The 72,089-nt window shown below is 41.1% G+C and overlaps 1 protein-coding gene across 4 annotated transcripts; it reads right to left on the reverse strand.

Annotated features, from left to right (window-relative positions):
- Positions 1 to 2,635: 2,635 nt before the first annotated feature.
- SFXN1_3 (Sideroflexin-1) lies at positions 2,636 to 28,081 on the reverse strand. Of its 4 annotated transcripts, none has more exons than XM_051215537.1 (9): positions 28,008 to 28,081; positions 25,549 to 27,951; positions 25,336 to 25,506; positions 23,651 to 23,749; positions 10,916 to 10,991; positions 6,345 to 6,558; positions 4,564 to 5,453; positions 4,450 to 4,525; positions 2,636 to 3,044 (listed from the first exon to the last, which is right to left on the reverse strand). In XM_051215537.1, exons 3-7 carry the CDS (start codon positions 25,410 to 25,412, stop codon positions 5,350 to 5,352), a joined length of 570 nt encoding a protein of 189 aa, XP_051066062.1. In that variant the 5' UTR covers positions 25,413 to 25,506; positions 25,549 to 27,951; positions 28,008 to 28,081; the 3' UTR covers positions 2,636 to 3,044; positions 4,450 to 4,525; positions 4,564 to 5,349. The 4 variants fall into 4 exon arrangements, with proteins under 4 accessions (XP_051066062.1, XP_051066061.1, XP_051066063.1 ...); XM_051215538.1 differs by lacking the exon at positions 4,450 to 4,525 and adding an exon at positions 3,613 to 3,877 and having other exon boundaries at positions 2,682 to 3,044; positions 5,354 to 5,453; positions 25,549 to 25,715; XM_051215536.1 differs by lacking the exon at positions 4,450 to 4,525 and having other exon boundaries at positions 5,354 to 5,453; positions 25,549 to 25,715.
- Positions 28,082 to 72,089: the final 44,008 nt, after the last annotated feature.

Genomic DNA, 72,089 nt, shown 5'->3' on the forward strand with positions numbered 1-72,089 from the left:
GAGGACGAAAAGCGAATGTCCGGCGCTTTAACCGGATCCCAAACCAATGGTGCACATGGGCTCCAGTATCCTGAAGGAACAAGTGGCGTATGAACCAATTGTTGGTCACCGGCTACAATGGGACTGCATCTCCTCACGATGCTCCACTGCCTTCTGGATCAGACCTTCAGGTCGAAGGCTCGGGGTGTGGCCCCCCAAGAAAACCACCTGCTTCGGTTTGGGCACCCGGGCAGTATCACAGCCCACACAAACACAAATATGGTGTGGCGCATATATATTTGGTGCCTCGTTGTACCAATATCTATGTGTTAAAATAAATTATATATATACGGTGAGTTGTCTTCAGCTTACAAAACTTTTGGCTTGCAAAAATCAACTCACTTTACACACTGACGTTAGACGAAAGCCCGATTTCCATATTGACTTACTGTTTATTTGTGACGCATGTATGTTTGAAATATGCGTAATCAAAAGCAACTTCACGTCCGACCATTTGATTCCACGTTGTGTTCATACGATTAGTGAGAAGAATATTTACGACTTTAAATAAGATCTATAATTTATTTCAAACCTCCCATTACTAGAGTCAACAGTGATAAAGCCTGACTGTCTTTGGCTACAATATTTCCCCCACCAACTAATCGTGCCAAATTCGATACTCAGTAGCATCCAAGGAGTTTATTAATGATTTTACATGGAAAACAATGAAAATTTCATTTGCGTTTGTATTCTCATCTCAGAAGACAATTTTCAATACTTGTGTATCAATGTCAGATTCTGTTGAATACAAACTTTTGACCTATCAGTCGGAAATATCAACTTAGTAGTGGAAATCAATATTTTTATCTGTACAGGATGAGGTTGGTTATCCAAGATGTGGGAGTCTGGGAAATTGTTGCCGGAAGGAAAATCTTTCGTAGGCATTTATTTATCTCGGTAATCTTAAGCGCCTAAAAGTTGATAATGATTGGACGAGTGTGATTCCCAAGCATAAAACTTGACAGCAATTTAGAAAAATGTTGAGTACCAAATAAATGCTGTCTTTGTGCTGACACGACTGTATTATGAGCGTTCCTTATGATGTCTTACAATTGTCAAAAAGAACTTCAACAAATTTTAAAAAACAGCAAGCTATGTCAGCACCACGAATAACATTACCAGAAGATAGAGTTTTAGAATCCTGATGTGGATTGATTGTAATGCTTAAACTTGCTTGTCATTGAATTTTGTAATACTAGGTAGATCGAACTAGGTTGATGAAATGAATAAACACACAATGTATATGAGAAGGAAAAACAACATCAGAAAACCAACTATACAGTACGCAGCTGATATTTATAAAACACTTGACAGTTATCATAACTAGGCAAACTGATGTTTGAATTGGGTCCTACAAGTTCACTTATCAGTCAGAACGCCAACATATTGAGACCTAGTCAAATTGATTGGTGCATTATAAACAGGTCTAGAAAACTATATATGGTTTGACATAGTCATTACTGAAGAACAACCAGGACGCCACGATTTCTGTTCTTGTTTGTAGTACTAATGAAGGTGTTACAAAAATTACATAAGTACAGGACGTGACACCTGACAGGAAGTGACCTAATCAGGCTAATGAGCTATGGTATAGAAATTGCTCAAGTTCAGAATTTGGTTTCCAACGCTTTGCGACTTGAGTACCAATAATGATGAATAGTTTATTTTGCTATGATATCAATCTGATTAAACCATAGGTTCTTTCGATGAGAATTTAAGGCTAGTTAAAAATACACTTAACAAGTTGCATTTGAGTTCAGTAATAACTGTTTTCTGTTACAGATAAAGTGCTACGGTGTGACATTTCTATGCCTTTATAAAATACGAGAGTTGAACACTTATTTGTTGTCGACCACTACTGTTCAGAAAAATATGGATTTATTATTGTACCAAAGGGGGGAATCGAATATGAATACAGTGATTTTGAGGGCTGTTAAAGGTATGAAGGCAGTTATCACTTTCCGGTTGCCCACACCATAGAAGGGTTCTTCTGAAGGTACCTGAAAAGAAAATTGGGTTAGAGTTGGTTTTAGTGACCTGAGAGCGTGACTGCAGTGCCTAAGGAACAACTGCTTGTGGCAGATCACACACACCTTTTTGTGTTAACTCCGTGTTTGTTGAAAACTAGCCGCTGGAGACGAAAGTCCGTGGGATAAGGCGAGGTGCGCATTTTTAGGGTGGACATTTTCTAACCCGATCCCTTCTTTGTGGGAAGACAGCATCCCTGTTATGCTGTCTGTCTAAGGGAAACATCTTACTGCTCTCACATCCCTATACAATCAGCAGTACGACTTCTCCTTCGGTCCTTGGGTTTGCAGCTTTTAATCTTACCACTCCTCAACCGACCTGCCTGGCATAGTAAGACCTTGAGGAACGATTATTCCAGTCAGTATAACTCGATTGGTTCATTACGATAAGGAAGCCCGATCACCACGTCAAGGTAGCAGCAACAATTGGGATTGTATCAGACTACATGATAATATCAATAACTATTAGAGCGGCACCGGGAAACCTGGTGATTCAAATAATTAAAAACGTCATACCTTTAGAAGAATAAAACAATTCCTCAGTATATTCAATTACTTTGAACACTTACTAAATAGTTAGAGAAGTAGAAATATTGTTTAAATGAATGAAATCAATTGTTCTACACCAGAAAAGTATATTAAATACATTGCATCTAAATAGACTATTTCAAATCTAACAAATCATTTTACAAAAATAATATTAGAATGATAACTAAAATGCAATTGTGAATAAATGGAATACATTCATATAAAATTAATTTTCTTCTTACAGATATGGAATTTAATTCGAACATTCATTTATTTTGTTTTTGTTTATTTAAAACAAATTATAAACCTTTATTATAATAAACAACTGAAGGTAACCGATCAGATCGAATTTCTTTAATATGTGCTTGAACATCAGGTTCAAGTTTATGAAATGGAATTGAACTGATTTGTGGGAATACAGCACAGCATAAAGGTGTTACAAGTGATAACCTGAAAGAAAAAAAGTGATAGGATATTTTTTTTATTGAAGAAGAAGTAGAATAAAGATGCTGTCAATTAAATTGTTTATCGAGTCATAATTAAATTTTTTGTGTACAATGAAAAATACATTTTTTTAAAAAAATGTCCAATTACATTTGTAGTGTCGGTAACCATGTTAAGCCCTTATGCTAGCTTCCGGACATGTCAATCTATTTATTCTGAGATGGTGGAGAAGATTTGTAGTTCAGGTGGATGATTTTGGTGTTTTGTTCTCTGAGATGGATGGTTTGGTCGTGGAGCTTTCATCGTTCTTCTGAACGACATCATCAGCACAAACTTCAGGTAGAAGTTCAAACCATCCAGCTCAGAGAACGAAACTCCACCAAAATCTATTCATTCTACTTGAGTCGTATTTTGACATTGTTAATTATTCGCTTATCAACTTTGACTGTTTTTATATGAGCACATATATGTGTGTGTACACTTCTTATCCCATTACTCATCACATGTCTGTAACTTATTTTTGTGTGGCTATAAATATTGATTGACGTTTGACTAAATGGAGCTGGTTACCTACCATCTCTACTGCGCGTCGTTTCGCTTCGCTCTATTCCGTTCTCTTCTCCGATATTTTGTCTGCATCAACGTATTCGAAATTCATTCTCGTATTTGACTCATTTAATTCCGATATTGACTAACGCGATTTAAGTCGATAGTTATATACGACGGTAGGCGACATACATATTTCGGTAGCAACCATTCAATAAAAAACATTCATACGATCAAATTGGAGTCAGATACGGGCCACTAAATTGGTGAGACCGTTGACAACATCTTCTGATCTAAATGATGACAAAATAAATGGCCCCACTAAACATTAATGAATTTTTATTAACAAAATATGTTCTGTGTTCTCTCCATGTTCTAACTAACTTATTTCAAATGTTTACAGATTGTATTTTATGAAATCGGTTTTCGATTTCATTGTAGTGCCTTTTTTTCTGTTTATGATTAATGTGGCCATCTATATTACGAGACACTTATGCTAATTTAAAACTTAGCGAACCTAATTTAATTTTGATAAAGATTTATGTTGGGACGACCTTCGAGAACTACGAAGGAGCCTCCAGAGGCTCTTGAAGAGCCGAAGAGTTCTATACAGTCAGAACGCAGTGGAGCTTTCTAGAATGTCAACGTGGCATGCTACCACTGGTCAGTAGCATAACATGCCTCTCTGCAGATTAGCTGAATTATAATGTTGATTCACCAAACGCTAATATCTATAAAAACCCGTAATTTTATGTATACTTAGATTCTAGCATTCAGATGCTCAAATCATATGCGGTATATTAAATATCTAAGCTTCTAGATCTAACAACTGGCGACGGGGTTAACTTATCAAGATGTCATTTACCTTTGACTAATTCGAAGCCTTGCTGGAGCGTCAAGAAAAACGTTTCGAACAGTTCCAGATTCGTATTCTAGAAGCTCTAACCCAGCAAATGAATCTAAATCAAAAGGAGCTTACAGATGGTCCGTTCAAATCCCACGTCAACCACATCATTAATTCTATCCATGAATTTCATTTCGATGATTTGGCTGGAGTTACACTTGAATCGTGCTTCAAGAAATACGAATATGTATTCAAGGTCGACCTAGAAAAACTTGATGATACCGCAAAGGTCAGAGTACTGCTACGCAAACTTGGCACAGCTGAAAATGAACGCTACACCAACTTCATTCACTTCAATAATCCCAGAGACACTTTATTTGATGCAACGGTTGTAACTTTGTCACAAATCTTTGGTGAACAGTCATTTTTATTCAATATTCGTTACCAATGTCTGAAGTTGGCTAAGCTGTAGACGATGACTGGGTGCAATACGCTGGTATAGTAAACCGCGAGTGTGAGCGTTTCAAATTATCATCAATGACAGAAGACCAGTTGAAGTATCTTGTTTTTGTATGCAGCTTGCAGTCACCTGAAGATGCCGACATCAGAACCAAAACTCTGAGTAAAATTGAACAGCGTTCAAATATAACATTATAAGAAGTAACTATTGAATGTCAGAGGTTGGTAAACTTAAAACATGACACTTCTATGGTTGAAATGACAGGAAAAAATATCTTCAATCGAAAAGCTGGTTACGTTGACAAAATCTAACAGTTTACACAAATTAATGCTACAATACACAATCCTTAATTCTCAGAAGTAAAGTTGTCAAAATTAATTGATTAGAAGATAGAAAGTAAGATAATTTGAAAACGTTAACACCTTTGAAAAAAATGCCGACTACAACACCTGTGAATCAACTTACACTAAACCGACTAAGCTAATTTGTATTGGAGCTCCCAACCAAGGATAACGAATAAGCAATTTTTGTTTTTCCAATGATTGCATCACAAAAGGCAAAATTGCTGAGGTAAGTAGATATAAAGAAAAAAAATGTCAGTTTCTATTAATTCAGTAATTATCATTGATTAATGTTGGTCGTTTATCTTCAAATATTTATTTAAAAACTCAAACAACGTGTACATAAAGTACATAAAGCCCTCGAATGCCCTGGTACGGCCTAAGGTGGGAGAGTCAGCTCTCCCTCTCCAAATGCTATCACATGACCATGCGTATACAGCCACTGTCACGGAACTTCTACTCACTGCCTTCTCGTGGCAGGGGTGTTGTTTTGCGAAATTGAGAGGACGAAAAGCGAATGTCCGGCGCATTAACCGGGCTGGTGGACATGGAGAGTTCACCTAGGGGAGTTGGAAAACCCTGATACCAAACCAGTGGTGCACATGGGCTCCGCGATCCCGAGGGAACAAATGGCATATGAACCAATCGTTAGTCATCGGCTATCATGGGACTGCATCTCCTAAAGTTGCTCAACTGCATTGTGGGTCAGACCTTCAGGTCGAAGGTTCCGGGTGTGGTTCCCTAAGAAAACCATCAGCTTCAGTTTTGGCACCCAGGCAGCATCCTAGCCCTCACGAAAATCGGATGATTTATGTGGCGCATATCTATTTGATGCCTCCTTGTACCAATGTTTAGGTGTTTAAATAAATAAATAAATAAGATATAGGCCAATTAAAATTCTGAAACTAATAATTGAAGTAAATATTGATGACATAGGATGAGAGAAATAATACTGTAATTAAAAATGAGACCAAACGCTCAACGAGAGACTACGGAATGTATAAACTGGTATGGAATAAGCAAGAAATGATAAAATGAGATGAGTGCTAATTAAATTAGTGATAGACAAAACACATCCTCACAACACAAAACTATCATATTATTATGTGACTTACTCATTCCAGGGGAAGCCATTAATATTCGTGATAAAACCACTTGACTAACAGCTCTACGTCCTACAACAGTTGATTTACCCAATTTCTCACCATTTTCATCCAATATAGGTGTACCTTCAGTTAGTTCTGCACTTCTCATACATGGAATATTAATACAATTAGCTGCAGAGACTGCAATAAATGGTACAAATCGACCAATTATAGGAGGGAATTTCTAAAATTGAAAAAGAAAGCAAATAAAAAGAAGTTAGAGAGAAAAAAGTGCTCACGGAATATGTGCATATCTTAATTTATGAAAAGAAGATTATAGTTTCAGAGATAGTTGGTCATCTGCTAAAACACATCAAACTCCATTAGCCTGTTTATTTACAACAATATGAAACAGTGTTTGTAGTAGAACAGCAGCTCTGTCGAAATTAAATTTTTATCCTTTTTATTTTTCCCAGAAAACAACATCATTCTCTATATGATTCCCACTTACTGAAAATTTGGATATTTAACTTTAGATAATGACTGATATACATATATATATATAACTCAACGATAAACGTTATAAGACTATTTCATTTGTAAAATCAAATATACACTTTTATGACAGAATTTTAGATAAACAGTGATTAACACTGAAAATCTGTTTGAAAATCAAAGGAAAAAGAAACAAACAAATAACCAAATTCCATTACAAAATTAGTAATGGGTAGAAGTACAGTAAAGGGACGACTCAATCAAAATCGAGAATGTAACTTCCACGTTTAGACGTGAAATTCAAATACAACGTATGCAACTCATTCGAAACCTTAAGCTATCAACTGGTTTCGATTATCAGATTGTTTTAATTGATTGTTATAACTTACTTTCATTAGTGGGTGTAGTTACATAATATGTGTTTACTAAATCGACGGTTTACTTTTCTTCTTATTCTTTTCCTTTCAGATTCATTCACCTACTGCTTCCAACACTGCCCCAACACACATGGTACCTTGAGGCCAAATGTAAATCTACCAAAGGTTGGAAATTACATGGATAACGAGTAGTAGAAACACTTATGTATGGTGCTCAAAATGTTCAGAATACTTCCTTCCTTACGCCTGTTATTCCCAATGGAGCATAGGCCGCCGACCAGCATTCGCCATCCCACTCTGTCCTGGGCCTTCTCTTCTAATTCCATCCAATTCTTGTTCATTCTTCATATGTCTATCTCCATTTCCCAGCGTAATGTGTTCTTTGGTCTTCCTCTTCTCCTTTGGCATTGAGGATTCCATGTGAGGGCATGCCTTGTGACACAGTTGGGTGCTTTCCTCAATGTTTGTCCTATCCATTTCCAGCACTTCTTCCTGATATCTTCCTCCGATGGGATCTGGTTTGTTCTCTCCCACAATCGGTTGTTGCTGATAGTGTATGGTCAACGGATCCGAAGTATTTTGCGTAGACAGCTGTTAATAAAGTCTTGTATTATCTGGATGATGGCTTTCGTAGTTCTCCAGGTTTCCGCCCTATACAGTAGAACTGTCTTGACATTTGTATTGAAAATCCTGACCTTGGTGTTGGTTGACAGACAGTTGTTTTGAGTTCTAGATGATCTTCAGTTGTAGATATGCTGCTCTCGCTTTGCCGATCCGCGCCTTCACATCTGTATCAGATCCACCGTCCTCATCAATGGTGCTGCCTAGATATGTAAAGGTTTTTACATCCTCAAAAGCTTTTCCATTAAGTGTGATTTGATTAGTGCGTGTTGGGTTGTATCGGAGAACCTTGCTTTTCCGTTTTTGTATGTTGAGATGTACTGCTGCTTAGACTGCTGCTCCACTGGTCGTCTTCTCATGTATTTGTTACTGCGTGTGCGATAAAAGAGCCAGATCATCTGCGAAGTCCAGATCGTCCAACTGCATCCTAGATGTTCATTGTATCCCGTGCTTCCCTTCAGATGTTGACGTCTTCATGATCCAGTCGATAACCAGGAGAAAGAGAAAGGGTGAGAGTAAGCAACCTTGCCTGACACCGGTCTTCACTTCGAACGAGTCTGTCAACTGTCCTCCATGCACGATTTTGCAGTTTAATCCACCATAGGAATTTCGTATGATATTGACTATCTTTTCAGGTACGCCGTAGTGAAAATGTCCAAAATGAAAGAGGAAATTTTTTGTCATGCATGGAGAAAACTGATGATCGTAAACTTATTAAATGCTTAATTCTATCTCTGTGGATTGTATATGATATGGAGAATTGACATTATCTCTAAATTATAAACTTTTATTTTAGAGACGAAGCAATCAAGGTAACCTACATGTTCTTTAGAATTGAAATCAAATGATTATCCACACAACTATTCATCAATATAACTACAAAATGTTCTCCCCCCATTATAAACCCAACTTCTAATCTTGACCGTTATCGGTCCTCATTCGTTTATATTACTTAAATACTGATTTGTTATTTTAAAAAATTGACTTTAATGTCTTATGATTTTCATTAAATCATAGAATAAACGAGCATCAAAAGTTATAACTACGAATAGTGTAATTACATTAATTTAGTAAATATTTATCAATTATAAAATGATTTGTAAATAAAAGGCTAATTCATAAACTGTATTGAATTTTCAGTTCATGTAAGCATAGATCGTTGAAAGTGGAACATAATCATGTTTTTTTTCAAAAAAATCATTTCATATGAACAATCAACTAATACCAATAATAATAATAATAATAATAATAATAATAATAATAATAATAATAATAATAATAATGGTGACAAAATTCACTACATTTTTACAAAAACTATTTAATATGCCATATTAAAATTAATTAATCAATAGAGTTATACACTACTAAACAGAATTAGAACAGTATATCTATGGGTCATACAACGATATTTAATGATAATAATAATAGTAATAATAATAATAAGGATTTATTGAAATATTTCTACACATTTTGATTACCTATCAAGACTCATGTATGTGTACTTGTTCTTTTGTTTGTATATAACGAGTGAAGTAGATGTTTCATTATAGAATGAACGAATTATTAACAGACAATGTGACAGTAGAAGTGAAGATAAAATTTCAAAAAAAATTATCTATTATAACTGAGATAGAGAATCATTTTAATCATTGTGACCAAGAACAGTGAAAGCCATAATATAACATTCAAGTTATACATCAGGTATCTAGGTATAAGCCACACTCTAAATGTGAGTGTTAATGAAACTACTCTGTTGTCCAAACCGAAATAGATAGAGCTGAGTTTAAATCTCAGACTCAATGGCTGAAAGGCGAACACCTTAACCATTAGGCTTTATTGTAAGTCGTTGCTCTTAGTCACCTTTCAGTGAGTGACAACTATAACTACTCTATTCCGGTTACAATGGATAAATAACGTTATTACCTTAGTATGTACCTTCTCAAAGTTTGTTAATAATTTATCCATTCTGTTATTTTCATAACAAGACACATACTCTACCAGCCATATACATATAAATACATAGATACAAAATATAGGTATAAAATTATACTTTCTGGATCCCGAGCAAAAAAGACTACCTAAACATAAGAAACATTGATAGTCACTAATGTCACTACATGGTTACGTAAGGAAGTGAAATTATTTCTGTGTGTTTTTGAATTGGATAAACATATCAATCTGATGAAAATTGATAGGAATATAATTCATTTCAAACAATCTCATATGAATAAAGGAAGATCTTTAGAAAACATTGTTTAGATGAATGATTTATGAGAATGGTACATATTGAATCTAGTTGATACATATTCAGTTAAAAATAAATACTCATAGGAATAACATCTGGAATAAAATCATCAAAAGGAAATTAAAGAAGCATCGGAAAAGAAATGTGTGACTTCATAATGAATTAAAGAGTAGATTGTTAATCACATATACTTTGAAGATTAATTTCTGTTAGAATATGGTTTGTACTTTGAAAAATGACAGTTCACAATATTGACTTAATACATCATAATTTTATGTAATTATTCATAAGACTATTACAATCCTACTCATATTGATAAAACAGTTAAAACGTTTTAATAGATGAGATCATGAGTCAACTGAAGCTAGACCACCATGGAAAACCTGGAAACACTGGACGGCCAACTCGTCCTATTGTGGGACTCCTCAGCAGTGGGCATCCATGACCAGGCTTCGCGAGATTCAAACACAGGACCTATCAGTCTCGCGCGCGAGCACTTAACCACTAGACCACTGAACCGGCATCTAACGATGTTAATGTCTAACTTCAGCTAATCCACAAAATTGAGTGACACATCCATCATTGTCTTCAGTGAGTTACTATCCCACAACAGACCCAGTTGAACTCCACTGATCACTGCTTCTCACTAGAACTCCAGGAAATATCTCTTGAACCCAATCACCAGTCAGCATATGTTTTAGCCATCGTAATTAATAATTACGTGTACATGCAATGACATAAGAGTAAATCTATTTACATATAATTGAATAGAATAATATCCACTAGTTAATAAATATATATGTAAGTGAAACCAATGGAAAACAAAAAATTGCTAATCGAAATAACAGAAAGAAATAATTTACTTGAACTTGTTTATTGATAGTTAATGCAGTGCCTAATGCTCCACCAGTAGCCAAAACATATGATATCCCAAGACGTCTGTTGGAACAGAAAAAAAGTGAACAACTTGAAGGATATATGTATATAGATTGTTTTAATGTGAAAACTAATACTTTATTAAGATGAGTGAATTAAAATTAGTAACCTATCGGCTACCAATATTACGAAATGTTGGAGAAGATTTATTACGAAAGGAGGATGATTTTGGTCGATTTCCGTTTTTTAAGCTTGATGACTTCTTACTCGTGGTATTGCTTGTCTCTTGTATTTTTTGTTTGATTTGTTGAAGGGAGTTTTTATGATTGATGTTCCAAAGTGAACACTCTTTTCAGATTTTTCCTTTGGTAGTTTATGATAAAATCTAAGCATCCAGGTCAGATAGGTAATTCGATTCCATTAAAACTAAGATATCCATATTGTTGTCAAGTGACAAGTGACATAGAACCTAGTACTGATGAACTCTTACCATTTAGGAATTGGGATATATCTATCTTCATGGAGCTTCATTTTTTGAGCTGGATGCTTCAATAGTAGTTTTCATTAGCATGAACTCCAGGTGGAAGTGACCTATTCGAATTTGTCTACATATGACTTGGATCTAATTCTCGATTTTATATTCGTACATATTTTCCCACTTGAGTCCATAATAGTACAGAATGGCGTTTAAAAGTTAATTGATGCCATGTAGAAGATGAAGAAGACTGCCACTTCATCCGATGTATTTTTCTTTGCAGTTAGAAGTTTGTCATATGGATGATCTTTGGCTTTTCTCCATTTTTCATTCTATCCTTTGATTTTCATAAAATCGATTGAAGTGAGTTTGTTAGTTTATGTACTACATCTATTTTAAACGGCCTCAATAACCTTATTAAAACTTCTGATATGTCCTCTACATATCGTAAAAGAGGGAGATGATCAAAATAAATATACACACAACGACAGGCTAAAGGTCAACGACAGCCAATCAAGATCAACGTTGTTAGTTATGTATGGCGAAATTTGAATAGCTAATTTGTACTAGAAACTCCGCCTGGAGTCCCTCCGGGGGCTACTGCCGGTCCCAAGCCCGGATAAAAGTGGAGGGTTGGGCATGGGGTTAGCGTCCCCATCCCGTAGAAAATTAACTCGCTAAAAAAACGCTAACCAGAAAAAATTATTCAAACCTTCTAAACTCTGTCCTGGGAGTCAGAAGGTCTTCATTTAGAAGAATTATGACGCCTCATGACGAAAGCCGAATTCCTTCGGAAGTTACGAGGCCGATGCCCCTTCTGACAACCAGAGCAACCATTTATTTAGGTACATAGAATGTTCGTACAATGTGGGACACTGGGAGAGTCTTCCAAATTGCTGCAGAAATGAGAAGATACAACCTAGATGTACTTGGGATCAGTGAAACACATTGGACACAAGTTGGACAACAACGACTAACTACAGGAGAGCTCCTGTTATACTCCGGCCATGAAGAAGACAATGCACCACATACACAAGGAGTTGGATTGATGCTGTCCAAACAAGAGCAAAATGCGCTTATAGGATGGGAATCTCATGGACCAAGGATCATCAAAGCCTCCTTCAAAACAAAGCAAGAGGGCATTTCAATGAACATCATCCAATGCTATGCGCCTACCAACGACTACAATGAAGAAGCTAAAGACCAATTCTACAATAGGTTGCAGTCAATCATCGAGAAGTGCCCAACAAAGGACCTGACAATTCTGATGGGAGATTTCAATGCCAAGGTTGGAACGGACAACACTGGATATGAAGACATCATGGGACGACACGAACTGGGAGAAAGAAACGAAAATGGTGAGAGATTTGCAAATCTATGTGCCTTCAATAAACTGGTCATAGACGGCACTATATTCTCACACAAGCGCATACACAAAACCACATGGACTTCACCGGATCACACCACGCAAAACCAAGTCGACCATATTTGCATCAACAAAACGTTCAGGAGGACTATAGAGGACGTGAGAACCAAGAGAGGAGCTGATATAGCATCAGATCATCACTTGTTGGTCGCCAAGATGAAATTGAAACTCAAGAAGCACTGGACAATGGGGCGGACAATATCACAAAAGTTCAATACGGCCATTATTCAGGATACTAACAAACTCAACAAATTCAAGATAGACCTCAGCAATAAGTTCCAGGCCTTTCATGATCTACTCAATGGCGAAGGAACTACTGTGGAAAGCAACTGGAAGGGGATCAAAGAGGCAATCACTTCAACATGTCATGAGGTCATGGGTCACAAGAAGCACCATCACAAGGAATGGATCACTGTTCATACACTGGATAAGATTCAAGAAAGGAAGAACAAGAAGGCAGCAATCAATACCAGCCGAACAAGAGCAGAGAAAGCCAAGGCATAAGCTAAATACACAGAAGTAAACAAACAAGTGAAGAGGAGCATCAGAACCGACAAACGTAGATACGTGGAAGATTTAGCAACGACGGCAGAAAAGGCTTCAAGAGAAGGAAACATGAGAAAACTGTATGACACGATAAAGAAACTCTCTGGAAATCGCCGTAAACCAGAACGACCAGTGAAAAGCAAAGAAGGCAAGGTAATCACCAACATTGAGGAGCAACAAAACAGGTGGGTAGAACACTTCAAAGAACTCTTGAATCGACCGGCTCCACTGAACCCACCCAGCATCAAAGCAGCACCCACGGACCTCCCAATCAATGTTGGCCAACCAAAAATTGAAGAAATCAGCATGGCCATCGGACAAATCAAGAGTGGCAAAGCAGCAGGACCGGACAACATCCCAGCAGAGGCACTAAAAGCAGACGTAGCGGCAACTGCAAGGATACTCCACATTCTCTTCAATAAGATTTGGGATGAGGAAGAAGTACCAACAGACTGGAAAGAAGGAAACCTGATCAAAATACCGAAGAAAGGCGATCTCAGCAAGTGTGATAACTACAGGGGCATCACTCCTCTCTCAATACCGGGAAAAGTCTTCAACAGGGTATTGTTAAACAGGATGAAGGACTGCGTAGACGCCCAACTTCGTGACCAACAGGCAGGATTCCGTAAGGATAGATCGTGTACAGACCAAATCGCAACTCTACGGATCATTATGGAACAATCACTTGAATGGAATTCATCACTCTACATCAATTTCATTGACTACGAAAAGCCATTTGATAGCGTGGACAGAACAACACTATGGAAACTTCTTCGACACTATAGCGTGCCTCAGAAGATAGTCAATATCATACGAAATTCCTATGGTGGATTAAACTGCAAAATCGTGCATGGAGGACAGTTGACAAAGTCGTTCGAAGTGAAGACCGGTGTCAGGCAAGGTTGCTTACTCTCACCCTTTCTCTTTCTCCTGGTTATCGACTGGATCATGAAGACGTCAACATCTGAAGGGAAGCACGGGATACAATGAACATCTAGGATGCAGTTGGACGATCTGGACTTCGCAGATGATCTGGCTCTTCTATCCCAAACGCAACAACAAATGCAGAAGACGAACAGTGTAGCAGCAGCCTCAACAGCAGTAGGTCTCAACATACACAAGGGGAAAAGCAGGATTATCCGATACAACACAGCATGCAACAATCGAATAACACTTGACGAAGAAGATTTGGAAGATGTAAAAACCTTTACATATCTGGGCAGAATCATTGATAAACTCAGTGGATCTGATGCAGATGTGAAGGCGCGGATCGACAAAGCGAGAGCAGCATATTTACAACTGAGGAACATCTGGAACTCAAAGCAACTGTCAACCAACACCAAGGTCAGGATTTTCAATACAAATGTCAAGACAGTTCTACTGTATAGGGCGGAAACCTGGAGAACTACGAAAGCCATCATTCAAATAATACAAGACTTTATTAACAGCTGTCTACGCAAAATACTTCGGATCCGTTGACCATACACTATCAGCAACAACCGATTGTGGGAGAGAACAAACCAGATCCCATCGGAGGAAGATATCAGGAAGAAGTGCTGGAAGTGGATAGGACACACATTGAGGAAAGAACCCAACTGTGTCACAAGACAAGCACTCACATGGAATCCTCAGTGCCAAAGGAGAAGAGGAAGACCAAAGAACACATTACGCCGGGAAATGGAGATAGACATGAGAAGGATGAACAAGAATTGGATGGAACTAGAAAAGAAGGCTCAGGACAGAGTGGGTTGGAGAATGCTGGTCGGCGGCCTATGCTCCATTGGGAGTAACAGGCGTAAGTGAAGTAAGTGAATTTGTACTAGAAGTTTGTGCTGATGATGTTATTCAAAAAAACAATGAAACCTGCACGGTTAAACCATCCAGCTCAAAGAACGAAACCCCACCAAAATCATGCAATTCAGCTGTATATATATTGATTTTCTTCAAAAGGTTATGAGAATGTATAGTGAATTCATTGTATAATTTATAGATATTGTCGGTCATGATTACAGTACAAAGATAATTTGTGATAATCTTTAACTAAACAATCAGAATAAGGAAACAAAATCCCAAATTTATATACATATTCAATCCCTAGCTAAACTGTGGGCGTGTACAATATCAAACATTTTCGGGCATTTTTCCTTCTATTTAATAAACGAGCGCTACATATAAGAGCATAATTTTCCCTGAGGATTTCATTTTAAGCTCTGAATACCACTTTGATTGATTTTTTTATTGGGAAAGTTGAGTTACGCTACAGTGACGTAATCATAGAACATACATGTACATAGCTTCAAAGGATTGGAATGAAATCCTCAGTAAGAAAAAAAAGAGTATGCATTTATATGCAGAATTCATTCACTAAATGAAAGGACGATAATCGAAAATGCTAGACGTTGCAATCTTATTGAAAATTGAAAAAAGGGATAATCTTATATCAAATTCTAAGTAAACAATGATACATTTTATGCATGATTTTTACTCTAGTCAATAAAAGCGATATGTTTACAATCGTACACATAAGTCTTTCATTAATAGACAGTATTTCATTGTAAATAACTTGCAAAACAACTTTTTTTGTTTATCTATAAAATATTTTATTGAACTCAATAATTTTGTTGGATTGGTAACAAATAAGTTCAAATGTAAGTTTTGAATATACGACAATACAGTTTAATTTGTCTTCAAGTATAACGGTAACATCTTTTTAGTCGTTTTATTCAGTATAACTTTCTTATATACATCAATAAATCAAACTAAGAATAATACATACAATACAATGTCACGGTGATACTAAAAAAGCATAATATACTTAAACGAATTTATGACACAAAACAATCAGTATAAAAGTTAGTATTTTTATGCAAAGTTAACTACATAGAAAAGAGAGGGTGAATAGGATCGTATACTGTATACAAAGGCTTTGCATAGTACTTTATCGATTTTTCTACAGTTTCTATGGGTTTTCTGCACTTATAATTGCTCTGATCCTTTAAATACATGTAAATAGTAATCTAATGAGCTTGAAAGTTTCTGAGCGTGTGTATTTAGATGGGCACAAAAGCATCCAAAACATCCTGGCATTGTTTCTCAGTGCTGCCCAAAGACTCTGTGTTTTATCATTGTCTTCATCAAACAGGACTATGTCACCTGCGTGAAGCAATTAACCATTATACAATGGAAATATAAACAATAACTTTAGGTAAGACCGTTCCAAAAGTTTAATTTTTCTCAGTATTTATTTCAATATAGCAGATCATACACAATCTATCTATCGGTATAGATGTATCTGTTGCTAATAAGTCAATAATTTAGTGAGGTACACTTGACATTATCCTGTTTAATGTTGATTGAGCTCTGATCGAACAAAATTTAGGGGTATTTACAACAAGATGACAACGCGTCTTTTGGTTTTTTTAATTCACATAATTCATTTACTTTTTGGATGATTTACAACAAATCGTTTGTTCATATTGTTCGTAATCTTGTTCATCGTTAGGATAATTCCAATTATCAAAAAAAAAAAACTAATGACGAATAACTACCTTCATTCTAATTAGCTACTTTAAGGGTCTGACAGTGACAGTACGCTTTAATAGTTTTACTTAAAATCAATACAGTTGGTCATAATAATTATACAATTACATATCATATGCGTTAAAATGTCAGTGTAATTTGTTTGTTATCTAAAACCTTAAGAAAAGAAATGGAAGAGTGTGATATAATTTTGATAAATATTTTCCAAAAATAGATTTATTCATCAGTATACACCACTAGAATAAATGTCCGTTCAAAATTATCGGTCAGTTAATAAATAGAAGTAGAACCTGCCACATTTATTCAAGCCGCCACACAGTATATATAAGCACAACAGAATAAAAAGAGACAAAGTAGAAGTAGCGATAGTACCAGTGGTAGTAGAAAACATTACCGCTTTAAGACAAAGCAAGAATGTATTTATGCTACTGTGATAGATTCCGAAACATGTCAACCAACGTCTTTGACTACTTGGTTAGGGTAACCGCGCCGACCTCAAAAAATAGTTTGCCGCCACCAACACGTGTCATCTCAACAGACGATGGCTTTACAGACTAGTGGCTAGTATTGGTTTAGCCCTATCCCTAGCTCACTTCTAATCTACTCTTATACCAGCAAACATAATGCATCAAAGAGGGGGGTGATTGTGCGTGATACACATATTAACTATTTCAGTAGATGAAGATTCACAAGCTCAAGTTGTTAAATAGCATATACCTTACCTTTGTATTGCTCACACCATGGTCCTAAAATACACGGGCAATGCTTCGAAAGCATCTATAATCGAATACTATGAATACTCAATATTTTTAAAAGCCGTCTCACAAACATGAAAAACACTAAATTAAACTTTTGCGCAATATAATCAGGAGTATTACAGATCACACTGGTTAACTATATTACTTACATTGAAAATGTTTGAACTCAAAACGGTGCTAATAGATGCAGACTAACTGTTTGTGATTTACACGATAATCGTGAACAATGGTTCCAAATCCTAGGTAAAATGGCTAAAAATCAGTAATAATGATACAAATGAGTTCATTTTCTTTATCCTCATCACTACCTTCAGTTTTAATTGTAATGTGTTCGGGTACAGAGACGATAATCCAACTGGTGTCACCATTATGATACACCAACATCGGGGGATTGAATGAGTATTAAGAACATCATCCCAGTAGCCATCCTGTTGTAACTTCCGTTTACTTTCTTTAGAAAAGTGAGAGTAACTTCTTTAAATACAAATATTCTTCCCAGTTATATTTTTCTTAACCGAACTACTACTCACATTATGACAATTAATATTATTATTTCACTCGTTTACAATATGTCAATTTTGTCTTTCTTTTATTATACCTACCCTCCTTTCTCTATCTCTTCACAATCACATTTTTATTGTGTGGCGCATATATATTCTGGAGCCCTCTTGTACAAATATTTGTGTTCAAATAAATAAACAAATAAGTTGTAGTACATTTCGTCTCTTGGTAACATACTCTTTATGTTAGTTTTATTCGAATTATCAGTGATAGTACGAGTACTTTGATTTTACTATTAACATTGTATATATCTTTTCTTGGGTTGATATAATTCAGTAATTTGACCTGATTTATATTTGTCCTACTAACATGAAAATTACAGTTCAAGTCTCATTATTGAGCAAAAGCAAGAAGGAAGACGGAAGAGTTAACAAATCCTATAGATTACTTATAATTACCTATACATCCCAACGTAGTGCATATGGTATCATCAATTTACTCAAACTGATAATTACATCATAACTTGATGAATAAAATTCGATAAGCACTGAAAGACTAAGTAAGTATGATACTGCTTACTACTCAGTGATCCATCGATTGTAAATTCAATCACTGGGCTAATTATCACTATATATATATATATATACATATATATATATATACTATATTCAAGTTTACAAACTAGACATGATCAAATTTTCGACATTTACTAGCAATGGAAATATCAAATAAAAAAATTGTTTACTAGGTCAATTGTGTTGTATAACACTAAACACTTAAACTTGTCAACATTTTATTATTTATAAGAACCAATCTATGTATACACCTTTTATGTTGAAAAAGAATAAAAGTTGTATTGTTTGACCTGGTAGCGTAAAAAAAAACATACTAACAATCGAATTAAAAGTTTTTTTAAAAACAATTTTATTTGAAATTATTATGTAGTAGACAACAATTTTAATTAAAATCAAGGCTAACCGTACACACATAGAATATTGGTGAGTGGCCACCTATGCTCCTCCATGTGGAGTAACAGGTGTAAGTAAGTAAGTGGACATGCATAGTTAAAATTGATTACAAATGAAACGTGAGACGAAGAATTACATTTATTTATTACAAAATGTTTGATTGTTCAAATAAAAGCTCAGTGTTGTTCTTTTTCTAGGTAGGTTTGGAATGATACTCTATTTAATACAACTAACAAGAAATATAGTAGTCTCTCACCAAAGCTCTTAGGTTTCAAATTACGTTCACAATATTATTATTACTCTTATTATTATCCTTGTCTCCTCTTACCTTCCATTTCTAGTCTAGGTGACCATTTATTCTTTTATATATATAAATGTTCATAACAAGTAATGTATGATCAGATTGTTCGAAAAGTATTGCGCTAATATATTATCGCATAGTTCTGATAATCTTTGTCTTCTTATTTCATTATCGAAATTGTTTTTTATTTGTGAGGAATTTGCTAAAAAATTTGAGTGTGGTATTTCTACTATGTCCTGGTATGGCCGAGATTGGGGTGGGCCCGCCCTCCCTCTCGAAATACTCTCACACGACTACGCGTATACAGCCTCTGCCAGGGAAGTCCTACTCACTGCCTTCTCGTGGCGGGGGTGTTGTTTACGAAATTGAGAGGACGAAAAGCGAATAATCGATGCTTTAACCGGATCCCAAACCAATGGTGCACATAGCGTATGAACCAATCGTTGGTCACCGGCTACAATGGGACTGCATCTGCTCACGATGCTCCACTGCCTTGTGGGTTAGACCTTTAGGTCAAAGGCTCAGGGTGTGGCCTCCTAAGAAGGCCACCTGCTTCGGTTTGGGCACCCGGACAGTATCACAGCCCATACACAAATATAATGAAAATAATGAAAATGTGGTATTTCTACTATATAGGAGAGAAAGATATTTCAATAATCTAAGCTATATATTTTCATTAAATAGAATGAAGACTATTTAGTTTGTTTAACGTTATGAAATCCAATCTATGGAATTTATGGATTTACAAAACTGTAATATAACAAATAGAAAACTGTACTAAAAAACGTTGTAAATTGATATATGCGTTCAGTAAAGTTATACTTCTTTTTATCCAAAATAGTGGGTATTACAAAGAAACAATAAAAATTACTTAACTTTCATGTAATTATTTCGTTTGGTGACAAATATCAATGAATTTTCAATTAATCTCAATAAAACAAAAATAGAAATCGTATGCACTGAGGTAGATACCTGTCTCTACTTGACACGGATTAGATTCACTGGTCACGGCTTCTCACTAGAACTTCGAGAATCCCCTCACGAAGCTGTTCACTAGTAAGCACATGGTAATTATCAGTATGGAGTTGTGGAGATTATTAAGTTTTTGGCTGAGATCATGAAGCGTTCGCGCGCAAGACCGAAAACCCTGGATTCAAATCCCGCGAGCGGGGTCGTGAATGCGCACTGCTTAGGAGTCCCATAATAGGACGAAACGGCCATCCAATGCTTCCACGTCTTCAATGGTACTCTGACATCAATCGATTCATGATCTAAATCAAAAACTTAATAATCTCCACAACCCCATACTGGGAAATCGTATGTTTCGCGTAATAATATTTTTTGTGACCTGTTAAAATGAGTGAGCATTCAAGAGCTACGGGTTATGGTATTGAGGATTTTTGTTTAACTGACTAGAAAGGTTATGAATGGTATGTGTTACTGATTAAATACGACAAAAATGGACTCTTACCATCTATCTACTCATTTCTTTTCTACCAATGAATATCCAGTTTTTAATAACCAATGACAATAAAATGTAACAAAAAACTCTAAGTCATTGATCATAAAGAAAAGGATTATCATAATTCTGTTCATTAAGGAAATGTCTATGGAATAGCCAATGGTCAGATAACTTTTCTACCCGTTAAATCTCGTTATTTTTTAGAAAAAAATTATAATCAGAGTCTGGATGAAATCTAGACAAACAGATATACACACAGATCGGTTTTTGCTGTTTAAGTTTTAGATTTTGGTAAACTTTTGATGAATTAATTATGTAACAGAGTACGGATCAGTTGGTAGGAGTTATACATAGTCCTAGTCCTAAATATAGTCATAAATTCTATAACTAGAACGAGATAGGTTTATGCATTTGTCTTCCAATACTATTGGTAGGTATCCGCTTCATGCATGACATAGTTGAACTCCATCGGCCACAACCGTGAGAACTGAATGCACTGGGTTCTGTCACTGGTGGGATTGTGGATAAGTGATCTCGAGGAGTCCAGTAGTAGGACGATAAAGCAGTTTAGTACATCTTAGCTTTTATTAATAGCGAAAGTAAGGTTAGTCGGTGACTTCAATGGACTTTGCAAACCACTCATAATACGATTTGAATAGATTAACACACCTATCATTTGTTAACGTTTTCTGAAATAGGAGATAGAAAATGTCTGTCCATGATAAAAAGTCTTGCTGAGTAAATCTTTAAAACTTTCTTAACTAAATGACTAAGGTTTAGTTACTATTCAATAGCTTTGAGGTGGGTTTCTTAAGATTCTACAGGACAGCCACGAACAGTAAAGTCAACCGTTTCAACAGTGAAGTTGATAACCACCGAGTGACGACACTGGATGATGATTGCGCTTTTTTGTGAACCAAGTGCAATCGAAAACACAGGTAGTTGGATTAGGGTCTAAAGTAATAGTAGAATATGAACTTTCCGGATTCGATCTTGTTAAGGAGTCTAAGAGTGAAACGAAACGATCAACCAATGGTTTTGTTGTTTTCAACCGATTTTCAGCTGATATCATTTTATAAAAAAAGCCATCACATTTAAGATAGAAGGTTCGAAATGACATTTAACTTGTAACTGATAGGAACAAAGGGAATGCATCGAAGTAATCTGTGTCGACTAGCATTTTCAGTCATTGATTACGGATATTGTGCGAGACCCAACTAAGGAGTCAACTCCCACCAATATCGACGCTATGTTTGAACACGGCTGACTCTAAGCTTTTTACCGACCTAATTTCAGATTAACCAGAAGTAGATGTCTGGAAAGGTGGTGATTAAATATAACCGACTGATGTAGTAGGCAAAACAATGGATAAAACTTTCTATCCCCATTACCACTGAAATATCATTATTTATACTCAGAAAATAACTAAAATTCTGGATTTTTATTGTAAATTTCAGATAGTGGTGATAAAGGTGACAAGACTTTACTGTTAAAAGTAACCATATGCTAAAATTTCTGAAAGTAGTCGCAACTTTTACTCATGGTGAAAATAAAATTATTTGAGTAGACAGCTTAAAGATGTATATTTCAAATAACGCAGGAAAAACTCAACATGTTTTATACATTTAAAAAAACGCATTATTATGCCCAACTTTCATTGCATCAAGGCTTTAAATCTAATCACTTCCCTGTCATTCCAGAATAACTCCAAGTTACTAAACTTGACCCTGGAAACTATGGGTATTTCATTTTGTTTGACGTCAGTTCGTCACATTTATCATTAATTGTGTAAATACAGAAAATTTACACATTGTATTCAAATTTAATTAAACTGTTTAAATTTCTTCACATAGTTGCAAGCATGAAATAAAACAAATATGTTTCTATCACTTATATATCTCTAATATAAGTTAGACAACTGCTGTAGTGAAAAGAGTATACAAAGTTGAGTTTATAAGTATGTTTGGAACCTCGAAAATCTATCCTAGGCATTTCAGGCATTCTAGTGTTAGATAATACCGTAAGTCAAGGAGCATTCGAACATCACTCTCAATACTACTCTGCAAAGTAAAAATTTAGCATTGTTTTTTAAACACCATTAATATATCAATTTATTGTAGGAAGTTTTTTTATCGATCATACTGTAGTAACAATTTATAGACTTTAGTTCTTGGTGCTGATTGACGTCTGCCAAACAAATTCGTTGAACCAACGTCATAACGATACAGTACATTAGTTCTTAGATTATTAGATGATATCACCAAGAAAAGATGGACAAAGACAATCAATTAATTCCATAGAATACTAACATAACCCATGGAACAGATATACCTGGTTAATTACGTTAACATAAATAAGTATAAATAATGGAACCTAAATTTCTTTTGAAGTTTGATTAAGTGATACCTATAGAACAACTCGACATGATCTACTATTGACAGATCAGAAATCTACCATAATGCTAACCCAATTATATAGAACAGCACGAAGAAAAACCGCAATTACTATTCAAATGGACAAGTATATTTTGACTGGGCGGTAATCAACTACAAACTATCACGTTCAAATCCTAAGTGGTGTATGCTTTCAAATACGTATTTTAAGTTAAGTCAGTATATTAGAAATAAAAGGATCAGAATAGGATCCTCCCACAGTTAATAATGTGTAAAATAGACGGAGTGATTTTCAGAAAGCACTCATGACAAACACTGATAGATTTGCTTAAAAACGATCAATAAAACTTACGTTAATGAAATAGGTGCGTCACCACTACGATTAGTATAATTTACAACGGCATTGAATGTTTGGTTAAACCATTGCCAAAATATGACAGCCGGTGTAGACCTAAATGAAGTAATAAGATAAATAAATAAACCCATTACATTCTACAGCTGACAGACCGAAAACATTTTAACAGATTTATCAGCTTTTTTCATCAGGTGGATTGATGAAACTAACTGGTATGAAGTTCTGCAGACATAAAACAAACAGTATTGTAGGACATTTCAACTGTTTCAATTTACAAGTATAGGGTCGTAGAGATCGTTTATTTTCACGGAAATCATGAATCGATCAATGTTAGACCACTATTGAAAGCCTGACCGTTTTATCCTAGTATGGGAAGTGAGCAGCCACGAACCCAGGACCTTCGATCTCGCGCGCGAACACCGAACCCTTGGACCATTGAGCCGGCATCCAACGCCGTTAATCTTAATCTGGTGGAATTCCAGTTAGTTACGAATTCATAATCTTCGACAAGGTTTTGCACAGTAGTATGTCACTTTATTAACAATATTTCTATACCAAACTGAGATTTGACATATTGAAACACTAGCCAACAAAGCCTATGACGTTTTTGCAACAAAAAATAATTCAGTCAGTCAGTCAGTCAGCTACAACGTAGGACCAGGCACATATGTGCATCGGTCCAGGTTGCCATACCGCATCAGCACAACGAGATGAACACCGGATTCATATTAGTGGTTAGGTCAAAGGTGTTAATATATAAGAGAAAGATTGCATATAGAGATATAGTACAAGAAGAAAGAATTGGTTCGTAGAAAGAAAGATATGAAGTGATTTTAATCTCTTAGTTTAAGGGAAGACAGGGAGTGTATACACCGACGCCAATGTGATCGATTCTGAGCCATGTCACCAAGAGTCTCCAACCATTGGTTACGAAAGTCACGCGGACCCCAACCAAGTAGTCTGCATCTACCAACATGGCTCAGACTAGAAGTTAATGTCTTCAAGCACTGATGCCACGTTTTGGTTTGGCCAACCCTAACTTTCTTCCAATCATCTCCAATACCGGATAGCATTGCACGTCGTGGTAGTCGGTGTTCAGGCATACGTAACACGTGGCCCAACCATCTCAGTCGATGAAGATTCATAACCTCATCAACTGATTTACCATCATTCCCTAATACCCAGCGTCTAACCTCACTATTACTTACCCGGTGATCCCAGCAGATGCCAGCAATATTTCTAAGACATCTGTGGTCAAATACTAATAATTTCATGAATAAGTTTATTTCGATCTATCTCCTTGTGAAACAGCTGTTTAAACGAACTAATGAAAAATGGATGTATACATTCGATCACCTTTTCTCCGCAACGCTGCCCAGATACTGTATACAAAAGAGTAAGCGCTACTAGAATCAAGCATATGGTCATAGATACAAATTAATTCAGTTTGCAAGCTTCTAGATATTCGCCGATTCTAGTTACTAAAACCTTCGTTGTACGCTTTCAATCAGCACTTGCCTTGATGTGACGTTATAGTCATAACATACACCCAAGGTCCAAAATGATAAATGGAACAACCTAAAAATCTAGCAACATCCTAAAATAATTAGTATATGTAACTTAAATAACACACTAAATACTTTGCTATTGTTAAAAAGCTTTAAAACGTTTAATTTACTCACTTGTAAAACTGTAGCAAACAACCCGTTATAAACATATTCCCAGGAACTTGAAATGACATGCGTCCAATGAGTATCATTTTTTCTCCTGTGTCTGGATGAAACGCTGAGTCGTACACATTTTTTGCTTGCCAAAGCTTTTCTACAGTTAAACCGGGTTGAATAATCCCTATCCTGTAATTATTTTATAGCAATACATGACCACATAGTACTCACCTATAATTATGAACGATGGTCCTTGCTTCTTCTAATTCAGTAGATGTTTTGAATGCGTTCAAAGGATTAGTTGTAATAAAAAAGTGTTTGGCTCTGCCAATGTATGTGGACTGATCATATCGAGGCTTTTCTATATTGACTGATTTACCATGAACTAATTCGGATGGCTATGGCATTGTTAAAAACAAAAGGAAGTATGTTAAGCAGTAAAAACTGTGATAAACCTAACATTTATAAAAACTTGAGGGAACTGACAACTACTCATAAAAGCACCGTGTAGATATTTCATAGTAACACAGTTGTCTGAAAGATTAGAAAGTGGATAAATGATATCTAATATGCTGAAGTCTGCTTTGGCCAATATGATAAAATGCCAAGTAGATTTGTTTCCACTGATATTTTGACGGTTAATTCTGCGAAATATATTAAAGTAACGGTACACTGAGAATCGAGTATCACCAAGAGCTATTACTCAGAATAAAAGTCGTTTAATTCTGAAAACGACCAGGCGGAAATTAATGATTAGTGGTAATGTAATCAAAATATAATGCTTAAAATGTCTTAGAAAGATAGAAGAAACAGGTTACGTGTGATAGTAGTTCCCATAGCCAAAAATCTTGAATAATGATTAAGAAAGTATAATGAACAAGAGCTCAACTACAACCCAGAAGCAGTATCCAATTTTAGTAGAAGTGGAGAGCCGACAAAAAAGAATTAACAGAAGCCAAAAGTTTTCATAACAAATTGCTGTTTTTAAACCTACCAATAGCTACTTCACCGAAGATATGTACATTAGCGAATAAAGGCACGGTTACTTGAAAAGGTTTTCAACTACGGATAAAATAAACTTATCACTATGAAGGGCACATCGGATAAGAATTAAAAGACGCCTGAAGGTACCTATCAACTGGCAATTACATTAAAAATGAGTGGTAGGAATTTTAAATGGCTTCTACAGACAGACGAAAACGGTTTTAAAGCATTGAGCTGAATGTTTCTCGGCAGTCAGAGATGAGACAGTTAGGGTTAGCGTCGGGTGTCGTATAAATTACGTCCACATGAGCTGCAATGATGATCGGAGTCTGCTAAATAGGGAATCATAGTTTAGTGTCTTAGTCAATATACATACATTGGTTATAAACGGTAATAGCATCTTGATTAATGTCACTTACAGATGTAAAAAACCCAATCTCAAAGGCCTAATCTAATTTCTAGAGTGTCTGCAACGATGAATCAATCCCCGTTCCGTAAGTCTTCGATATCGTTGGCCTCACTTGTTTTGGTAACTACACTCTAGCTTGATTACCGTGACACGTCGATCAGAATAACTACCTATTGCCCAAAAATGCGGCGAGACTCTAATTTAGCGACGACCTTGACAATTATTAGCCAATCAGAAAACAGTATAAAGTAAAAATATATTACAAGAAAGTAATGAATTACAGTGGATATTCTTCTTCTACATGATTTAAAAACTTGTTAAGGTTTGATAAAGGTTCGGAGGTTCTGAATTCATAACACATTTGGTATAGAAACTCGTCCATAGGGTTAGTGGTTAGGGTTGTAGCCTAGGGTAAGGGTTTAGGGTTAAGGTTAGGGTGCTAACATGCGATCAGTTTACAACGGATTTTAGAGGTTAGGGTTATGGTTAGGGTTGGGGTTGTAGCCTGTCAAGAAACACCTTTTCTCTAAAATCCGATGTAAACCGATCGCGTGTTAGCACCTTAACCCTAAACCTAAACACTAACCTAACCCTAACCTTAACCAAACCCTAAACCTAATCTTAACCCCAAACCCTAACCCTATGGACGAGTTTCTATACAATATGCATTATGAATTCAGAACTTCTGAGCCTCTATCAAACCTTAACAAGTTTTTAAATCATGTAAAAGAAGAATACCCACTGTAATTCATTACTTTCTTGTAATATATTTTTACTTTATACTGTCTTCTGATTGGCTAATAATTGAAATTGCTCATTGGCTCGTCCCTAAATTATTTTCGCCGTCCCATCTGTTTTAACCTCTCATTAATCACCTCCTCTCTAAAATCCGCTGTAAACCGACCGTATGTTAGCATCACGTGTTGAACTTGGCTTCGTGACCTTGAAATTGCTCAAACGCTTCTGATCGGCTCGTCGCTACATTAGAGTCTCGCCGAAAACATTGAGTTCTTTGCCAGAACATGTATAGTTCTCAGTTGTAGGAAGCTGTACAGTGGAAATTAAAGATTATAAAACCTGAGAACAAATTAGTCGAAAAGCCCCCTTAGAACTTGCATCCCGAGCGTGAGGCAAATACTTTTGATAAGGTCAGAAATATCTTACGGAGTGACGAATACTTCCCTAACTGTTCCTGTGTCCCTTGTCTCCTGCCTGATTCATCAGAAGCATTGCCTGATGTTCTGTCACGTTAAAATAAACGGTTTATAAAGAAAATGAACGAAATGCATAGACTTACATCAGGTATCATGATGCGAAAACAAGTCAGAAGACGTAGACGTTTTGAAAAAAGCACTACCCGGTTCACCTTGCAGAAATAGCAAACATAAACTTTTTTGACAATTAGTTTTTGTTATTATTCGCTTTTTTCCTTAATTTCGCATATTTTGTGTAAATACCATTTTTGGCTGTTAATGTTTTGTTTAAAAATACTCGACGCGCTAGTTTCAAAAAGGGCAGTGATTTTTGTACTTGTTGTGATTATACTTGCTTTGGGTACTTATTGCACTAAAAAGCATTCTTAGTCTACTTTTACTAAGAGTGCTTTGATTAAAGTTTGAAATTTTTTGCTAAATTTTGTCCTTAGTACCTTATTTAGTCCTTGACTAACACTTGTGTTCACATTGTGATCATTTTTTGTTTTTAAACCTTTTAAATCGAGTTACAATGGTTGGTAAGACTCACAAATGTGGGCAACCAAATCGTTTGTTCTCCGTTGAGGAGGGAATGCAGTGTGACGATTGTAAGAAGTGGTACCACAAAATGTGTACACGCCTAAGTCCGACGGCTTACAAAAGATGCTTGAAGCATAACTCGCATTAGCTTTGTATGTTCTGCTGTACGGATAAAAAGGTACTAATGCAGGAGGCTATGGGCCTATTGGCTTTGGCCTGCAAGAAAAACGATGGCGGAAGCACTGATGATGAAGAATGTATCAGCGTAGTAACAGCTGCTACTGGACCCCTTAAACACCTGACTGCGGTTGACGGGAACGTGAAATCTCCGTTGACATTAACGAGGGATGAAGTGTCGCTTGATACTGACATCGGCAGTCATACACCTCTAGTCGAAATAGAAGATCCGGATAAAACTGTCACCGTTCCATATAGTCCAGTTGTGGATGTTCTGAGTGGGGACAAATGGACTTCGGTAAGAAGAAAAAGAAATAATAAGAAAAAGGCTGTAGACAAAACTCAGCTGGTCAGCAAGGCATTGGAAGGGATGTTATTAGAAGAAAAATCCTCACTGCGTGACAAGACAGATCTCTCTGATAGATCAGTCATTTTTCATAATACAAAAGAATCTTCAGATTTGAACATGATCTCAATCATATTAAGACATCGTTAAGTAAACTACTCCCAGATACAGTTTCAGAAGTTAGTATTTGTAAGCTTTATAGAATAGGAAAAAAGGTGGATTCTGAAAGTCCTCAGAAAAGCCTGTAGACTTATGGTCTACTATGATATTAGTACTGCTCTTATAATAGACCTAATCCTAAATTTGTAGATTTGTCATGATATAACTGCCTAATCTATAAGATCTTACGTGAAAGTCACACCATCGACTACACCAACTCACTGTATCGTATCAATTACCAATACATGATGTAGAACTAGGTTAGGCTAGAGAAGGAACAATATATTTAATATGAATAGAAGATATAAGGTAACATTCAGATGGACCACGCCTGCAAGGTCGAGCCATGCCATTCGATCAACTTCAGTCCATTTCATTCATTGTTCGCGCCTTCTCCATTCTTAGGTATTTCTCCGCGTTAAATATTGAATATCTATTTTCTGAGTAGTCTCGTGCTCACAGCTTTGTGGATTGTGTGGCTATTGTCCAATGCCACTACAAGCCGCCTCCTAAAGGTTACATTCAACACGGTGGAAGAAAGGAACCTGATTCTAAGTAATTCATGTAAACTCATTGGATCCGTAATATATGTCCGTGAGGATCTCAGCCTGGCTGATAGTATTAAGAGACGAGCTGCAGAAGCTGAAATAAATGAGCGTCGCCAAAACGGTGAAAGAAACCTCGTTCTTAAGGGTTTTCAAATTGTAAAAGTTCGGAGCAAAACGATCCCCAAACCTTTCTGGGTGGCAAGGGAAAGCTCTCCACAAACTTAAAAGCATGCTACACAAATGTTCGCAGCCTACTAAATAAAATGGCAGAGCTCAAGTCAGTGGTGGATAAAGAAAAACCGGACGTTAGTGCTGTCTCGGAAACTTAGTTAACGTCAGAAGTATTAGATAGTGAAATTCAGTTGACTGGTGTAATAACCAGTAGGGCTGATAGATTAAACCGAAGGGGAGGCGGGGTTATTCTGTACACGAAAAGTACCCTAACCATAAGATTAGCTGAAACAGTAGCACATGTTTCAGGGACATGTGAAATGGTGAGATGTAAGTTGAAATGCCGACAGCAAGATATTGAAGTAGTTGTAGTATATCGCAGTCCAGAATGTGTAGCAGATGATTTTATCCTAAATAAACTTAAGTCCTGGTGTAACAACGGTCAAAGTCTTGTAGTAAGCGACCTTAATGCACCATATATAAACTGGGTTAACTTAGAAGTAGGGTCATCGATATCGTCGTTCGACTGCAAACTGTTAGAAACCTCGATTGTGTAAGATCCAAACTACGGTTTGGAGTGAAGGACAGCTGTCTGGATGAGTTAGATACGCGCCATCGCCCGATGCAAACCGAAACGAAGTAATTGGGTGGCCTGCTTGAGCATCTGGGCTACCTGTTCCTGCCATCTAGATATTTCAACAAGTTATCTATCTTTGTTTGTTTTAATATATCATTATGTCTATTAATCGCAGGAGATTCGCTCGACTGCTTATACTGATTATTTGCATGCGTGGTTGTGTCGCTAAACCATCAATTAGACTGACATGGTTTTGAGATATTTACTGAATGAGCAACTGATAGAGAAACATACTGTAATCATCTGTGATGGATGAAGATACCAAGAAAACAACACCATTTATTGGTAATTATAAGTCGATTTGTTGACCGATTTTGTTAATAGTTTCATTAATTTTATCAGTCATATTACGTGATTGTCAAGTTATGACAATGCTTTATGACGATATCCTGAAACTATTAAATTTAACTAGTTATAGTGTTGATTGAGGATTAGTCAGTGGAAAAATAGGTATTTTTGCTTTAGGTGATTCGAAATTATCAGAAATTTGTAACGTTAAAGAATGCGAGACGCCTAATTTAATTATAAATTTCAATTCAGAAATGTCCGTTTAGTGTTAATTCTAGTAGGCTACGGAGTTTTGATTTTAAACGTTTGTTAAGCCAACAGCTACCTAGGGATTTAGTTATTTTACTAGTGCAGTTGATAATACCTAAATTTTTAAACTTATTATCTAATCTATGTTCGCATTTTAGGCTACTAATATGATAAACCAATCCATAAACTCAAATACGATTAGCAACAACGACTATGATGGGTTTATTGATAAATGTTAAAAGCGATTCAGATGATTCCTAAATTTAGAAGACATGAAGATATAGTGTAACGTATGTGCGGGCCAGGTTAACAAGCAGGTTGTTGACGTATATGACAATTTGAAAATAATGAACATGACCAGATAAATAATTTTAAAGTTAAGACTGCTTGTGAAACTTCAGGCAGGAATATGATGCGTTATAAACATTCCATAAGAAGTTACTGCATTTAGCTTAGTGACACTTACAAATATATGGCAAAAGCAACTGGAAAATATATACACGTTAAGTACAAAAAAATCATTAAGTAAAATAGTTGAACTCGCCTCGATTATTTTTGAAAATTAGATTATTCAGTGGACGACAATATATAACGCCATTCGTGAGGAGTAGTAATGATCCAAAAGCATCCAGAATAAAACATGCAGTATGGCAATTAAATCCAGGGTGTTTGATGCTATTGGCGTTTTTGCCACTCGCTCGGATCAGAACAATCGAATGAATCCAGATAATTGTGTGGTTGCCGTTGAACGAGTCATCTAAAATGACTTTATGATTGCAGGAAGCTTATAGCTGGAACTCACCGTATTTTTTGGAGAAGTGTCATCCTTGTTGTTTGGCAATGGAACTCGAGAATATGAAATTAGGCAGGCAGTGGTCGGAAGAAAAGATATTACAGGATAGTGCGTAGTTTAAAACAGGATGAGGTGTTAAGTGAAGGAACACTGAGAATTAGATCCAGATAACTATTCAATCCTTGATTGCGTTGTTAGTCAGTGTATATTTACGCTATTTACAGGTCATATTTGCTAGACCTTGATGTTTAAACAAGTCTACATTGCTGAAGCAGGTAAATGCTATTAAAGCTTGTTAACGAACCATCAAAGCTAATTAGTTGAAATAGATGATCAACTTTTATCATCGATTGAGCTAGTAAGCTATGTAAACTAATAGATATAAAATTACCATAATATATGTGAGCATTAATCAAAGGACTATTAGAATACTGGATTTACAAAAATAAAAATCGATTGAGAAGGTTAAGGTGGAAATAAGGATTAACAATAATAAGTTGCGTTTCTTTAGTTGGGCTCACCAATGTAGAATTATGGTCTACTATGATATTAGTACTGCTCTTATAATAGACCTAATCCTAAATTTGTAGATTTGTCATGATATAACTGCCTAATCTATAAGATCTTACGTGAAAGTCACACCATCGACTACACCAACTCACTGTATCGTATCAATTACCAATACATGATGTAGAACAAGGTTAGGCTAGAGAAGGAACAATATATTTAATATGAATAGAAGATATAAGGTAACATTCAGATGGACCACGCCTGCAAGGTCGAGCCATGCCATTCGATCAACTTCAGTCCATTTCATTCATTGTTCGCGCCTTCTCCATTCTTAGGTATTTCTCCGCGTTAAATATTGAATATCTATTTTCTGAGTAGTCTCGTGCTCACAGCTTTGTGGATTGTGTGGCTATTGTCCAATGCCACTACAAGCCGCCTCCTAAAGGTTACATTCAACACGGTGGAAGAAAGGAACCTGATTCTAAGTAATTCATGTAAACTCATTGGATCCGTAATATATGTCCGTGAGGATCTCAGCCTGGCTGATAGTATTAAGAGACGAGCTGCAGAAGCTGAAATAAATGAGCGTCGCCAAAACGGTGAAAGAAACCTCGTTCTTAAGGGTTTTCAAATTGTAAAAGTTCGGAGCAAAACGATCCCCAAACCTTTCTGGGTGGCAAGGGAAAGCTCTCCACAAACTTAAAAGCATGCTACACAAATGTTCGCAGCCTACTAAATAAAATGGCAGAGCTCAAGTCAGTGGTGGATAAAGAAAAACCGGACGTTAGTGCTGTCTCGGAAACTTAGTTAACGTCAGAAGTATTAGATAGTGAAATTCAGTTGACTGGTGTAATAACCAGTAGGGCTGATAGATTAAACCGAAGGGGAGGCGGGGTTATTCTGTACACGAAAAGTACCCTAACCATAAGATTAGCTGAAACAGTAGCACATGTTTCAGGGACATGTGAAATGGTGAGATGTAAGTTGAAATGCCGACAGCAAGATATTGAAGTAGTTGTAGTATATCGCAGTCCAGAATGTGTAGCAGATGATTTTATCCTAAATAAACTTAAGTCCTGGTGTAACAACGGTCAAAGTCTTGTAGTAAGCGACCTTAATGCACCATATATAAACTGGGTTAACTTAGAAGTAGGGTCATCGATATCGTCGTTCGACTGCAAACTGTTAGAAACCTCGATTGTGTAAGATCCAAACTACGGTTTGGAGTGAAGGACAGCTGTCTGGATGAGTTAGATACGCGCCATCGCCCGATGCAAACCGAAACGAAGTAATTGGGTGAGATGACGGTTCTATAATTTGTCATAATTTTAAGTGTACATTATTGCCTAAACAAATATAACCACTCAGCTCTCCAACCAATAATTGTTCAATTGATCAAATCTAAGCTACGATAAATAAGAAAGTTGATAAAGGATGCAAGAAAATTACCAATCACCACAAATAAATGTTATTATATCCTGTCTGGATAGATCACGCACAGATTCGTTCAAAAGGCCATAATTAGTCGCTCTATAACACAGTGTTTTCAATTCTGGAAGAGTGCTTCAATTCACAACAAAAATGCACAATTCCAGTCAACACAGGTCAAGCAGTCAAAGGCAGGAACAAACCAAAATGGCTGCCACCCAGACTTAGTATAAATTAAAACAACATAAGTGCAGTTCGGGAAGAAACACGGGGAATTAGTGAAGGTGTAGTAAAAACGAAAACTATAATAAAATAAAAATATTAACAATTCAAACGTAGTCAAAAAGTTAACAATGAACAACTAAGAGGATCTATAGGAACAAAGTGCAAGTATATACATGGAGAGATTTTCACACACACACACAAAGCACTCAAAATGGATCTTACAGATTGGACTAGCATTATTCCAAAACATTAGAGATCCCACAAGATACGACTCAAGAAACTCTTCTTCTCTTTTAGATTTAGTCTTCACACACGCTGATGACGTTGGTCAAACGGCTTTTCTCCCACCACTTGGGAGAAGTGACCATGCAGTCATCTTATTCAAATTCATGGCTGTGATTGCTTGTCAAACAGTTGCGCCGGCCCGTCCTAACATATGGAAGGCAGATATGCAGGGAAGTAACTCCGCAGCATCGGCTGAGAACTGGGAAATTGACTCAAAGACATCAGTACAAGAGGCATGGACTCTATTCAGGCAGTTATACAATCGGGTAACTCAACCATACATACCCTGGACTGTCCCAAAAAAAAGAAGCACGGACATCCCTGGATAGGGCGGGATATCCGACGCTTACTAAGACAAAAGAAGAAATGCTGGGATGTTGCCATCCGCCATGGTACAATGGAACGCTACAGATCGTTAAGAAACGAGTGTATAACAAAAATTCGGGAAGCTCAAAGAAAATATAAAATGCAGCTGGCAGAATCTGCACTCAAGCAGCCCAAGGTAATATTCTCGTCCATAAATTACAGAAAAAGGATGCATCATTGGATTCCCAACTTAATTAAAGTAGGAAGTGGTGAAGTACCCCTAGGTTCCGTCTTACGTCCTTTACTTTTTATAATGTACGTTAATGATCTTACAAGTATAGTACAGTCTCCAATGTTATTATACGCTGACGATGTAAAAATTTGGCGAGTAGTAACTGGAGATAAAGACGCATTTACTCTTCAGGCAGACTTAAATAATACGATAAACTGGTCTAAAGAGTGTCTGATGCCTATCAACTCGGAAAAGTGTGTCTACATGCACTTGGGGGATTCAAAGGTTAATACGTACAAGATAGGGGATGTGTCATTACCCGGATTCCGGTCTCATAAGGATCTAGGGGTGACAGTGAGCAATGATCTTAAGACGACGGCCCATTGTCGGGAAGTCGTAGTTAAGGGGTTTCGAACACTCTGGGCTTTAAAAAGGATAGTCACTAAGTTAGACAGTACCATGTTCACCACAGTATACACATCCTTAGTGAGAACTAAGTTAGAGAAGTGTGTTCACGCTGCAAGCCACTGCTTAAAAGTTGATTCAAACAAATTAGAAAAAGTACAGAGGGCAGCTACGCGTGCAATTCCGGAACTACGAGCTCTATCATATAAAGAGCGGCTTGAAAAACTGAACATTCTACTCTGTCAAATGGCAGAATAATGGAAGAAATAATATTGATGTACAGTAAAAACGGAAACACTGACTGGCCAATGTCTGCATCAGATATGACAGACAATGTGCATATTCAGCACGTCGTGTTCAACATGAACATACAGAGGAAGTGCATGATAACCAGGCCAACCGACCGCATCCTTATGACTACCAGTAGTAGATGTAGATCTGGTTGTAGCAGTGTTAGTAGCAGGTGGATCAGTCTGGAGTAAATTGCACGTGAACACATGACCAATGGGCAATCTTAATCAACAGTTATGCGTTGACAGAGTTGATCTATGGACTGGAGTGGTAAAAGTTCGTCGCGAGCAGGATTTGAACCTACGCGGGGAAACCCCATTGGATTTCGAGTCCAACGCCTTAACCACTCGGCCATCGCGACGATCTTTCTATCATCAACAACTGTCACCTAGCCGTCAGTGAGAACACCGTCCGTCTCTCGCATACTCAACACTTTCACAATACTCGCACACCATTGTCACTGACATCGATCGTTCTACACAACGACTGATCGCTCTGCTCCGACACCAATGTCAGTGTGGTCAACCCATTCAAAGTTCCCTTCAAATGTGCTGACGAATACAATGATTGCTTATCGGACATTGCAAGTGGGATAAATGTGCCTGATCAATGCACAGGCGATGCACAGGATGTGTTGATTCACCAATGTAATTTCCACTCGCACTGAGCATAAACAGAGAAACAGACGGATATACAGCTAGCCATCCAGCCAGCCAGCCAGCCAGCCAGACAGCCAGCCAGACATACAGACAGCAGATTGACAGACAGATAGTCATTCCGAAACAAACACACACAGACACACAGATGGATGCAACAAATAAGTGGGAGAGTAAGAAGATAGGAGCACTATTGTGCTACCTCCTATGTGGAAATGCTGATCGACTGATGAGTTGATGTGTCCGTGTGACAAAATTCAATTGAGTGCTGATCCGACAGGAGACGAGTTGTGATCAGTCGATTTGGTATGGTGCATCTTCATGACACTAAAATAACATTGGAATTTGAATGTTTAACATGTTGACTGAAACAACACTACACTACTCTTCACTACACTACACCAAACGTGCCTTCCGATTTCAACATTTATTGTCCGTACTTACTTGCAGACCAGATGAGGTACTAGACATAATTGCATTGAGGCACAGTGAATTTCATGAGACTGACTGTGCCAGTTGAAGATGGCACGACCAGATGGTTATGTTGTAGTGGACATGGTCAACATGTCCTCATTGTTTAGTGGTGAGTGTGTTCTACGCGTTGTGTTCTTCATGTGTCTACAAATGAGGAACATCCCTCTCGAGCATAGCATTCAGACAGCATCAATCTGTGACTGGTGACTGACCTCATAAATTTGTCTGTCGACAGAGCGTAGTCATCGGTTGTTGTTGTTGTTGTTGTGGAGGTCGTCGTCATCAGCACCGACTGGCAGTTGGTGCCCAATGGATTGCAGGTGGATTATGGTGAAAATTTGATGAGGAAGTCTACAAGTGAAACACTGAGTGACTAACGATGATCACGTCGAATTGAATGGTGTGTGCTGATTGATGTGCACTGAAGCCAGTCAGGTGGAGGAGTTTCTGTGCATGGATGCGGTGATCGATTAGTTGGAACTAGTTGTGGAGAGTGATGTGAACATGTGAGAGAATGTCCACAGTGATGTGTTTGAGTGAGACTGATTTGTGACAGATTCATCTCGTAAGAGGTTGGTTTGAATTGTGCTTGATATGGAAGGTTGTTTGAATTGTTTAATAATGGTGTGATGTGTGTGAGTTGGTGGTAGAAAATGGTGGTCAGGATGGCCGAGCGGTCCAAGGCGCTGCGTTCAGGTCGCAGTCCACTCTGTGGGCGTGGGTTCGAATCCCACTCCTGACACTACACTTATGCAAATGTCTGCATCAGATATGACAGACAATGTGCATATTCAGCACGTCGTGTTCAACATGAACATACAGAGGAAGTGCATGATAACCAGGCCAACCGACCGCATCCTTATGACTACCAGTAGTAGATGTAGATCTGGTTGTAGCAGTGTTAGTAGCAGGTGGATCAGTCTGGAGTAAATTGCACGTGAACACATGACCAATGGGCAATCTTAATCAACAGTTATGCGTTGACAGAGTTGATCTATGGACTGGAGTGGTGAAAGTTCGTCGCGAGCAGGATTTGAACCTACGCGGGAAACCCCATTGGATTTCGAGTCCAACGCCTTAACCACTCGGCCATCGCGACGATCTTTCTATCATCAACAACTGTCACCTAGCCGTCAGTGAGAACACCGTCCGTCTCTCGCATACTCAACACTTTCACAATACTCGCACAACATTGTCGCTGACATCGATCGTTCTACACAACGACTGATCGCTCTGCTCCGACACCAATGTCAGTGTGGTCAACCCATTCAAAGTTCCCTTCAAATGTGCTGACGAATACAATGATTGCTTATCGGACATTGCAAGTGGGATAAATGTGCCTGATCAATGCACAGGCGATGCACAGGATGTGTTGATTCACCAATGTAATTTCCACTCGCACTAAGCATAAACAGAGAAACAGACGGATATACAGCTAGCTAGCTAGCCAGCTAGCCAGCCAGCCAGCCAGCCAGCCAGACATACAGACAGCAGATTGACAGACAGATAGTCATTCCGAAACAAACACACACAGACACACAGATGGATGCAACAAATAAGTGGGAGAGTAAGAAGATAGGAGCACTATTGTGCTACCTCCTATGTGGAAATGCTGATCGACTGATGAGTTGATGTGTCCGTGTGACAAAATTCAATTGAGTGCTGATCCGACAGGAGACGAGTTGTGATCAGTCGATTTGGTATGGTGCATCTTCATGACACTAAAATAACATTGGAATTTGAATGTTTAACATGTTGACTGAAACAACACTACACTACTCTTCACTACACTACACCAAACGTGCCTTCCGATTTCAACATTTATTGTCCGTACTTACTTGCAGACCAGATGAGGTACTAGACATAATTGCATTGAGGCACAGTGAATTTCATGAGACTGACTGTGCCAGTTGAAGATGGCACGACCAGATGGTTATGTTGTAGTGGACATGGTCAACATGTCCTCATTGTTTAGTGGTGAGTGTGTTCTACGCGTTGTGTTCTTCATGTGTCTACAAATGAGGAACATCCCTCTCGAGCATAGCATTCAGACAGCATCAATCTGTGACTGGTGACTGACCTCATAAATTTGTCTGTCGACAGAGCGTAGTCATCGGTTGTTGTTGTTGTTGTTGTGGAGGTCGTCGTCATCAGCACCGACTGGCAGTTGGTGCCCAATGGATTGCAGGTGGATTATGGTGAAAATTTGATGAGGAAGTCTACAAGTGAAACACTGAGTGACTAACGATGATCACGTCGAATTGAATGGTGTGTGCTGATTGATGTGCACTGAAGCCAGTCAGGTGGAGGAGTTTCTGTGCATGGATGCGGTGATCGATTAGTTGGAACTAGTTGTGGAGAGTGATGTGAACATGTGAGAGAATGTCCACAGTGATGTGTTTGAGTGAGACTGATTTGTGACAGATTCATCTCGTAAGAGGTTGGTTTGAATTGTGCTTGATATGGAAGGTTGTTTGAATTGTTTAATAATGGTGTGATGTGTGTGAGTTGGTGGTAGAAAATGGTGGTCAGGATGGCCGAGCGGTCCAAGGCGCTGCGTTCAGGTCGCAGTCCACTCTGTGGGCGTGGGTTCGAATCCCACTCCTGACACTACACTTATGCAAATGTCTGCATCAGATATGACAGACAATGTGCATATTCAGCACGTCGTGTTCAACATGAACATACAGAGGAAGTGCATGATAACCAGGCCAACCGACCGCATCCTTATGACTACCAGTAGTAGATGTAGATCTGGTTGTAGCAGTGTTAGTAGCAGGTGGATCAGTCTGGAGTAAATTGCACGTGAACACATGACCAATGGGCAATCTTAATCAACAGTTATGCGTTGACAGAGTTGATCTATGGACTGGAGTGGTGAAAGTTCGTCGCGAGCAGGATTTGAACCTACGCGGGGAAACCCCATTGGATTTCGAGTCCAACGCCTTAACCACTCGGCCATCGCGACGATCTTTCTATCATCAACAACTGTCACCTAGCCGTCAGTGAGAACACCGTCCGTCTCTCGCATACTCAACACTTTCACAATACTCGCACAACATTGTCACTGACATCGATCGTTCTACACAACGACTGATCGCTCTGCTCCGACACCAATGTCAGTGTGGTCAACCCATTCAAAGTTCCCTTCAAATGTGCTGACGAATACAATGATTGCTTATCGGACATTGCAAGTGGGATAAATGTGCCTGATCAATGCACAGGCGATGCACAGGATGTGTTGATTCACCAATGTAATTTCCACTCGCACTGAGCATAAACAGAGAAACAGACGGATATACAGCTAGCTAGCTAGCCAGCTAGCCAGCCAGCCAGCCAGCCAGCCAGACATACAGACAGCAGATTGACAGACAGATAGTCATTCCGAAACAAACACACACAGACACACAGATGGATGCAACAAATAAGTGGGAGAGTAAGAAGATAGGAGCACTATTGTGCTACCTCCTATGTGGAAATGCTGATCGACTGATGAGTTGATGTGTCCGTGTGACAAAATTCAATTGAGTGCTGATCCGACAGGAGACGAGTTGTGATCAGTCGATTTGGTATGGTGCATCTTCATGACACTAAAATAACATTGGAATTTGAATGTTTAACATGTTGACTGAAACAACACTACACTACTCTTCACTACACTACACCAAACGTGCCTTCCGATTTCAACATTTATTGTCCGTACTTACTTGCAGACCAGATGAGGTACTAGACATAATTGCATTGAGGCACAGTGAATTTCATGAGACTGACTGTGCCAGTTGAAGATGGCACGACCAGATGGTTATGTTGTAGTGGACATGGTCAACATGTCCTCATTGTTTAGTGGTGAGTGTGTTCTACGCGTTGTGTTCTTCATGTGTCTACAAATGAGGAACATCCCTCTCGAGCATAGCATTCAGACAGCATCAATCTGTGACTGGTGACTGACCTCATAAATTTGTCTGTCGACAGAGCGTAGTCATCGGTTGTTGTTGTTGTTGTTGTTGTGGAGGTCGTCGTCATCAGCACCGACTGGCAGTTGGTGCCCAATGGATTGCAGGTGGATTATGGTGAAAATTTGATGAGGAAGTCTACAAGTGAAACACTGAGTGACTAACGATGATCACGTCGAATTGAATGGTGTGTGCTGATTGATGTGCACTGAAGCCAGTCAGGTGGAGGAGTTTCTGTGCATGGATGCGGTGATCGATTAGTTGGAACTAGTTGTGGAGAGTGATGTGAACATGTGAGAGAATGTCCACAGTGATGTGTTTGAGTGAGACTGATTTGTGACAGATTCATCTCGTAAGAGGTTGGTTTGAATTGTGCTTGATATGGAAGGTTGTTTGAATTGTTTAATAATGGTGTGATGTGTGTGAGTTGGTGGTAGAAAATGGTGGTCAGGATGGCCGAGCGGTCCAAGGCGCTGCGTTCAGGTCGCAGTCCACTCTGTGGGCGTGGGTTCGAATCCCACTCCTGACACTACACTTATGCAAATGTCTGCATCAGATATGACAGACAATGTGCATATTCAGCACGTCGTGTTCAACATGAACATACAGAGGAAGTGCATGATAACCAGGCCAACCGACCGCATCCTTATGACTACCAGTAGTAGATGTAGATCTGGTTGTAGCAGTGTTAGTAGCAGGTGGATCAGTCTGGAGTAAATTGCACGTGAACACATGACCAATGGGCAATCTTAATCAACAGTTATGCGTTGACAGAGTTGATCTATGGACTGGAGTGGTGAAAGTTCGTCGCGAGCAGGATTTGAACCTACGCGGGGAAACCCCATTGGATTTCGAGTCCAACGCCTTAACCACTCGGCCATCGCGACGATCTTTCTATCATCAACAACTGTCACCTAGCCGTCAGTGAGAACACCGTCCGTCTCTCGCATACTCAACACTTTCACAATACTCGCACAACATTGTCGCTGACATCGATCGTTCTACACAACGACTGATCGCTCTGCTCCGACACCAATGTCAGTGTGGTCAACCCATTCAAAGTTCCCTTCAAATGTGCTGACGAATACAATGATTGCTTATCGGACATTGCAAGTGGGATAAATGTGCCTGATCAATGCACAGGCGATGCACAGGATGTGTTGATTCACCAATGTAATTTCCACTCGCACTGAGCATAAACAGAGAAACAGACGGATATACAGCTAGCTAGCTAGCCAGCTAGCCAGCCAGCCAGCCAGCCAGACATACAGACAGCAGATTGACAGACAGATAGTCATTCCGAAACAAACACACACAGACACACAGATGGATGCAACAAATAAGTGGGAGAGTAAGAAGATAGGAGCACTATTGTGCTACCTCCTATGTGGAAATGCTGATCGACTGATGAGTTGATGTGTCCGTGTGACAAAATTCAATTGAGTGCTGATCCGACAGGAGACGAGTTGTGATCAGTCGATTTGGTATGGTGCATCTTCATGACACTAAAATAACATTGGAATTTGAATGTTTAACATGTTGACTGAAACAACACTACACTACTCTTCACTACACTACACCAAACGTGCCTTCCGATTTCAACATTTATTGTCCGTACTTACTTGCAGACCAGATGAGGTACTAGACATAATTGCATTGAGGCACAGTGAATTTCATGAGACTGACTGTGCCAGTTGAAGATGGCACGACCAGATGGTTATGTTGTAGTGGACATGGTCAACATGTCCTCATTGTTTAGTGGTGAGTGTGTTCTACGCGTTGTGTTCTTCATGTGTCTACAAATGAGGAACATCCCTCTCGAGCATAGCATTCAGACAGCATCAATCTGTGACTGGTGACTGACCTCATAAATTTGTCTGTCGACAGAGCGTAGTCATCGGTTGTTGTTGTTGTTGTTGTTGTTGTGGAGGTCGTCGTCATCAGCACCGACTGGCAGTTGGTGCCCAATGGATTGCAGGTGGATTATGGTGAAAATTTGATGAGGAAGTCTACAAGTGAAACACTGAGTGACTAACGATGATCACGTCGAATTGAATGGTGTGTGCTGATTGATGTGCACTGAAGCCAGTCAGGTGGAGGAGTTTCTGTGCATGGATGCGGTGATCGATTAGTTGGAACTAGTTGTGGAGAGTGATGTGAACATGTGAGAGAATGTCCACAGTGATGTGTTTGAGTGAGACTGATTTGTGACAGATTCATCTCGTAAGAGGTTGGTTTGAATTGTGCTTGATATGGAAGGTTGTTTGAATTGTTTAATAATGGTGTGATGTGTGTGAGTTGGTGGTAGAAAATGGTGGTCAGGATGGCCGAGCGGTCCAAGGCGCTGCGTTCAGGTCGCAGTCCACTCTGTGGGCGTGGGTTCGAATCCCACTCCTGACACTACACTTATGCACACAGACGCGAACTCAATCACGTTCATCTAAACACGCACACACCAGTACAAACGGAAACACTGACTGGCCAATGTCTGCATCAGATATGACAGACAATGTGCATATTCAGCACGTCGTGTTCAACATGAACATACAGAGGAAGTGCATGATAACCAGGCCAACCGACCGCATCCTTATGACTACCAGTAGTAGATGTAGATCTGGTTGTAGCAGTGTTAGTAGCAGGTGGATCAGTCTGGAGTAAATTGCACGTGAACACATGACCAATGGGCAATCTTAATCAACAGTTATGCGTTGACAGAGTTGATCTATGGACTGGAGTGGTGAAAGTTCGTCGCGAGCAGGATTTGAACCTACGCGGGAAACCCCATTGGATTTCGAGTCCAACGCCTTAACCACTCGGCCATCGCGACGATCTTTCTATCATCAACAACTGTCACCTAGCCGTCAGTGAGAACACCGTCCGTCTCTCGCATACTCAACACTTTCACAATACTCGCACAACATTGTCACTGACATCGATCGTTCTACACAACGACTGATCGCTCTGCTCCGACACCAATGTCAGTGTGGTCAACCCATTCAAAGTTCCCTTCAAATGTGCTGACGAATACAATGATTGCTTATCGGACATTGCAAGTGGGATAAATGTGCCTGATCAATGCACAGGCGATGCACAGGATGTGTTGATTCACCAATGTAATTTCCACTCGCACTAAGCATAAACAGAGAAACAGACGGATATACAGCTAGCTAGCTAGCCAGCTAGCCAGCCAGCCAGCCAGCCAGCCAGACATACAGACAGCAGATTGACAGACAGATAGTCATTCCGAAACAAACACACACAGACACACAGATGGATGCAACAAATAAGTGGGAGAGTAAGAAGATAGGAGCACTATTGTGCTACCTCCTATGTGGAAATGCTGATCGACTGATGAGTTGATGTGTCCGTGTGACAAAATTCAATTGAGTGCTGATCCGACAGGAGACGAGTTGTGATCAGTCGATTTGGTATGGTGCATCTTCATGACACTAAAATAACATTGGAATTTGAATGTTTAACATGTTGACTGAAACAACACTACACTACTCTTCACTACACTACACCAAACGTGCCTTCCGATTTCAACATTTATTGTCCGTACTTACTTGCAGACCAGATGAGGTACTAGACATAATTGCATTGAGGCACAGTGAATTTCATGAGACTGACTGTGCCAGTTGAAGATGGCACGACCAGATGGTTATGTTGTAGTGGACATGGTCAACATGTCCTCATTGTTTAGTGGTGAGTGTGTTCTACGCGTTGTGTTCTTCATGTGTCTACAAATGAGGAACATCCCTCTCGAGCATAGCATTCAGACAGCATCAATCTGTGACTGGTGACTGACCTCATAAATTTGTCTGTCGACAGAGCGTAGTCATCGGTTGTTGTTGTTGTTGTTGTTGTGGAGGTCGTCGTCATCAGCACCGACTGGCAGTTGGTGCCCAATGGATTGCAGGTGGATTATGGTGAAAATTTGATGAGGAAGTCTACAAGTGAAACACTGAGTGACTAACGATGATCACGTCGAATTGAATGGTGTGTGCTGATTGATGTGCACTGAAGCCAGTCAGGTGGAGGAGTTTCTGTGCATGGATGCGGTGATCGATTAGTTGGAACTAGTTGTGGAGAGTGATGTGAACATGTGAGAGAATGTCCACAGTGATGTGTTTGAGTGAGACTGATTTGTGACAGATTCATCTCGTAAGAGGTTGGTTTGAATTGTGCTTGATATGGAAGGTTGTTTGAATTGTTTAATAATGGTGTGATGTGTGTGAGTTGGTGGTAGAAAATGGTGGTCAGGATGGCCGAGCGGTCCAAGGCGCTGCGTTCAGGTCGCAGTCCACTCTGTGGGCGTGGGTTCGAATCCCACTCCTGACACTACACTTATGCACACAGACGCGAACTCAATCACGTTCATCTAAACACGCACACACCAGTACAAACGGAAACACTGACTGGCCAATGTCTGCATCAGATATGACAGACAATGTGCATATTCAGCACGTCGTGTTCAACATGAACATACAGAGGAAGTGCATGATAACCAGGCCAACCGACCGCATCCTTATGACTACCAGTAGTAGATGTAGATCTGGTTGTAGCAGTGTTAGTAGCAGGTGGATCAGTCTGGAGTAAATTGCACGTGAACACATGACCAATGGGCAATCTTAATCAACAGTTATGCGTTGACAGAGTTGATCTATGGACTGGAGTGGTGAAAGTTCGTCGCGAGCAGGATTTGAACCTACGCGGGGAAACCCCATTGGATTTCGAGTCCAACGCCTTAACCACTCGGCCATCGCGACGATCTTTCTATCATCAACAACTGTCACCTAGCCGTCAGTGAGAACACCGTCCGTCTCTCGCATACTCAACACTTTCACAATACTCGCACAACATTGTCACTGACATCGATCGTTCTACACAACGACTGATCGCTCTGCTCCGACACCAATGTCAGTGTGGTCAACCCATTCAAAGTTCCCTTCAAATGTGCTGACGAATACAATGATTGCTTATCGGACATTGCAAGTGGGATAAATGTGCCTGATCAATGCACAGGCGATGCACAGGATGTGTTGATTCACCAATGTAATTTCCACTCGCACTAAGCATAAACAGAGAAACAGACGGATATACAGCTAGCTAGCTAGCCAGCTAGCCAGCCAGCCAGCCAGCCAGACATACAGACAGCAGATTGACAGACAGATAGTCATTCCGAAACAAACACACACAGACACACAGATGGATGCAACAAATAAGTGGGAGAGTAAGAAGATAGGAGCACTATTGTGCTACCTCCTATGTGGAAATGCTGATCGACTGATGAGTTGATGTGTCCGTGTGACAAAATTCAATTGAGTGCTGATCCGACAGGAGACGAGTTGTGATCAGTCGATTTGGTATGGTGCATCTTCATGACACTAAAATAACATTGGAATTTGAATGTTTAACATGTTGACTGAAACAACACTACACTACTCTTCACTACACTACACCAAACGTGCCTTCCGATTTCAACATTTATTGTCCGTACTTACTTGCAGACCAGATGAGGTACTAGACATAATTGCATTGAGGCACAGTGAATTTCATGAGACTGACTGTGCCAGTTGAAGATGGCACGACCAGATGGTTATGTTGTAGTGGACATGGTCAACATGTCCTCATTGTTTAGTGGTGAGTGTGTTCTACGCGTTGTGTTCTTCATGTGTCTACAAATGAGGAACATCCCTCTCGAGCATAGCATTCAGACAGCATCAATCTGTGACTGGTGACTGACCTCATAAATTTGTCTGTCGACAGAGCGTAGTCATCGGTTGTTGTTGTTGTTGTTGTTGTGGAGGTCGTCGTCATCAGCACCGACTGGCAGTTGGTGCCCAATGGATTGCAGGTGGATTATGGTGAAAATTTGATGAGGAAGTCTACAAGTGAAACACTGAGTGACTAACGATGATCACGTCGAATTGAATGGTGTGTGCTGATTGATGTGCACTGAAGCCAGTCAGGTGGAGGAGTTTCTGTGCATGGATGCGGTGATCGATTAGTTGGAACTAGTTGTGGAGAGTGATGTGAACATGTGAGAGAATGTCCACAGTGATGTGTTTGAGTGAGACTGATTTGTGACAGATTCATCTCGTAAGAGGTTGGTTTGAATTGTGCTTGATATGGAAGGTTGTTTGAATTGTTTAATAATGGTGTGATGTGTGTGAGTTGGTGGTAGAAAATGGTGGTCAGGATGGCCGAGCGGTCCAAGGCGCTGCGTTCAGGTCGCAGTCCACTCTGTGGGCGTGGGTTCGAATCCCACTCCTGACACTACACTTATGCACACAGACGCGAACTCAATCACGTTCATCTAAACACGCACACACCAGTACAAACGGAAACACTGACTGGCCAATGTCTGCATCAGATATGACAGACAATGTGCATATTCAGCACGTCGTGTTCAACATGAACATACAGAGGAAGTGCATGATAACCAGGCCAACCGACCGCATCCTTATGACTACCAGTAGTAGATGTAGATCTGGTTGTAGCAGTGTTAGTAGCAGGTGGATCAGTCTGGAGTAAATTGCACGTGAACACATGACCAATGGGCAATCTTAATCAACAGTTATGCGTTGACAGAGTTGATCTATGGACTGGAGTGGTGAAAGTTCGTCGCGAGCAGGATTTGAACCTACGCGGGGAAACCCCATTGGATTTCGAGTCCAACGCCTTAACCACTCGGCCATCGCGACGATCTTTCTATCATCAACAACTGTCACCTAGCCGTCAGTGAGAACACCGTCCGTCTCTCGCATACTCAACACTTTCACAATACTCGCACACCATTGTCACTGACATCGATCGTTCTACACAACGACTGATCGCTCTGCTCCGACACCAATGTCAGTGTGGTCAACCCATTCAAAGTTCCCTTCAAATGTGCTGACGAATACAATGATTGCTTATCGGACATTGCAAGTGGGATAAATGTGCCTGATCAATGCACAGGCGATGCACAGGATGTGTTGATTCACCAATGTAATTTCCACTCGCACTAAGCATAAACAGAGAAACAGACGGATATACAGCTAGCTAGCTAGCCAGCTAGCCAGCCAGCCAGCCAGCCAGACATACAGACAGCAGATTGACAGACAGATAGTCATTCCGAAACAAACACACACAGACACACAGATGGATGCAACAAATAAGTGGGAGAGTAAGAAGATAGGAGCACTATTGTGCTACCTCCTATGTGGAAATGCTGATCGACTGATGAGTTGATGTGTCCGTGTGACAAAATTCAATTGAGTGCTGATCCGACAGGAGACGAGTTGTGATCAGTCGATTTGGTATGGTGCATCTTCATGACACTAAAATAACATTGGAATTTGAATGTTTAACATGTTGACTGAAACAACACTACACTACTCTTCACTACACTACACCAAACGTGCCTTCCGATTTCAACATTTATTGTCCGTACTTACTTGCAGACCAGATGAGGTACTAGACATAATTGCATTGAGGCACAGTGAATTTCATGAGACTGACTGTGCCAGTTGAAGATGGCACGACCAGATGGTTATGTTGTAGTGGACATGGTCAACATGTCCTCATTGTTTAGTGGTGAGTGTGTTCTACGCGTTGTGTTCTTCATGTGTCTACAAATGAGGAACATCCCTCTCGAGCATAGCATTCAGACAGCATCAATCTGTGACTGGTGACTGACCTCATAAATTTGTCTGTCGACAGAGCGTAGTCATCGGTTGTTGTTGTTGTTGTTGTTGTTGTTGTGGAGGTCGTCGTCATCAGCACCGACTGGCAGTTGGTGCCCAATGGATTGCAGGTGGATTATGGTGAAAATTTGATGAGGAAGTCTACAAGTGAAACACTGAGTGACTAACGATGATCACGTCGAATTGAATGGTGTGTGCTGATTGATGTGCACTGAAGCCAGTCAGGTGGAGGAGTTTCTGTGCATGGATGCGGTGATCGATTAGTTGGAACTAGTTGTGGAGAGTGATGTGAACATGTGAGAGAATGTCCACAGTGATGTGTTTGAGTGAGACTGATTTGTGACAGATTCATCTCGTAAGAGGTTGGTTTGAATTGTGCTTGATATGGAAGGTTGTTTGAATTGTTTAATAATGGTGTGATGTGTGTGAGTTGGTGGTAGAAAATGGTGGTCAGGATGGCCGAGCGGTCCAAGGCGCTGCGTTCAGGTCGCAGTCCACTCTGTGGGCGTGGGTTCGAATCCCACTCCTGACACTACACTTATGCACACAGACGCGAACTCAATCACGTTCATCTAAACACGCACACACCAGTACAAACGGAAACACTGACTGGCCAATGTCTGCATCAGATATGACAGACAATGTGCATATTCAGCACGTCGTGTTCAACATGAACATACAGAGGAAGTGCATGATAACCAGGCCAACCGACCGCATCCTTATGACTACCAGTAGTAGATGTAGATCTGGTTGTAGCAGTGTTAGTAGCAGGTGGATCAGTCTGGAGTAAATTGCACGTGAACACATGACCAATGGGCAATCTTAATCAACAGTTATGCGTTGACAGAGTTGATCTATGGACTGGAGTGGTGAAAGTTCGTCGCGAGCAGGATTTGAACCTACGCGGGGAAACCCCATTGGATTTCGAGTCCAACGCCTTAACCACTCGGCCATCGCGACGATCTTTCTATCATCAACAACTGTCACCTAGCCGTCAGTGAGAACACCGTCCGTCTCTCGCATACTCAACACTTTCACAATACTCGCACAACATTGTCACTGACATCGATCGTTCTACACAACGACTGATCGCTCTGCTCCGACACCAATGTCAGTGTGGTCAACCCATTCAAAGTTCCCTTCAAATGTGCTGACGAATACAATGATTGCTTATCGGACATTGCAAGTGGGATAAATGTGCCTGATCAATGCACAGGCGATGCACAGGATGTGTTGATTCACCAATGTAATTTCCACTCGCACTAAGCATAAACAGAGAAACAGACGGATATACAGCTAGCTAGCTAGCCAGCTAGCCAGCCAGCCAGCCAGCCAGCCAGACATACAGACAGCAGATTGACAGACAGATAGTCATTCCGAAACAAACACACACAGACACACAGATGGATGCAACAAATAAGTGGGAGAGTAAGAAGATAGGAGCACTATTGTGCTACCTCCTATGTGGAAATGCTGATCGACTGATGAGTTGATGTGTCCGTGTGACAAAATTCAATTGAGTGCTGATCCGACAGGAGACGAGTTGTGATCAGTCGATTTGGTATGGTGCATCTTCATGACACTAAAATAACATTGGAATTTGAATGTTTAACATGTTGACTGAAACAACACTACACTACTCTTCACTACACTACACCAAACGTGCCTTCCGATTTCAACATTTATTGTCCGTACTTACTTGCAGACCAGATGAGGTACTAGACATAATTGCATTGAGGCACAGTGAATTTCATGAGACTGACTGTGCCAGTTGAAGATGGCACGACCAGATGGTTATGTTGTAGTGGACATGGTTAACATGTCCTCATTGTTTAGTGGTGAGTGTGTTCTACGCGTTGTGTTCTTCATGTGTCTACAAATGAGGAACATCCCTCTCGAGCATAGCATTCAGACAGCATCAATCTGTGACTGGTGACTGACCTCATAAATTTGTCTGTCGACAGAGCGTAGTCATCGTTGTTGTTGTTGTTGTTGTTGTGGAGGTCGTCGTCATCAGCACCGACTGGCAGTTGGTGCCCAATGGATTGCAGGTGGATTATGGTGAAAATTTGATGAGGAAGTCTACAAGTGAAACACTGAGTGACTAACGATGATCACGTCGAATTGAATGGTGTGTGCTGATTGATGTGCACTGAAGCCAGTCAGGTGGAGGAGTTTCTGTGCATGGATGCGGTGATCGATTAGTTGGAACTAGTTGTGGAGAGTGATGTGAACATGTGAGAGAATGTCCACAGTGATGTGTTTGAGTGAGACTGATTTGTGACAGATTCATCTCGTAAGAGGTTGGTTTGAATTGTGCTTGATATGGAAGGTTGTTTGAATTGTTTAATAATGGTGTGATGTGTGTGAGTTGGTGGTAGAAAATGGTGGTCAGGATGGCCGAGCGGTCCAAGGCGCTGCGTTCAGGTCGCAGTCCACTCTGTGGGCGTGGGTTCGAATCCCACTCCTGACACTACACTTATGCACACAGACGCGAACTCAATCACGTTCATCTAAACACGCACACACCAGTACAAACGGAAACACTGACTGGCCAATGTCTGCATCAGATATGACAGACAATGTGCATATTCAGCACGTCGTGTTCAACATGAACATACAGAGGAAGTGCATGATAACCAGGCCAACCGACCGCATCCTTATGACTACCAGTAGTAGATGTAGATCTGGTTGTAGCAGTGTTAGTAGCAGGTGGATCAGTCTGGAGTAAATTGCACGTGAACACATGACCAATGGGCAATCTTAATCAACAGTTATGCGTTGACAGAGTTGATCTATGGACTGGAGTGGTGAAAGTTCGTCGCGAGCAGGATTTGAACCTACGCGGGGAAACCCCATTGGATTTCGAGTCCAACGCCTTAACCACTCGGCCATCGCGACGATCTTTCTATCATCAACAACTGTCACCTAGCCGTCAGTGAGAACACCGTCCGTCTCTCGCATACTCAACACTTTCACAATACTCGCACAACATTGTCACTGACATCGATCGTTCTACACAACGACTGATCGCTCTGCTCCGACACCAATGTCAGTGTGGTCAACCCATTCAAAGTTCCCTTCAAATGTGCTGACGAATACAATGATTGCTTATCGGACATTGCAAGTGGGATAAATGTGCCTGATCAATGCACAGGCGATGCACAGGATGTGTTGATTCACCAATGTAATTTCCACTCGCACTAAGCATAAACAGAGAAACAGACGGATATACAGCTAGCTAGCTAGCCAGCTAGCCAGCCAGCCAGCCAGCCAGCCAGACATACAGACAGCAGATTGACAGACAGATAGTCATTCCGAAACAAACACACACAGACACACAGATGGATGCAACAAATAAGTGGGAGAGTAAGAAGATAGGAGCACTATTGTGCTACCTCCTATGTGGAAATGCTGATCGACTGATGAGTTGATGTGTCCGTGTGACAAAATTCAATTGAGTGCTGATCCGACAGGAGACGAGTTGTGATCAGTCGATTTGGTATGGTGCATCTTCATGACACTAAAATAACATTGGAATTTGAATGTTTAACATGTTGACTGAAACAACACTACACTACTCTTCACTACACTACACCAAACGTGCCTTCCGATTTCAACATTTATTGTCCGTACTTACTTGCAGACCAGATGAGGTACTAGACATAATTGCATTGAGGCACAGTGAATTTCATGAGACTGACTGTGCCAGTTGAAGATGGCACGACCAGATGGTTATGTTGTAGTGGACATGGTCAACATGTCCTCATTGTTTAGTGGTGAGTGTGTTCTACGCGTTGTGTTCTTCATGTGTCTACAAATGAGGAACATCCCTCTCGAGCATAGCATTCAGACAGCATCAATCTGTGACTGGTGACTGACCTCATAAATTTGTCTGTCGACAGAGCGTAGTCATCGGTTGTTGTTGTTGTTGTTGTTGTTGTTGTGGAGGTCGTCGTCATCAGCACCGACTGGCAGTTGGTGCCCAATGGATTGCAGGTGGATTATGGTGAAAATTTGATGAGGAAGTCTACAAGTGAAACACTGAGTGACTAACGATGATCACGTCGAATTGAATGGTGTGTGCTGATTGATGTGCACTGAAGCCAGTCAGGTGGAGGAGTTTCTGTGCATGGATGCGGTGATCGATTAGTTGGAACTAGTTGTGGAGAGTGATGTGAACATGTGAGAGAATGTCCACAGTGATGTGTTTGAGTGAGACTGATTTGTGACAGATTCATCTCGTAAGAGGTTGGTTTGAATTGTGCTTGATATGGAAGGTTGTTTGAATTGTTTAATAATGGTGTGATGTGTGTGAGTTGGTGGTAGAAAATGGTGGTCAGGATGGCCGAGCGGTCCAAGGCGCTGCGTTCAGGTCGCAGTCCACTCTGTGGGCGTGGGTTCGAATCCCACTCCTGACACTACACTTATGCACACAGACGCGAACTCAATCACGTTCATCTAAACACGCACACACCAGTACAAACGGAAACACTGACTGGCCAATGTCTGCATCAGATATGACAGACAATGTGCATATTCAGCACGTCGTGTTCAACATGAACATACAGAGGAAGTGCATGATAACCAGGCCAACCGACCGCATCCTTATGACTACCAGTAGTAGATGTAGATCTGGTTGTAGCAGTGTTAGTAGCAGGTGGATCAGTCTGGAGTAAATTGCACGTGAACACATGACCAATGGGCAATCTTAATCAACAGTTATGCGTTGACAGAGTTGATCTATGGACTGGAGTGGTGAAAGTTCGTCGCGAGCAGGATTTGAACCTACGCGGGGAAACCCCATTGGATTTCGAGTCCAACGCCTTAACCACTCGGCCATCGCGACGATCTTTCTATCATCAACAACTGTCACCTAGCCGTCAGTGAGAACACCGTCCGTCTCTCGCATACTCAACACTTTCACAATACTCGCACAACATTGTCACTGACATCGATCGTTCTACACAACGACTGATCGCTCTGCTCCGACACCAATGTCAGTGTGGTCAACCCATTCAAAGTTCCCTTCAAATGTGCTGACGAATACAATGATTGCTTATCGGACATTGCAAGTGGGATAAATGTGCCTGATCAATGCACAGGCGATGCACAGGATGTGTTGATTCACCAATGTAATTTCCACTCGCACTAAGCATAAACAGAGAAACAGACGGATATACAGCTAGCTAGCTAGCCAGCTAGCCAGCCAGCCAGCCAGCCAGCCAGACATACAGACAGCAGATTGACAGACAGATAGTCATTCCGAAACAAACACACACAGACACACAGATGGATGCAACAAATAAGTGGGAGAGTAAGAAGATAGGAGCACTATTGTGCTACCTCCTATGTGGAAATGCTGATCGACTGATGAGTTGATGTGTCCGTGTGACAAAATTCAATTGAGTGCTGATCCGACAGGAGACGAGTTGTGATCAGTCGATTTGGTATGGTGCATCTTCATGACACTAAAATAACATTGGAATTTGAATGTTTAACATGTTGACTGAAACAACACTACACTACTCTTCACTACACTACACCAAACGTGCCTTCCGATTTCAACATTTATTGTCCGTACTTACTTGCAGACCAGATGAGGTACTAGACATAATTGCATTGAGGCACAGTGAATTTCATGAGACTGACTGTGCCAGTTGAAGATGGCACGACCAGATGGTTATGTTGTAGTGGACATGGTCAACATGTCCTCATTGTTTAGTGGTGAGTGTGTTCTACGCGTTGTGTTCTTCATGTGTCTACAAATGAGGAACATCCCTCTCGAGCATAGCATTCAGACAGCATCAATCTGTGACTGGTGACTGACCTCATAAATTTGTCTGTCGACAGAGCGTAGTCATCGGTTGTTGTTGTTGTTGTTGTTGTTGTGGAGGTCGTCGTCATCAGCACCGACTGGCAGTTGGTGCCCAATGGATTGCAGGTGGATTATGGTGAAAATTTGATGAGGAAGTCTACAAGTGAAACACTGAGTGACTAACGATGATCACGTCGAATTGAATGGTGTGTGCTGATTGATGTGCACTGAAGCCAGTCAGGTGGAGGAGTTTCTGTGCATGGATGCGGTGATCGATTAGTTGGAACTAGTTGTGGAGAGTGATGTGAACATGTGAGAGAATGTCCACAGTGATGTGTTTGAGTGAGACTGATTTGTGACAGATTCATCTCGTAAGAGGTTGGTTTGAATTGTGCTTGATATGGAAGGTTGTTTGAATTGTTTAATAATGGTGTGATGTGTGTGAGTTGGTGGTAGAAAATGGTGGTCAGGATGGCCGAGCGGTCCAAGGCGCTGCGTTCAGGTCGCAGTCCACTCTGTGGGCGTGGGTTCGAATCCCACTCCTGACACTACACTTATGCACACAGACGCGAACTCAATCACGTTCATCTAAACACGCACACACCAGTACAAACGGAAACACTGACTGGCCAATGTCTGCATCAGATATGACAGACAATGTGCATATTCAGCACGTCGTGTTCAACATGAACATACAGAGGAAGTGCATGATAACCAGGCCAACCGACCGCATCCTTATGACTACCAGTAGTAGATGTAGATCTGGTTGTAGCAGTGTTAGTAGCAGGTGGATCAGTCTGGAGTAAATTGCACGTGAACACATGACCAATGGGCAATCTTAATCAACAGTTATGCGTTGACAGAGTTGATCTATGGACTGGAGTGGTGAAAGTTCGTCGCGAGCAGGATTTGAACCTACGCGGGGAAACCCCATTGGATTTCGAGTCCAACGCCTTAACCACTCGGCCATCGCGACGATCTTTCTATCATCAACAACTGTCACCTAGCCGTCAGTGAGAACACCGTCCGTCTCTCGCATACTCAACACTTTCACAATACTCGCACAACATTGTCACTGACATCGATCGTTCTACACAACGACTGATCGCTCTGCTCCGACACCAATGTCAGTGTGGTCAACCCATTCAAAGTTCCCTTCAAATGTGCTGACGAATACAATGATTGCTTATCGGACATTGCAAGTGGGATAAATGTGCCTGATCAATGCACAGGCGATGCACAGGATGTGTTGATTCACCAATGTAATTTCCACTCGCACTAAGCATAAACAGAGAAACAGACGGATATACAGCTAGCTAGCTAGCCAGCTAGCCAGCCAGCCAGCCAGACATACAGACAGCAGATTGACAGACAGATAGTCATTCCGAAACAAACACACACAGACACACAGATGGATGCAACAAATAAGTGGGAGAGTAAGAAGATAGGAGCACTATTGTGCTACCTCCTATGTGGAAATGCTGATCGACTGATGAGTTGATGTGTCCGTGTGACAAAATTCAATTGAGTGCTGATCCGACAGGAGACGAGTTGTGATCAGTCGATTTGGTATGGTGCATCTTCATGACACTAAAATAACATTGGAATTTGAATGTTTAACATGTTGACTGAAACAACACTACACTACTCTTCACTACACTACACCAAACGTGCCTTCCGATTTCAACATTTATTGTCCGTACTTACTTGCAGACCAGATGAGGTACTAGACATAATTGCATTGAGGCACAGTGAATTTCATGAGACTGACTGTGCCAGTTGAAGATGGCACGACCAGATGGTTATGTTGTAGTGGACATGGTCAACATGTCCTCATTGTTTAGTGGTGAGTGTGTTCTACGCGTTGTGTTCTTCATGTGTCTACAAATGAGGAACATCCTCTCGAGCATAGCATTCAGACAGCATCAATCTGTGACTGGTGACTGACCTCATAAATTTGTCTGTCGACAGAGCGTAGTCATCGGTTGTTGTTGTTGTTGTTGTTGTTGTGGAGGTCGTCGTCATCAGCACCGACTGGCAGTTGGTGCCCAATGGATTGCAGGTGGATTATGGTGAAAATTTGATGAGGAAGTCTACAAGTGAAACACTGAGTGACTAACGATGATCACGTCGAATTGAATGGTGTGTGCTGATTGATGTGCACTGAAGCCAGTCAGGTGGAGGAGTTTCTGTGCATGGATGCGGTGATCGATTAGTTGGAACTAGTTGTGGAGAGTGATGTGAACATGTGAGAGAATGTCCACAGTGATGTGTTTGAGTGAGACTGATTTGTGACAGATTCATCTCGTAAGAGGTTGGTTTGAATTGTGCTTGATATGGAAGGTTGTTTGAATTGTTTAATAATGGTGTGATGTGTGTGAGTTGGTGGTAGAAAATGGTGGTCAGGATGGCCGAGCGGTCCAAGGCGCTGCGTTCAGGTCGCAGTCCACTCTGTGGGCGTGGGTTCGAATCCCACTCCTGACACTACACTTATGCAAATGTCTGCATCAGATATGACAGACAATGTGCATATTCAGCACGTCGTGTTCAACATGAACATACAGAGGAAGTGCATGATAACCAGGCCAACCGACCGCATCCTTATGACTACCAGTAGTAGATGTAGATCTGGTTGTAGCAGTGTTAGTAGCAGGTGGATCAGTCTGGAGTAAATTGCACGTGAACACATGACCAATGGGCAATCTTAATCAACAGTTATGCGTTGACAGAGTTGATCTATGGACTGGAGTGGTGAAAGTTCGTCGCGAGCAGGATTTGAACCTACGCGGGGAAACCCCATTGGATTTCGAGTCCAACGCCTTAACCACTCGGCCATCGCGACGATCTTTCTATCATCAACAACTGTCACCTAGCCGTCAGTGAGAACACCGTCCGTCTCTCGCATACTCAACACTTTCACAATACTCGCACAACATTGTCGCTGACATCGATCGTTCTACACAACGACTGATCGCTCTGCTCCGACACCAATGTCAGTGTGGTCAACCCATTCAAAGTTCCCTTCAAATGTGCTGACGAATACAATGATTGCTTATCGGACATTGCAAGTGGGATAAATGTGCCTGATCAATGCACAGGCGATGCACAGGATGTGTTGATTCACCAATGTAATTTCCACTCGCACTAAGCATAAACAGAGAAACAGACGGATATACAGCTAGCTAGCTAGCCAGCTAGCCAGCCAGCCAGCCAGCCAGCCAGACATACAGACAGCAGATTGACAGACAGATAGTCATTCCGAAACAAACACACACAGACACACAGATGGATGCAACAAATAAGTGGGAGAGTAAGAAGATAGGAGCACTATTGTGCTACCTCCTATGTGGAAATGCTGATCGACTGATGAGTTGATGTGTCCGTGTGACAAAATTCAATTGAGTGCTGATCCGACAGGAGACGAGTTGTGATCAGTCGATTTGGTATGGTGCATCTTCATGACACTAAAATAACATTGGAATTTGAATGTTTAACATGTTGACTGAAACAACACTACACTACTCTTCACTACACTACACCAAACGTGCCTTCCGATTTCAACATTTATTGTCCGTACTTACTTGCAGACCAGATGAGGTACTAGACATAATTGCATTGAGGCACAGTGAATTTCATGAGACTGACTGTGCCAGTTGAAGATGGCACGACCAGATGGTTATGTTGTAGTGGACATGGTCAACATGTCCTCATTGTTTAGTGGTGAGTGTGTTCTACGCGTTGTGTTCTTCATGTGTCTACAAATGAGGAACATCCCTCTCGAGCATAGCATTCAGACAGCATCAATCTGTGACTGGTGACTGACCTCATAAATTTGTCTGTCGACAGAGCGTAGTCATCGGTTGTTGTTGTTGTTGTTGTTGTTGTGGAGGTCGTCGTCATCAGCACCGACTGGCAGTTGGTGCCCAATGGATTGCAGGTGGATTATGGTGAAAATTTGATGAGGAAGTCTACAAGTGAAACACTGAGTGACTAACGATGATCACGTCGAATTGAATGGTGTGTGCTGATTGATGTGCACTGAAGCCAGTCAGGTGGAGGAGTTTCTGTGCATGGATGCGGTGATCGATTAGTTGGAACTAGTTGTGGAGAGTGATGTGAACATGTGAGAGAATGTCCACAGTGATGTGTTTGAGTGAGACTGATTTGTGACAGATTCATCTCGTAAGAGGTTGGTTTGAATTGTGCTTGATATGGAAGGTTGTTTGAATTGTTTAATAATGGTGTGATGTGTGTGAGTTGGTGGTAGAAAATGGTGGTCAGGATGGCCGAGCGGTCCAAGGCGCTGCGTTCAGGTCGCAGTCCACTCTGTGGGCGTGGGTTCGAATCCCACTCCTGACACTACACTTATGCAAATGTCTGCATCAGATATGACAGACAATGTGCATATTCAGCACGTCGTGTTCAACATGAACATACAGAGGAAGTGCATGATAACCAGGCCAACCGACCGCATCCTTATGACTACCAGTAGTAGATGTAGATCTGGTTGTAGCAGTGTTAGTAGCAGGTGGATCAGTCTGGAGTAAATTGCACGTGAACACATGACCAATGGGCAATCTTAATCAACAGTTATGCGTTGACAGAGTTGATCTATGGACTGGAGTGGTGAAAGTTCGTCGCGAGCAGGATTTGAACCTACGCGGGGAAACCCCATTGGATTTCGAGTCCAACGCCTTAACCACTCGGCCATCGCGACGATCTTTCTATCATCAACAACTGTCACCTAGCCGTCAGTGAGAACACCGTCCGTCTCTCGCATACTCAACACTTTCACAATACTCGCACAACATTGTCACTGACATCGATCGTTCTACACAACGACTGATCGCTCTGCTCCGACACCAATGTCAGTGTGGTCAACCCATTCAAAGTTCCCTTCAAATGTGCTGACGAATACAATGATTGCTTATCGGACATTGCAAGTGGGATAAATGTGCCTGATCAATGCACAGGCGATGCACAGGATGTGTTGATTCACCAATGTAATTTCCACTCGCACTAAGCATAAACAGAGAAACAGACGGATATACAGCTAGCTAGCTAGCCAGCTAGCCAGCCAGCCAGCCAGCCAGCCAGACATACAGACAGCAGATTGACAGACAGATAGTCATTCCGAAACAAACACACACAGACACACAGATGGATGCAACAAATAAGTGGGAGAGTAAGAAGATAGGAGCACTATTGTGCTACCTCCTATGTGGAAATGCTGATCGACTGATGAGTTGATGTGTCCGTGTGACAAAATTCAATTGAGTGCTGATCCGACAGGAGACGAGTTGTGATCAGTCGATTTGGTATGGTGCATCTTCATGACACTAAAATAACATTGGAATTTGAATGTTTAACATGTTGACTGAAACAACACTACACTACTCTTCACTACACTACACCAAACGTGCCTTCCGATTTCAACATTTATTGTCCGTACTTACTTGCAGACCAGATGAGGTACTAGACATAATTGCATTGAGGCACAGTGAATTTCATGAGACTGACTGTGCCAGTTGAAGATGGCACGACCAGATGGTTATGTTGTAGTGGACATGGTCAACATGTCCTCATTGTTTAGTGGTGAGTGTGTTCTACGCGTTGTGTTCTTCATGTGTCTACAAATGAGGAACATCCTCTCGAGCATAGCATTCAGACAGCATCAATCTGTGACTGGTGACTGACCTCATAAATTTGTCTGTCGACAGAGCGTAGTCATCGGTTGTTGTTGTTGTTGTTGTTGTTGTGGAGGTCGTCGTCATCAGCACCGACTGGCAGTTGGTGCCCAATGGATTGCAGGTGGATTATGGTGAAAATTTGATGAGGAAGTCTACAAGTGAAACACTGAGTGACTAACGATGATCACGTCGAATTGAATGGTGTGTGCTGATTGATGTGCACTGAAGCCAGTCAGGTGGAGGAGTTTCTGTGCATGGATGCGGTGATCGATTAGTTGGAACTAGTTGTTGAGTGTGATGTGAACATGTGAGAGAATGTCCACAGTGATGTGTTTGAGTGAGACTGATTTGTGACAGATTCATCTCGTAAGAGGTTGGTTTGAATTGTGCTTGATATGGAAGGTTGTTTGAATTGTTTAATAATGGTGTGATGTGTGTGAGTTGGTGGTAGAAAATGGTGGTCAGGATGGCCGAGCGGTCCAAGGCGCTGCGTTCAGGTCGCAGTCCACTCTGTGGGCGTGGGTTCGAATCCCACTCCTGACACTACACTTATGCACACAGACGCGAACTCAATCACGTTCATCTAAACACGCACACACCAGTACAAACACACAAATGTCTGCATCAGATATGACAGACAATGTGCATATTCAGCACGTCGTGTTCAACATGAACATACAGAGGAAGTGCATGATAACCAGGCCAACCGACCGCATCCTTATGACTACCAGTAGTAGATGTAGATCTGGTTGTAGCAGTGTTAGTAGCAGGTGGATCAGTCTGGAGTAAATTGCACGTGAACACATGACCAATGGGCAATCTTAATCAACAGTTATGCGTTGACAGAGTTGATCTATGGACTGGAGTGGTGAAAGTTCGTCGCGAGCAGGATTTGAACCTACGCGGGGAAACCCCATTGGATTTCGAGTCCAACGCCTTAACCACTCGGCCATCGCGACGATCTTTCTATCATCAACAACTGTCACCTAGCCGTCAGTGAGAACACCGTCCGTCTCTCGCATACTCAACACTTTCACAATACTCGCACAACATTGTCACTGACATCGATCGTTCTACACAACGACTGATCGCTCTGCTCCGACACCAATGTCAGTGTGGTCAACCCATTCAAAGTTCCCTTCAAATGTGCTGACGAATACAATGATTGCTTATCGGACATTGCAAGTGGGATAAATGTGCCTGATCAATGCACAGGCGATGCACAGGATGTGTTGATTCACCAATGTAATTTCCACTCGCACTAAGCATAAACAGAGAAACAGACGGATATACAGCTAGCTAGCTAGCCAGCTAGCCAGCCAGCCAGCCAGCCAGACATACAGACAGCAGATTGACAGACAGATAGTCATTCCGAAACAAACACACACAGACACACAGATGGATGCAACAAATAAGTGGGAGAGTAAGAAGATAGGAGCACTATTGTGCTACCTCCTATGTGGAAATGCTGATCGACTGATGAGTTGATGTGTCCGTGTGACAAAATTCAATTGAGTGCTGATCCGACAGGAGACGAGTTGTGATCAGTCGATTTGGTATGGTGCATCTTCATGACACTAAAATAACATTGGAATTTGAATGTTTAACATGTTGACTGAAACAACACTACACTACTCTTCACTACACTACACCAAACGTGCCTTCCGATTTCAACATTTATTGTCCGTACTTACTTGCAGACCAGATGAGGTACTAGACATAATTGCATTGAGGCACAGTGAATTTCATGAGACTGACTGTGCCAGTTGAAGATGGCACGACCAGATGGTTATGTTGTAGTGGACATGGTCAACATGTCCTCATTGTTTAGTGGTGAGTGTGTTCTACGCGTTGTGTTCTTCATGTGTCTACAAATGAGGAACATCCCTCTCGAGCATAGCATTCAGACAGCATCAATCTGTGACTGGTGACTGACCTCATAAATTTGTCTGTCGACAGAGCGTAGTCATCGGTTGTTGTTGTTGTTGTTGTTGTTGTGGAGGTCGTCGTCATCAGCACCGACTGGCAGTTGGTGCCCAATGGATTGCAGGTGGATTATGGTGAAAATTTGATGAGGAAGTCTACAAGTGAAACACTGAGTGACTAACGATGATCACGTCGAATTGAATGGTGTGTGCTGATTGATGTGCACTGAAGCCAGTCAGGTGGAGGAGTTTCTGTGCATGGATGCGGTGATCGATTAGTTGGAACTAGTTGTGGAGAGTGATGTGAACATGTGAGAGAATGTCCACAGTGATGTGTTTGAGTGAGACTGATTTGTGACAGATTCATCTCGTAAGAGGTTGGTTTGAATTGTGCTTGATATGGAAGGTTGTTTGAATTGTTTAATAATGGTGTGATGTGTGTGAGTTGGTGGTAGAAAATGGTGGTCAGGATGGCCGAGCGGTCCAAGGCGCTGCGTTCAGGTCGCAGTCCACTCTGTGGGCGTGGGTTCGAATCCCACTCCTGACACTACACTTATGCAAATGTCTGCATCAGATATGACAGACAATGTGCATATTCAGCACGTCGTGTTCAACATGAACATACAGAGGAAGTGCATGATAACCAGGCCAACCGACCGCATCCTTATGACTACCAGTAGTAGATGTAGATCTGGTTGTAGCAGTGTTAGTAGCAGGTGGATCAGTCTGGAGTAAATTGCACGTGAACACATGACCAATGGGCAATCTTAATCAACAGTTATGCGTTGACAGAGTTGATCTATGGACTGGAGTGGTGAAAGTTCGTCGCGAGCAGGATTTGAACCTACGCGGGGAAACCCCATTGGATTTCGAGTCCAACGCCTTAACCACTCGGCCATCGCGACGATCTTTCTATCATCAACAACTGTCACCTAGCCGTCAGTGAGAACACCGTCCGTCTCTCGCATACTCAACACTTTCACAATACTCGCACAACATTGTCACTGACATCGATCGTTCTACACAACGACTGATCGCTCTGCTCCGACACCAATGTCAGTGTGGTCAACCCATTCAAAGTTCCCTTCAAATGTGCTGACGAATACAATGATTGCTTATCGGACATTGCAAGTGGGATAAATGTGCCTGATCAATGCACAGGCGATGCACAGGATGTGTTGATTCACCAATGTAATTTCCACTCGCACTAAGCATAAACAGAGAAACAGACGGATATACAGCTAGCTAGCTAGCCAGCTAGCCAGCCAGCCAGCCAGCCAGCCAGACATACAGACAGCAGATTGACAGACAGATAGTCATTCCGAAACAAACACACACAGACACACAGATGGATGCAACAAATAAGTGGGAGAGTAAGAAGATAGGAGCACTATTGTGCTACCTCCTATGTGGAAATGCTGATCGACTGATGAGTTGATGTGTCCGTGTGACAAAATTCAATTGAGTGCTGATCCGACAGGAGACGAGTTGTGATCAGTCGATTTGGTATGGTGCATCTTCATGACACTAAAATAACATTGGAATTTGAATGTTTAACATGTTGACTGAAACAACACTACACTACTCTTCACTACACTACACCAAACGTGCCTTCCGATTTCAACATTTATTGTCCGTACTTACTTGCAGACCAGATGAGGTACTAGACATAATTGCATTGAGGCACAGTGAATTTCATGAGACTGACTGTGCCAGTTGAAGATGGCACGACCAGATGGTTATGTTGTAGTGGACATGGTCAACATGTCCTCATTGTTTAGTGGTGAGTGTGTTCTACGCGTTGTGTTCTTCATGTGTCTACAAATGAGGAACATCCCTCTCGAGCATAGCATTCAGACAGCATCAATCTGTGACTGGTGACTGACCTCATAAATTTGTCTGTCGACAGAGCGTAGTCATCGGTTGTTGTTGTTGTTGTTGTTGTTGTTGTGGAGGTCGTCGTCATCAGCACCGACTGGCAGTTGGTGCCCAATGGATTGCAGGTGGATTATGGTGAAAATTTGATGAGGAAGTCTACAAGTGAAACACTGAGTGACTAACGATGATCACGTCGAATTGAATGGTGTGTGCTGATTGATGTGCACTGAAGCCAGTCAGGTGGAGGAGTTTCTGTGCATGGATGCGGTGATCGATTAGTTGGAACTAGTTGTGGAGAGTGATGTGAACATGTGAGAGAATGTCCACAGTGATGTGTTTGAGTGAGACTGATTTGTGACAGATTCATCTCGTAAGAGGTTGGTTTGAATTGTGCTTGATATGGAAGGTTGTTTGAATTGTTTAATAATGGTGTGATGTGTGTGAGTTGGTGGTAGAAAATGGTGGTCAGGATGGCCGAGCGGTCCAAGGCGCTGCGTTCAGGTCGCAGTCCACTCTGTGGGCGTGGGTTCGAATCCCACTCCTGACACTACACTTATGCAAATGTCTGCATCAGATATGACAGACAATGTGCATATTCAGCACGTCGTGTTCAACATGAACATACAGAGGAAGTGCATGATAACCAGGCCAACCGACCGCATCCTTATGACTACCAGTAGTAGATGTAGATCTGGTTGTAGCAGTGTTAGTAGCAGGTGGATCAGTCTGGAGTAAATTGCACGTGAACACATGACCAATGGGCAATCTTAATCAACAGTTATGCGTTGACAGAGTTGATCTATGGACTGGAGTGGTGAAAGTTCGTCGCGAGCAGGATTTGAACCTACGCGGGGAAACCCCATTGGATTTCGAGTCCAACGCCTTAACCACTCGGCCATCGCGACGATCTTTCTATCATCAACAACTGTCACCTAGCCGTCAGTGAGAACACCGTCCGTCTCTCGCATACTCAACACTTTCACAATACTCGCACAACATTGTCGCTGACATCGATCGTTCTACACAACGACTGATCGCTCTGCTCCGACACCAATGTCAGTGTGGTCAACCCATTCAAAGTTCCCTTCAAATGTGCTGACGAATACAATGATTGCTTATCGGACATTGCAAGTGGGATAAATGTGCCTGATCAATGCACAGGCGATGCACAGGATGTGTTGATTCACCAATGTAATTTCCACTCGCACTAAGCATAAACAGAGAAACAGACGGATATACAGCTAGCTAGCTAGCCAGCTAGCCAGCCAGCCAGCCAGCCAGACATACAGACAGCAGATTGACAGACAGATAGTCATTCCGAAACAAACACACACAGACACACAGATGGATGCAACAAATAAGTGGGAGAGTAAGAAGATAGGAGCACTATTGTGCTACCTCCTATGTGGAAATGCTGATCGACTGATGAGTTGATGTGTCCGTGTGACAAAATTCAATTGAGTGCTGATCCGACAGGAGACGAGTTGTGATCAGTCGATTTGGTATGGTGCATCTTCATGACACTAAAATAACATTGGAATTTGAATGTTTAACATGTTGACTGAAACAACACTACACTACTCTTCACTACACTACACCAAACGTGCCTTCCGATTTCAACATTTATTGTCCGTACTTACTTGCAGACCAGATGAGGTACTAGACATAATTGCATTGAGGCACAGTGAATTTCATGAGACTGACTGTGCCAGTTGAAGATGGCACGACCAGATGGTTATGTTGTAGTGGACATGGTCAACATGTCCTCATTGTTTAGTGGTGAGTGTGTTCTACGCGTTGTGTTCTTCATGTGTCTACAAATGAGGAACATCCCTCTCGAGCATAGCATTCAGACAGCATCAATCTGTGACTGGTGACTGACCTCATAAATTTGTCTGTCGACAGAGCGTAGTCATCGGTTGTTGTTGTTGTTGTTGTTGTTGTGGAGGTCGTCGTCATCAGCACCGACTGGCAGTTGGTGCCCAATGGATTGCAGGTGGATTATGGTGAAAATTTGATGAGGAAGTCTACAAGTGAAACACTGAGTGACTAACGATGATCACGTCGAATTGAATGGTGTGTGCTGATTGATGTGCACTGAAGCCAGTCAGGTGGAGGAGTTTCTGTGCATGGATGCGGTGATCGATTAGTTGGAACTAGTTGTGGAGAGTGATGTGAACATGTGAGAGAATGTCCACAGTGATGTGTTTGAGTGAGACTGATTTGTGACAGATTCATCTCGTAAGAGGTTGGTTTGAATTGTGCTTGATATGGAAGGTTGTTTGAATTGTTTAATAATGGTGTGATGTGTGTGAGTTGGTGGTAGAAAATGGTGGTCAGGATGGCCGAGCGGTCCAAGGCGCTGCGTTCAGGTCGCAGTCCACTCTGTGGGCGTGGGTTCGAATCCCACTCCTGACACTACACTTATGCAAATGTCTGCATCAGATATGACAGACAATGTGCATATTCAGCACGTCGTGTTCAACATGAACATACAGAGGAAGTGCATGATAACCAGGCCAACCGACCGCATCCTTATGACTACCAGTAGTAGATGTAGATCTGGTTGTAGCAGTGTTAGTAGCAGGTGGATCAGTCTGGAGTAAATTGCACGTGAACACATGACCAATGGGCAATCTTAATCAACAGTTATGCGTTGACAGAGTTGATCTATGGACTGGAGTGGTGAAAGTTCGTCGCGAGCAGGATTTGAACCTACGCGGGGAAACCCCATTGGATTTCGAGTCCAACGCCTTAACCACTCGGCCATCGCGACGATCTTTCTATCATCAACAACTGTCACCTAGCCGTCAGTGAGAACACCGTCCGTCTCTCGCATACTCAACACTTTCACAATACTCGCACAACATTGTCGCTGACATCGATCGTTCTACACAACGACTGATCGCTCTGCTCCGACACCAATGTCAGTGTGGTCAACCCATTCAAAGTTCCCTTCAAATGTGCTGACGAATACAATGATTGCTTATCGGACATTGCAAGTGGGATAAATGTGCCTGATCAATGCACAGGCGATGCACAGGATGTGTTGATTCACCAATGTAATTTCCACTCGCACTAAGCATAAACAGAGAAACAGACGGATATACAGCTAGCTAGCTAGCCAGCTAGCCAGCCAGCCAGCCAGCCAGCCAGACATACAGACAGCAGATTGACAGACAGATAGTCATTCCGAAACAAACACACACAGACACACAGATGGATGCAACAAATAAGTGGGAGAGTAAGAAGATAGGAGCACTATTGTGCTACCTCCTATGTGGAAATGCTGATCGACTGATGAGTTGATGTGTCCGTGTGACAAAATTCAATTGAGTGCTGATCCGACAGGAGACGAGTTGTGATCAGTCGATTTGGTATGGTGCATCTTCATGACACTAAAATAACATTGGAATTTGAATGTTTAACATGTTGACTGAAACAACACTACACTACTCTTCACTACACTACACCAAACGTGCCTTCCGATTTCAACATTTATTGTCCGTACTTACTTGCAGACCAGATGAGGTACTAGACATAATTGCATTGAGGCACAGTGAATTTCATGAGACTGACTGTGCCAGTTGAAGATGGCACGACCAGATGGTTATGTTGTAGTGGACATGGTCAACATGTCCTCATTGTTTAGTGGTGAGTGTGTTCTACGCGTTGTGTTCTTCATGTGTCTACAAATGAGGAACATCCCTCTCGAGCATAGCATTCAGACAGCATCAATCTGTGACTGGTGACTGACCTCATAAATTTGTCTGTCGACAGAGCGTAGTCATCGTTGTTGTTGTTGTTGTTGTTGTTGTTGTGGAGGTCGTCGTCATCAGCACCGACTGGCAGTTGGTGCCCAATGGATTGCAGGTGGATTATGGTGAAAATTTGATGAGGAAGTCTACAAGTGAAACACTGAGTGACTAACGATGATCACGTCGAATTGAATGGTGTGTGCTGATTGATGTGCACTGAAGCCAGTCAGGTGGAGGAGTTTCTGTGCATGGATGCGGTGATCGATTAGTTGGAACTAGTTGTGGAGAGTGATGTGAACATGTGAGAGAATGTCCACAGTGATGTGTTTGAGTGAGACTGATTTGTGACAGATTCATCTCGTAAGAGGTTGGTTTGAATTGTGCTTGATATGGAAGGTTGTTTGAATTGTTTAATAATGGTGTGATGTGTGTGAGTTGGTGGTAGAAAATGGTGGTCAGGATGGCCGAGCGGTCCAAGGCGCTGCGTTCAGGTCGCAGTCCACTCTGTGGGCGTGGGTTCGAATCCCACTCCTGACACTACACTTATGCAAATGTCTGCATCAGATATGACAGACAATGTGCATATTCAGCACGTCGTGTTCAACATGAACATACAGAGGAAGTGCATGATAACCAGGCCAACCGACCGCATCCTTATGACTACCAGTAGTAGATGTAGATCTGGTTGTAGCAGTGTTAGTAGCAGGTGGATCAGTCTGGAGTAAATTGCACGTGAACACATGACCAATGGGCAATCTTAATCAACAGTTATGCGTTGACAGAGTTGATCTATGGACTGGAGTGGTGAAAGTTCGTCGCGAGCAGGATTTGAACCTACGCGGGGAAACCCCATTGGATTTCGAGTCCAACGCCTTAACCACTCGGCCATCGCGACGATCTTTCTATCATCAACAACTGTCACCTAGCCGTCAGTGAGAACACCGTCCGTCTCTCGCATACTCAACACTTTCACAATACTCGCACAACATTGTCGCTGACATCGATCGTTCTACACAACGACTGATCGCTCTGCTCCGACACCAATGTCAGTGTGGTCAACCCATTCAAAGTTCCCTTCAAATGTGCTGACGAATACAATGATTGCTTATCGGACATTGCAAGTGGGATAAATGTGCCTGATCAATGCACAGGCGATGCACAGGATGTGTTGATTCACCAATGTAATTTCCACTCGCACTAAGCATAAACAGAGAAACAGACGGATATACAGCTAGCTAGCTAGCCAGCTAGCCAGCCAGCCAGCCAGCCAGCCAGACATACAGACAGCAGATTGACAGACAGATAGTCATTCCGAAACAAACACACACAGACACACAGATGGATGCAACAAATAAGTGGGAGAGTAAGAAGATAGGAGCACTATTGTGCTACCTCCTATGTGGAAATGCTGATCGACTGATGAGTTGATGTGTCCGTGTGACAAAATTCAATTGAGTGCTGATCCGACAGGAGACGAGTTGTGATCAGTCGATTTGGTATGGTGCATCTTCATGACACTAAAATAACATTGGAATTTGAATGTTTAACATGTTGACTGAAACAACACTACACTACTCTTCACTACACTACACCAAACGTGCCTTCCGATTTCAACATTTATTGTCCGTACTTACTTGCAGACCAGATGAGGTACTAGACATAATTGCATTGAGGCACAGTGAATTTCATGAGACTGACTGTGCCAGTTGAAGATGGCACGACCAGATGGTTATGTTGTAGTGGACATGGTCAACATGTCCTCATTGTTTAGTGGTGAGTGTGTTCTACGCGTTGTGTTCTTCATGTGTCTACAAATGAGGAACATCCCTCTCGAGCATAGCATTCAGACAGCATCAATCTGTGACTGGTGACTGACCTCATAAATTTGTCTGTCGACAGAGCGTAGTCATCGTTGTTGTTGTTGTTGTTGTTGTTGTTGTGGAGGTCGTCGTCATCAGCACCGACTGGCAGTTGGTGCCCAATGGATTGCAGGTGGATTATGGTGAAAATTTGATGAGGAAGTCTACAAGTGAAACACTGAGTGACTAACGATGATCACGTCGAATTGAATGGTGTGTGCTGATTGATGTGCACTGAAGCCAGTCAGGTGGAGGAGTTTCTGTGCATGGATGCGGTGATCGATTAGTTGGAACTAGTTGTGGAGAGTGATGTGAACATGTGAGAGAATGTCCACAGTGATGTGTTTGAGTGAGACTGATTTGTGACAGATTCATCTCGTAAGAGGTTGGTTTGAATTGTGCTTGATATGGAAGGTTGTTTGAATTGTTTAATAATGGTGTGATGTGTGTGAGTTGGTGGTAGAAAATGGTGGTCAGGATGGCCGAGCGGTCCAAGGCGCTGCGTTTAGGTCGCAGTCCACTCTGTGGGCGTGGGTTCGAATCCCACTCCTGACACTACACTTATGCAAATGTCTGCATCAGATATGACAGACAATGTGCATATTCAGCACGTCGTGTTCAACATGAACATACAGAGGAAGTGCATGATAACCAGGCCAACCGACCGCATCCTTATGACTACCACTAGTAGATGTAGATCTGGTTGTAGCAGTGTTAGTAGCAGGTGGATCAGTCTGGAGTAAATTGCACGTGAACACATGACCAATGGGCAATCTTAATCAACAGTTATGCGTTGACAGAGTTGATCTATGGACTGGAGTGGTGAAAGTTCGTCGCGAGCAGGATTTGAACCTACGCGGGGAAACCCCATTGGATTTCGAGTCCAACGCCTTAACCACTCGGCCATCGCGACGATCTTTCTATCATCAACAACTGTCACCTAGCCGTCAGTGAGAACACCGTCCGTCTCTCGCATACTCAACACTTTCACAATACTCGCACAACATTGTCGCTGACATCGATCGTTCTACACAACGACTGATCGCTCTGCTCCGACACCAATGTCAGTGTGGTCAACCCATTCAAAGTTCCCTTCAAATGTGCTGACGAATACAATGATTGCTTATCGGACATTGCAAGTGGGATAAATGTGCCTGATCAATGCACAGGCGATGCACAGGATGTGTTGATTCACCAATGTAATTTCCACTCGCACTAAGCATAAACAGAGAAACAGACGGATATACAGCTAGCTAGCTAGCCAGCTAGCCAGCCAGCCAGCCAGCCAGACATACAGACAGCAGATTGACAGACAGATAGTCATTCCGAAACAAACACACACAGACACACAGATGGATGCAACAAATAAGTGGGAGAGTAAGAAGATAGGAGCACTATTGTGCTACCTCCTATGTGGAAATGCTGATCGACTGATGAGTTGATGTGTCCGTGTGACAAAATTCAATTGAGTGCTGATCCGACAGGAGACGAGTTGTGATCAGTCGATTTGGTATGGTGCATCTTCATGACACTAAAATAACATTGGAATTTGAATGTTTAACATGTTGACTGAAACAACACTACACTACTCTTCACTACACTACACCAAACGTGCCTTCCGATTTCAACATTTATTGTCCGTACTTACTTGCAGACCAGATGAGGTACTAGACATAATTGCATTGAGGCACAGTGAATTTCATGAGACTGACTGTGCCAGTTGAAGATGGCACGACCAGATGGTTATGTTGTAGTGGACATGGTCAACATGTCCTCATTGTTTAGTGGTGAGTGTGTTCTACGCGTTGTGTTCTTCATGTGTCTACAAATGAGGAACATCCCTCTCGAGCATAGCATTCAGACAGCATCAATCTGTGACTGGTGACTGACCTCATAAATTTGTCTGTCGACAGAGCGTAGTCATCGTTGTTGTTGTTGTTGTTGTTGTTGTTGTGGAGGTCGTCGTCATCAGCACCGACTGGCAGTTGGTGCCCAATGGATTGCAGGTGGATTATGGTGAAAATTTGATGAGGAAGTCTACAAGTGAAACACTGAGTGACTAACGATGATCACGTCGAATTGAATGGTGTGTGCTGATTGATGTGCACTGAAGCCAGTCAGGTGGAGGAGTTTCTGTGCATGGATGCGGTGATCGATTAGTTGGAACTAGTTGTGGAGAGTGATGTGAACATGTGAGAGAATGTCCACAGTGATGTGTTTGAGTGAGACTGATTTGTGACAGATTCATCTCGTAAGAGGTTGGTTTGAATTGTGCTTGATATGGAAGGTTGTTTGAATTGTTTAATAATGGTGTGATGTGTGTGAGTTGGTGGTAGAAAATGGTGGTCAGGATGGCCGAGCGGTCCAAGGCGCTGCGTTCAGGTCGCAGTCCACTCTGTGGGCGTGGGTTCGAATCCCACTCCTGACACTACACTTATGCAAATGTCTGCATCAGATATGACAGACAATGTGCATATTCAGCACGTCGTGTTCAACATGAACATACAGAGGAAGTGCATGATAACCAGGCCAACCGACCGCATCCTTATGACTACCAGTAGTAGATGTAGATCTGGTTGTAGCAGTGTTAGTAGCAGGTGGATCAGTCTGGAGTAAATTGCACGTGAACACATGACCAATGGGCAATCTTAATCAACAGTTATGCGTTGACAGAGTTGATCTATGGACTGGAGTGGTGAAAGTTCGTCGCGAGCAGGATTTGAACCTACGCGGGGAAACCCCATTGGATTTCGAGTCCAACGCCTTAACCACTCGGCCATCGCGACGATCTTTCTATCATCAACAACTGTCACCTAGCCGTCAGTGAGAACACCGTCCGTCTCTCGCATACTCAACACTTTCACAATACTCGCACAACATTGTCGCTGACATCG

The sequence above is a fragment of the Schistosoma haematobium genome, chromosome 4, assembly GCF_000699445.3.
Source record: "Schistosoma haematobium chromosome 4, whole genome shotgun sequence".
Classification (NCBI taxonomy): Eukaryota; Metazoa; Platyhelminthes; class Trematoda; order Strigeidida; family Schistosomatidae; genus Schistosoma; species Schistosoma haematobium.

Excerpts from the sequence above, each read along its gene's own strand:
- SFXN1_3 (XM_051215536.1), bottom strand. Across the intron at positions 25,507-25,548 it reads ACCATCGTTCATAATTATAG|GATAGGGATTATTCAACCCG; the intron begins GTGAGTACTATG and ends AAATAATTACAG. Across the intron at positions 10,992-23,650 it reads GACGCACCTATTTCATTAAC|ACGTCTTGGGATATCATATG; the intron begins GTAAGTTTTATT and ends CTGTTCCAACAG.